Source organism: Octopus bimaculoides, chromosome 3, assembly GCF_046866305.1.
Source record: "Octopus bimaculoides isolate indiv1 chromosome 3, ASM4686630v1, whole genome shotgun sequence".
Lineage (NCBI taxonomy): Eukaryota > Metazoa > Mollusca > Cephalopoda > Octopoda > Octopodidae > Octopus > Octopus bimaculoides.
In genome coordinates, this window is record NC_142930.1 from 27154762 (window position 1) to 27222261 (window position 67500).

The 67500-nt window shown below is 38.3% G+C and overlaps 2 protein-coding genes across 4 annotated transcripts; one reads left to right on the top strand and one right to left on the bottom strand.

The window, feature by feature from the left end:
* Positions 1-20791: 20791 nt before the first annotated feature.
* On the top strand, positions 20792-39625 carry LOC106868948 (COMM domain-containing protein 10). 3 transcript variants are annotated; one of them, XM_014914422.3, is made up of 8 exons: positions 20792-20832; positions 25089-25179; positions 30006-30116; positions 33480-33551; positions 34402-34485; positions 35402-35512; positions 36435-36494; positions 37634-39625. In XM_014914422.3, exons 1-8 carry the CDS (start codon positions 20804-20806, stop codon positions 37670-37672), a joined length of 597 nt encoding a protein of 198 aa, XP_014769908.1. In that variant the 5' UTR covers positions 20792-20803; the 3' UTR covers positions 37673-39625. The 3 variants fall into 3 exon arrangements, with proteins under 3 accessions (XP_014769908.1, XP_089204869.1, XP_052822550.1); XM_052966590.2 differs by lacking the exon at positions 20792-20832 and adding an exon at positions 21791-22066; XM_089348743.1 differs by lacking the exon at positions 30006-30116.
* A 7607-nt stretch (positions 39626-47232) lies between these two features.
* Positions 47233-48705, bottom strand: LOC106868952 (DNA polymerase subunit gamma-2). The gene has a single exon (XM_014914425.3). It carries the CDS (start codon positions 48457-48459, stop codon positions 47275-47277), a length of 1185 nt encoding a protein of 394 aa, XP_014769911.1. The 5' UTR covers positions 48460-48705; the 3' UTR covers positions 47233-47274.
* Between the last annotated feature and the right edge of the window lie 18795 nt (positions 48706-67500).

A 67500-nucleotide genomic window follows, 5' to 3' on the forward strand; every position in this document is an offset into this window, starting at 1 on the left:
GATCCCTAGTCGTTTGACGAGAATTTTCGTGCAAAAGTTGGTTTAATTGCTCTTCATCAAACTCAACTGGACGGCCAGAACGAGGTGCGTGTTTGAGGTCAAAATTTCCATTTTTGAACTTGGCATACCAATCACGAGCGGTGATTCTTTCAGCTATGGCACACTCTCCACACACAGGACAAATATCTCGAGCAGCTATTGCGGCCTTAGAAACTTGGTTAAAAGCAAAAAGGAGGTGTCGAAAATGTTCGTTTTTCTTAACTTGACATTCCATTTTAATCATCTGAAAATAAACAAAAAATAATTAAAATTAAATAGAAAAAAAATTAGATTCCAAAATGATTCAAAAATAGAATTCTCGAAAAAAAATAGACTCCAAAATTTAGAAACGCAATAAATTCCAAAATTTAAAAAAACAGCGGGAACTTAGTTGGCAACCCCAATATATATATATATATATATATATATATATATATATATATATATATATATATATATACATATGTACATATATACATATATATATATATATATATATATATATATATATATATATATATATATATATATATATATATATATATATATATATATATATATATATATATATATATATATATATATATATATGTATATATGTACATATGTATATATATATATATATATATATATATATATATATATATATATATATATATAGATAGATAGATAAAAAGTGTAGGTGGCATACGAGTGGGTATCTATTTATAAAAAAGATGTTTGAAAACGCCACTATATACGATAAATTTTAATTTTCTCAGAGATATTTTACATGTTTCTGTTCCTGAAAAAACGAACCTTATCAAAAATTCATATTTAAAAAAAAAAATGTAATTAAAAGAAAAGTTCATAATTGTTTCTTACTGGTGTCAACAGAGTCCACGTGGATGCATTTTCTGTGTGGAGACATAATGGCTGTCTTGAGCATTGACTTGAATCGTTGGCTGTAGGAGTAGTAGTAACCACTACTAGCACGGTCACTACTACTACTACTACTACTACTACTACTACTACTACTACTACTACTACTACTACTACTACTACCACTACGGCCAACGATTCAAGTCAATGCACAAGACAGCCATTATGTCCCCACACAGAAAGCGCTTCCACGTGGACTCTGTTGACACTAGTAAGAAATAATTATGAAATTTTCCTTTAATTATATTTTTAAAAAAATATGTATTTTTGATAAGGTTCGTTTTTTCAAGAACCGAAACATGTAAAATATCTCTGAGAAAATTAAAATTTATCGTATATAGTGGCGTTTTCAAACTTCTTTTATATGTATATGTATATGTATACGTATATATATATATATATATATATATATATATATATACATATATATATTGCGAAAGGGTAGAGTTGTTATTTTTACAGGGCAGGTAGAACAACTATTTAGGAGAAAATATCAAAAAAAATCATGATGCAGATTTAACGCATGATGGCAGCTCCTATAGTGGATTCTGATAAAATTGAAGCAAAGGAGCAGCGGAAATCCATGGTGAGATGAAGGAAACTCCACAGTGAAAATCTGAGCATCAAGGTTTCGGATTGATCATTTCGAGGTCACATACAAACCCCGGTCAGGACGGACAGCTACCACCACCACCACAGATAAAGCCAATGCTGTACACGTCATGATTCTTAAGAACCGCCGGATTATTGCTAAAGTGATAGAGCTGGCTACCTCATCCACAACATTCTGGACATGTGAAAGCTTTCTGCAAAATGGGTGCCGAAATGCCTGAACGCAGACCAGAAGTGCACCAGAGTGACGACATAAACGCGATTTTGGACCGCTTTGCAGCTGGAGAAGCTGATTTTGTGGCTCGTTTAGTCACCATGTATGAAACTTGGCTTTATCATTACGGCCCGCAAACCAAGCAGCAATCAATGAAGAGGCACCACAGCGCTTCACAGCTGGAAATATTCTAGCTTCAGTGTTCCAGCACAAAGACGGAGTGCTCCTCGTAAAATACCTACCTAAGGGCCGCTCCATCAACGCAGAATATCACGTCTCTGTTGGACGAACTGCATGAAGCTTCGAAGCAGAAATGCCAAGTGTGGAAATCTGAGCCGTGGTGTGCTATTTTTGCAGTACGATGCACTAGCACACACAACACACAAAGTACACACAACAAACAAAGTACACACAACAAACAAAGTACACACAACAAACAAAGTACACACAACACACACGGCATATGAAACTCAACGGAAAATACGCGACTTTGGCTTCGAATTGGTAAACCTCTCACCTTACTTTCCTGACTTGGCCCCCTCCGTCTATCTCCAGAAAAAAAGAGAGAGCACACGTGACTACATAAATTCTACTTGCGTGGTGCCTGCTGGCATGGGGGCGATGGGGTAGACTACCGTTTCACACACCCAAAACCGTACCATAGCTGCATGAGAGAAGACAAAAACCTCCCCGCAAAAATGACTACAGGATAAACAAAGATACCAAAGGGTAAAAAATCACGCACCACCAGCACCAAAACGAAAATATACAATTTTAACGCGCACTATTTCCAATAATAAGTCCTATTCAAGTGAAGTCGTAAGGGTTGCAGCTGAGCAACAATCATTTTTGTGCATTCCCCAAAAGATTGTGTACATTAATTTCAGAGTTGAAGCCATCCCACCAAAAAACAATGGATCCAATGGAGCCAATGGATCCAATGGAGCCAATGGATCCAGAGTACTACCACTGACATCAGCACAGATGTCACATCGATAATGTTACTAAACATTATTCGACTGTTACAACTGAGAGATTTTGTTGCATGCAATTAAGTTTTATGCATAGCATTCACCGAAACTCATCTAAAACTCGATATTGCAGATGCAGAAATATACATACCAAAATATGTTGTATTGTGAACCAACAGAAAAGACAGGTGGAATTGCAATGTACATATAGATATATGCGTTACATGTATATGTGCGTATGTATGCGTGTATGTGTGTGTTTATATATATATAACTTATGATGAATACACAGTGGAGTACTTCATGTTCGGACGGTTCTCTAAGCGAACAAATTGAAAAACAATAAATTTTTCTCAAGAAAATTAAACCCGCATAATGAGCTGCAGTTTGATTAACGATCAACGAGAAGAGTATGTTAGCGTATAAGCGACTGAGAGTCCATTTTCTCTCCTGACTAAAATCAGAACAACGAACCACAAGTGGTTCTCGCAAGCGTATAATTGCTGTGAGAGCATATACAAACTGTTCGCTAAATGAACAAATTATATAGCGAATTGTTTTTCTGAAGAAAATTATATTCAGCGAAATTTGTTCCTAGAATTTACGCAATCGTTGGAGGCTTTCAGGTTCTTTAAGAGACGTAGTTTTTCAAGCGAACATATTGGACATTTTTCGGACCCGTTAATATAAAGTCTGGTTTCGGAAAGGATTTTCTATTTGATATCGTAGTTGGTCCTTTCGCCTTTAAGTTTCCAAATTAAACCCGAAAGGGTAGTTATCACGGTGCTTAAAAGTCGAAATATGGTTGTTATATCTTGATGTAAATATATGAATGTAACTGTGTGTGCTTATAAAACAATTCACTCATCACTCCCCACTCTCCCCTCCTCTCAAAACAAGGATACACTCCTATACATGTAGACAAACACCCGCCTCTCTTCCCTTCTTAAGTCGCCCATAGAATTGTATTCCTATCTCTCCCTTAACCTTCTTCTTTTTCTCTCCTTAACCCCTTTTTCTTTTTTACACTCCTACTTCACTTTCCTCCTATACTTTTGTTCTGATGAAGAACTTGCGACTGAAACGTTAAGATACTTTTCGTTCTGTTTTAAGCGTTAAACAAATAAATTATTTCTTAAAAATTCTCCCATTTGTGTTGTCACTTTTCTTTTTATTTCACTCATTGTTTTCACAATACACACATACATACTCACACATACATATTTGCTTCTATAGATAAGGTGTGCGAATTTCACATGAAATAGTACAGAATAGATATTTCCTTATCTAAAGTATCGCAGCTGTCTCATAAATATAAGGTTGTTGAAAGCAGATGTGTATATCAGACATTTACTTCAACTTATTTGCTTAATTTTCATCGATCAGTTTGTAAGCCTGAAAAATAATGCTTTTGTGAAGTCACTGAGGCAAAACCTTGCTGTATAAACGCTTATTGATCCAGTAAAAATGACGATTAGGATGTAAACCAGCAATATTCGAAATGTATCCATTCGACTTTTGTACTCCTCAGACTTTCAAACTCCTTAAATTTATTCTCTAATTCAATTTCTCTACCACATTATATTCAGTGATTCGTTCACTTTTTTCAGTGAACTATGTTGCCCTGTAACATAGCAAGAAAAATTCCGTTAAAATTAGCGCATTTCTTTCTCTTTTTAAACCTATTTATTTGAGAGTGCATTCCCATAAAAGGCTCAGATAAAATGTCCTATACAACTTCACACTAGGTGAGAACATAATTGTTTATTTACGGAAATTAATAAACGAAATTTCGTTTGCAAACATAGGATATATTCTCTGTAGACCTACACCTATGGTTGACTGCAAGCGTGATATTCCTAAAGTGTTTTTCGTTCATCTATGTTTCTAAACAAAACAATACCCAACAGTTATTCACTGCACAGTGTAATTAAAATAAAGCAGTATTCTTTTTATATTAGGAATTTGTGAAACATTGAATCAGTTTTGTATAAATAAACTTCAAATTCAGCTGTATATTTTACAAGAATACGTAAACTTCAAAATGGTGATATTTATAAAAATATGAATGATAAATCAACGGAATATCTTTAAAAAAAAATACCTAAAAAAAAGAAATGTTCACTTTCATTATCAATAATAATTATTCTTATGATTACATTTTTCATCTAGCTTTATTGCATGAGTTTTAGTGTTTCAAAATCTTCAAAGAAATATATTTAAAGGAGTGCTGTTAGATAAGTAATCGTATAATCTAATCTCTATTCACAATTTTAAGGGAGTTTTTATTGATACATTATTACAGTAACTAAAAATGTTGAAATTATTATCTGATGCAGCTTTAATTTCCTTTTCAACAGAATAATTTTCCCCAAAATAGTTCACAGAGACACCTATATGTATTATTTCAGAAATAATACCCAGCAGGAGAACCTGCTAGTAACCTATATGGATACCAGAATGACTTATGTTTCGAAATTGAAATTGAAGGATTATACAAGTACTTGGGAGTAGTCGAAAATTATATTATACATTAATGAAGGTGAAAATTAGCAAACAGTATAAGAATCAATGTAATATCAAAAACTAAGCTTCAATAAAATAACAAGTAAGGAACCCGGAACAGAAAAGTACTTGATGGCTTCGAAAACCAACATGCTAAAGCTGAAATAGTACCACTTACATTGGAGAAAAGGAAGCCTACGAGGAAGCCAATGTGTGCTCTCGTTACCTACAAGAAATACGAGTAATTCGAGAACGAAATGGAGTGTACTGTGATATCGGAATACAGAAAGAACAAGTTTCATTGGACGTAACAAGTCACAAGGCTCATAGATAACTATTGGACCCATACTGTTGTTGAATGGTATCAAGGAAATAGGAAGAGACCACTCAAAAGACCTCCAAGGCAACAGGGAAACGACACAGTCGAAACATTTACACCCAAATGGAAGAGAAGGACAACATTGTGGGGGAAAATGGAAGCATATTATGAGCAGTAATGTATAAGGACATCTATAGTCTGGTCAATAAACAGATATTTGTTAATTCTTTTTTGTAACTAGATCTCGAAGTAGAACCCAATATTTACATACTATTATTTATAATGTGTAAGGTGGTGAGCCGGCAAATCGTTAACAAACTCGAACGAAATGCTTAGCGGCATATCATCCGTCTTTACGTTCTGAGTTCGAATTCCACCGGGGTCAACTTTACCTTTCATCCTTTCGGGGTCGATAAATAAGTACCAGTTGTGCACGCAACTCTTCACAACCTCTTCACAAATAATAAACTTGTTTTCCATCTAAATAACGCTGCAATAATCTGACAAAAAACTGAAGAGAATGTTGTATGAAGCAAAAACTTCCATATTTAGTGCCATAATCTTTCCCTGAATGACTTAAGCAATTTGTGGTCACATCTTATCGTGTAAGAGCAACTTTCCTTTACGATTTATTATGGGCGCTTTTCTGCAAATTTCTATGCAATGTTCCCGATTGACAATAATACTACATTAAGTATTTTCTTTTGGCTGTATATTTTAGTACTTAATGATAGACGACACCTTTTATATCCCACCAAACATTGAGTATAACTTTTTTTCCGGTGTAGTCTTGGTTTAGGGATTAATTGCCCTTTTCATTGGGCGCTGACCATCGCCATATTTGTTGGATGTGATTATAGAGAAACCACTCTTCATGACATATGATGGCTCTACCTTGGAAAGGCTTCGTCGCACGTCTTCTCTTCAATAACAGGCAGAGGCACACTTGGATTACCTGACCAAACTTTCGCAGATTCCCTACTTCATGAGGGTATTTTATGTTCGAAGTGTGACTTAAATTGAAGAATTCTGTTAATTCTCTTTCAGTGTGCTTTGAATTTTCTTCAACTACGGTTTTTCCGAAGCTCAGCATTGACAGAACTTGGTCATTCAGGTCGTAGGGAGTCTGCGAGAGAAAAATTTCCCTAGCAAATCTTGTCAAATAAGCGATGGCATATCCTGACACTTAAAGCTTCTTCTCTATAGAGAGAATGAATATTTCTTGCCACTTACACAGCTAAAGAGTCTCTTTTGAATTCATAGAGTAGAGAGTGTCTGAGATGGGTTTGATCTAAACTAATTTTAAAAGAGTAAAATTAACGCAAATCTAACCGCTCTGGTGTAAAGTAATCTATAGCGAAGAAAGAAAGCAAATAACAGAATGTAAAAATCAATGCGTATTTTACCGTAAGTATTGAAAAGGTCAAACTGCGACAAGTCTTTCTTCCCAACCTAATCTTTTACTATTTACTTTTTGCTTGTTTCGGTTATAAGACTGCAGTCACACTTGAGTACCGCCTTGAAAAATTTTAACCGAACAAATCAACCCCAGTACTTACTATTGTTAGCAGTTGTCAAGCGGTGGTAGGTGACAAACACAGGCATAACGACACGCAGGTGCGGGAGCGCACACACACACATACATGTACATATATACATGCACGCACACACACACATACATGTACATATATACATGCACGCACACACACGCACATGTGGAAAATAAATTGGTCGGCCCAAGACTACGGTACGTAGTTGTAAAGCCAATTTAGTCCAAACTAAATGACCATAAAAGCAGTATGAAGTGAATTTAAAGAGGTGCGTACATACATACGCGCGCGCACACACTCATATATGACTGGCTTCTTCAGAGTTTCCGTCAGCTAAATTCATTCACATAGCGTTGGTCGGCCCAAGACTACGGTACGTAGTTGTAAAGCCAATTTAGTCCAAACTAAATGACCATAAAAGCAGTATGGAGTGAATTTAAAGAGGTGCGTATGAGAAATATTTCAGGTGTCTTGGGGAAATTTCGAATCTGGGTATTTTTCGATTTTATTATTATTATCATTATTCAGGTCACTGCCTTTGATCGAACTCGGAATTTTGGGGTTAGTAGCCCGCGCTCTTAACCATTACGCTATATGTCAGTGGGCTATTATGGAGTGAATTTTGGGGCTTATAAGTCTAATATTCTCCTATCCTTCCTTAATACCGGTTCCCATATACTGTTCATATCTGCACTCGGTCTGCTTAGGAGGTTATTATGTCCTAGCATATGTGCTGCTTCTTTTAGTTTTCGTATTTTCCATTGGTGTTCTCTGTCTATTATTTTAACTTCATCCCACAGGGGGAGGTGGTCTCTATATTTCCATGCATGATCAGCTATACCCGATTTATGAATATCTCCCAGTGTCACAGTTTTGCGGTGTTCCTCTACCCTTATTTTGAGGTGGGAGGGCATGTTTCGCGTTTGTATAACCTACCACAGCTGCATGGGATGGAGTACACGCAGTTCTTGGTGATATTCTCTTCTATTGATGGTTTTAAAATAATAGACAGAGCACACCACTGGAAGATACGAAAACTAAAAGATGCAGCACATATGCTAGGACACAACAACCTCCTAAGCAGACCGAGTGCAGATATGAACAGCATATGGGAACTGATATTAAGGAAGGATAGAAAAATATTAGATTTATAAGCCCTAAAATTCACTCCATAAATGCCCACGGGCATATGGCGTAATGGTTAAGGGCGCGAGCTACTAACCCCAAAATTCTGAGTACGATCCCAGACAGTGACCTGAATAATAATAATAATAATAATAACATTGAAAAGTACCTTAAGAATAAGAACCCAGGTTCGAAATTTCCCCAAGACACCTGATGAAGGCTGGAGCGTATATCAGCCGAAATGTTGTGTTAACAACAAGCAAGATGAAGACAAATATCTGTCAATTGTAAATAATGTACATAATTCCTCATCTCTTAAATATAGAACTGTATTATTTATTTATTAGTTCACCAAACTGAAATCGTTCAATAAAATATATATTCAGCAGGGAAATCCTCTTACACATCTTTTATTAGTGATATTCTGCTTCATCAAGATTAACGCAACACTTAACGTACAATAGCATCATTTTATCACCGGGCTAGGCACGAAATCCGACCAACGGTTGAACGCTGCTCATAGCCAACAACACCGAACAATTTTGTATTTCTAGTTCCTGATTCAGAATTACATTTATTTCGTTTTAGCTGTTAATATAATTTTGCTATACTTTGGCTTCGTCACATCAGTTTCTTTTCCTTTTTTGCTCCCCGATAACAAAGTAACATCGTTGCTTTACTTTGTTTTTTCTGTGGGCATAGAGGTAATTAGTGATCAGTATAAACAATAGTGTGAGAATTAAAATTTTCCTAAAATCAAGTGAACCATATATTTTGTACATAAATGACACTTTCCATCAGCACACGCAATTCAATATATTGTTACAATCATATATATCATTAGAATAGCTTCATAGATGATTATATGTATACCATAAGTGAATTTAACTAAAAGTTATGCTTTTCGAAATCGTTTCAGATTGGCATAAAAGATTGTATTACAAGACTGAAAATGAAATGAGGAAAATTTGCTATGATACACGTTTAAATATCTTTGCAATTTTAATTAGCTACAGTTCGGAATAGAAATTGAGCGAAGCTTTTCCCGTAAATCTAGCCTCTTGTTCCATGCCTCTATTTGAAGCAGAAAGGAAGAAGGGAAAATGCAAGTTAGAAGAAAAAAATCTAAGTTAAAGAAACAGAATTTGAACACGGATAAACAGGAATATGTAAAATTTTTATGATGATGATAAAAAACGACAGAACGATGTTAATTATTTCTTAAGCTGACACGAAGCCACAAATGTTGCAAAACGTGAGTGTGCTATATAATTGATCGTACTACAGGATTTGTACTGTATTATTATAAACAAAGGAAAATAGGAACAATATGTGGGAAATCTGAAGTGATTTCCACTCCTGTTAACATTTCCTATCGATCTAAATTGATTATATCCCATAGAAACCAAGCCTAATATTTCTGCGGTATTTCACAAGAGTAGGATATTTTTTATAATCAACTCTTCGCGAATTCGCACAAGGTTGTCCAACTACGATGACACAACTAAACCATCACTAATCTTTACTTTGCATTTTGCAAAGTTATGGCCAAAGAACTATATCTTCAACTTGCGTGTAGTCTTCCTCATGATATCGTCCACTTTCAAGTTCATATTACTTGGAGTGCCTCCGAGTAGCTGTCAATTGTTGTATGCATTGACAAATAACAAGTTTGGAAGGTTCAAATAGTACTTGTAAAGCAGACTATCCATTTTCAGATATTTCCTCATCGTGCATGCTATTTTTATGTGTTTTTTTTTCGCACTATTTTATCTTTCTGTGAAGCGTTGTGGAAAATCGTCGTGGTAGGGTTTTGAAATCAGTTTCCAGTCACCCTTTCAGTAAGATTCAGATGAAAGGCTGCACATATATGTTGGAATGGGGCACAGTATCAAAGCTCTGTTGCCAAATCGCTCGTCTGCAAGCTATGGTCTTCAAAATACTTTCGTTCTTCGTGCTGTAAAATATGAACCTGGTCATAAAAATTTAGCTTTTGTGACGAGCTTTGAAGAAATTGTCAACGATCATTACAGCCCCAATAGCACATGGGGTACTGATGTCTTTCGAAAATATCTCTTCCAGTCAATCCTTTCATTATCTAATTTCTAGCGTTATTTTCTAAATTAAACACTTTTGCCCTATTTTTTTTAACGCTAACTACCATTTATTATTCATAATATTCGCACCAAGTTTGCCAGAAAAACGAAAGCTATTGAATTCGATTCCCTTCAGTCAAATTGAATTCTTTAGTGTGGTAGATAACAGAAACGGTGCGTTTGGAGTAAGTGTTTTGCAGTATAAAGTTACATCTCGCTCCATTCTCGTTCAAATTCCCTACATATCGACTTCTGATATTCCTCCTCTGTGGATAGTATAACACCAGTCAAATAATGTAGTTGATCAGCTGAATAGTCCACACTAGATTGACAACAATTATTGACTTGCGCAATGTTAGAGATACTTATTAATATTCTTTTGTTAATCATCACCGGTATCATTACAAGCATTATCACAATTAGTTTCAGTAACACAGTGATCTTCCCATATCCTTTTCAATTTATATTTTGTCTTTTTTATCTTTTGCTGTCCTGGGCTATAAAACTATCGGCAAAGTTTCTAGATTGTCCTATTCAATTTCTATTCTAAGTTGTAGGCAATTTACTATTTTCACTCGTGAAAAATGCATGGCTATTAAATAATATGAACATAGACATTCATTTTTATAGGTAGTCTATCGAGTATGTCAGTTGGTTCTGTCCGAGATACGCGGAGTTGCATGTTGAAGCTGGACGGACAGAGCTCTTAATCTTGTCCATTATAATCGCCCTCACCGCCTGCCTTTGAAAGAGAAGACCGCTATTTTGTCAGATGTTTACATCAGTGTGGTCGGCAAGATTGAGGGGATTGAGGACATGGCATTTTCCTTCGGTAAATCTTCCCTCAACTTCAACAAATATCTCTAAAAACAAAAAAGAAAGAAAAATGGGAGCATAGTGGAAATTAATGTTCTCCAGTAAATTTGCTGAAAATTTGTTTGTTTCTGAATTGTTTGTATGACGTGATTGAATGGTCAACTCTGAGAATACGTTTTGAGACAGGAGACTGTAACTCAACTGGGAGTGGGCTCATACGTTTAGCGCTTACTTTTTCTGACCTCTCTAACAAAAGTATTAGATCGTATATATGATATCAGGCTTCTTAAACTTTTAAATGAAAGGGACTAATGTGAGTTGCATGAACAGATTATATTTAGCCTATCTCAATATAATACTCAAATAGGATTGATGTGCTGAATATAGCTCATGCTCAGGCAGCATATTTGCTTACTCCCACTCAGATGTAACGAACTGGAGTCCACTACATAGTGACCCATTAGCACTGTATCAGTGTACCGTAGTAAAGTTAGTTCGATTAGCTACCTCTGTCTGAAGATTTCCATCAAATATCAAATTTTAAATAAGAGGGTCCAAAATATCTGAAACAAGAACACAATTCTTGAGAGGAACATGCTTGAGCCCAGCATAAAACATTTATATAAATGTTTTATATTGGGCTTAAACTTTCAGTTATCTGACTTGGTGTAAATAACTTATCTGTCATGGTAACAACAATATGCAGTGTGTTAAAGATAAAAATATTTAAAACTTAAAAATTTCAACAGAATTTGTATTCTTTTCATCGACATCAACTCAGACAAATATTCACACTGGAGACACACGTACAAATATAAGCTTATCATTTACAAATAATTAGGAAAGACTAGCACAAGACCGACCACAACATATCTTCAAATCTCAAACCTTCACACCACAAACTTAAATCAGTTAAATATTAGAATTAATACAAACCCAACGAATTGAAATAATACTAAGAGGTGGAACTTGGTTTGCAAATACAATAAATTAAAGTTATGCAGATATAGAATTTCTGGCTAAAAGTGTTAATACAGATAACCCAAGACATACAGTACGTAATTAAAAGTAGAGAAACAAAGATGACTGAGGATTTACCCGACACAATATGCAAATATTTTCATCCAAAAATGTCACAAATAACTGAGAAGAAAAGGATACTTTAAAGCAGATTACTCTCAAATACATATCAAAGATATTGAATCAGCCCAACAATCTTTCACAAGACTAACAGCCGTCCAAATCAGACTTCTCTTCCATGCCAGACTCCATCGGCAATAAAATTAGGTGATGCAGGATCAGCAACCAGTCTTTTAAGGATGTTGAATCAGCAAACAGAAAAAAACATCAGCCAAACCAAAAGATATAGACCGAATATATAACCATCTTGCAAGGCATGCATTTAACAGTGTCTTTACTTTACACTCCGATTCAACTGTAGCCACCTCAATTGAAACAGACGATTACTCTCAATTCGATAATAACCTGAAATGTACAAGTTCCTTCACGCGCCGCACATCAAGAAAAAACGGCATACTTCAGAATCCTTGTATTCATGGAAAAGACAATGTGTGTGGTACCCACAGAAACACGCCTGGTACCAAATATATTAAGTGAAGAGGTGTACATGTCGCAGTACGTACGACAAAAATTGATTGCAAAATACGCAACCTTGAACACTTTTCATACATGAAGGTTCAGCAACGAATATCCTCATTTCTTACTTCATCACAGTGTGTAATACACAAGTAATTTGTCTGAGAGACTTCGATCTACTCATAGGCATTACCTACTGACCATCTGATGCAGTTGATTATGCAGAATACTCCAGTAATAGTTTATCACGCATAAGTCAAACTATTAATTATATTGACCTACAGGTCAATATAATTTTAATGAGATACATCAATTCAGGTCATATGGTGTTAAACTGGAACAATATGGAAGCTTTTCTTAATGCCACTAAAACTCTTCTTAAGCAAAATATTATTTCCTGTTCGATTTGAGAGACGTTTTCGATCTGGTCTTCACTTCAAATATAAATGTTATTTATGATGTTCAGGTCCCCCCAAAAGCTGTTTCTGACCAAAACACGAAACAACTATCTTTATTGGTTCAAAACAGGCACAACACTAAAATAACAAAATTAAACAGTTTGACTCATCAGATTTGGATTTGACTTTTAGGAAAAGTAACCGGAGAGAGATAGAAGTTGAGATCTTCGCTACAAATTTTGTCATTCTTGAATGAAAACTCTCTGCACAAAGATAGCCAAGATCGGTCAAAGACAAGTTCAATTTATGCGTGCCTATTTACGCAAAACGTCCATACACCGTGACAGACGTAAATAAATACGTAAAAGAATCAAACTCAAGGCCAAACCTTTTCTGTGGGAAGGATTGGGGGAAGGGCAGTGAAATGGGAATAATTTAACTGGTCCTGAAACAATTGTATGACAAAAAAATATTGACAGAGACAGCATAGACACTGCTGTTTTCAATCTTTTTAATACCTGGGCAAGATCCAAAATCTGGATTTGGTGGGGGAGCACACCAAAAGAAGTAAAAAAAATCAACTCAATTAAAGAAAAATTTTATTATATTTATAGAGGGAAGACTGTTACAAAAAATAGTTGTGCGATGGAATTTAATGGGAAACTTGATTTTGCTTTCTTCTTTCAATTAGTTTGTCAAAACGAGGGCTCGTGGTGAAAGATGCAGTACGCAAAAGCTGGTTGATATGATGGTCAGCCAATTGGTTGCGATATTTTGCGTTGATGCTTATCAGTTTGCTGAAAAGTGTTACTCACACATATGTTGAACTGAATGCAGAGGTATTTTTCTGTGCATTAGCAACCAAGTTAGGATATTTCCTCTCCGTTATTCAACTTCAGAAGTCAAGTAGCTGACTAAACTTGAATGCGGATGTCAACTCCACATCTGACTGCAAGTTCAGGAACTCCATTTGAGATTCTTCTGGAGCGGTTGCCACATCTATCTCCATACGCGCTGAAAATATTTTCAGTAAGAGTAAGGAATCCTTGGTGTCATCAAAAGGGCGTTCAAATTTGTCAGTTAAGTCACTAATACTCCTATTGTATTTATTGTATGATCCATGGCCCTAGTGTTCAGAAAGTGAGAGGAGTGGGTCGTATGTCACGTTCAGTTTGTGTCTTTCAAAGGTGAAGTTTTGCAAAGAAGGCAGACACTGTGATGTACAATTTATAGCAGAGCTTGTTCCTACCTTGTAGGATGCGGATCAAAATAGAAAGGTGTGCATTGATATCAACCAAGAAAGCCTAATCAACAATCTATTCTTCGGTGCTAGGTTCAGCAAAAGCTTTGATTTCTAGACGTTTGTATAACCTAATGATACATGTGGTACAGCTTAATATCGTACAGCAGTGTACATGAGCACGTTTCCATGGTGAACATCAATATCTGCCAGAAGGTGCAGAGTTTTTGCACAAATCAAATTTACGCTGATATTGCAGCCTCTGTGACCTTGTCAATTTTCAGTGACTTAGCAATGATATTTTCATGGTGTACAGTGCAGTGGCGCCATGTTATAGGAGTGTGTCCTCTGCTCGACATCAGGCAAGAAGTCCTTGAAGTTCTTCGTTTCTGTCTAAGCATGGAAGGATCTCTGTCTGTGATAATCAAAAACATCTTTGATGGATACAGATATACTTGTTGAAGGCTTGCACGAAATTCATGAAATATATATGACAGTTTCTTTGTTTTTTTGTTTTTTTTTGTCATGAATAGAAAGCAGCGTAAGAAATTCTTCGTAAATCTGGAGATCTGGTACAACTCACTCGATGAACACACTTAATTGCTCTGAGAAGTTGGTCATGAAGGTCACTAAATAAGCATTCAACTCGTCGAGTTAATATACGAGGTCTGATCAATAAGTATCTGGACTGTTACTATAGTAACCAAGCTAAAGCACGTAGGGTGAAGCCGCTTGGCAAAAATTTACCTTAACCTCTGCTGTGCATGCACACTTAGTTTTAACGTTCTAGCTCACTTTTGCTGTTTACAGCAGTGCTTGGAAAGAAGGTATGTAGCGTGTGCTCGCCGCATTATCCATGACAGAGAAAGTTGTCATGGCGATACCTGCTTAGAGGCCTACGCAAAGTTGCAGAAAGCGTATGGAGAGGAGTGTATGAGCCACACACAAGTGTACGAGTGGTTCAGACGTTTCCAAGATGGCTGAAAAATGTCGATATTGACAAACGTTCTGGGAGACCCGCAACCAGCGGAACTGAGAAAAACATTGCAGATGTGCATGCAGCTGTGGGGGAAAATCGTCGAATCATCATCTGTGAGTTATCAGAGGATGTACAGATTAGTTACGGTTCAGTTCAGTCCATTATCACTGAAGATTTGGGTATGAGACGTGTGTCTGCCACGTTTGTGCCAAGACTGCTTTCAGCTGACCAAGAAGACACTTGAATTTCAGCAGCACAAGATCTCCTTGATTGTGTCTAGAACGATGAAAACTTTTTGAAAGCTTTGCGTCGGCCTCTGTGCAGGTATCGCCAAGCTTTTGGCAAACTTTGATGCAGATTCTCTGCTCAGCTTTCTCTGTTATTGTCAATGTGATGATGACACGCTACACACGTTCCTTCCAAGCACTGCTGTAAACAGCAGAAATGAGCTAGAACGTTAAAACTTAGTACACATGCACAGCAGAGTCCAAGGTCAATTTGTGCTCAGCAGCTTCAATCTGCATGCTTTAGCTTCGTTACTATAGCAACAGCCCGGATGCTTATTGATTAGACTACGTATATTGTTATTTATATGTAGATCCTATAAGGCCATGTCCTAAATCTCGGTCTGGAGAGAAAACTAATGATTGATACTTGCAGCTTCCACATATACCACCTTCTTAGTTGGGAAGAAGGGTGGCATTCTATTGTAACAATTTGATATTTAGAGACCTTCAATCGTTCAAATGCCTTCTGAAAGAAGACATGCCGATATAGTTGGAGCAACGCAAGAAGCAAGAGCCGGCCTAGGGACGCGCAATTTCAGGCCATTTTGCAAGAGCAGTATAACAGAGATGAAAGAGGCCGTGGTACACGAAGTGAAAAAGGAGGAAGAAGAAAGGCAAAAGGTACATTTGGTGCAATGTAGTCAACAGGGGCAGTGCCTGAGATGGGAGGAAAACGTGGGCAGTCGCAGAATCTCATGGAAGGAACTTTGGGCTTGGGAACAAGCAAGAACAGTCTTCCTGATCAAGTCTACCTTCGACGTTCTACCCTCACCGGCGAACTTAGTCCGATGGAACATAAAAACAACCGATGAATGTGGATGCGGGGAGAAAGCGACGGTGAGACCCGTTCTGTCAAGCTGCAGACTAGCACTAGAAAGGTATACATGGCGCCATAATCAAGTCCTCGGCGTCATAAGCGCAGCACTCAATGAGAAGATCGAGGGATACAATAGGGGAGAGTACCCCAAAGTGGAAAAACGCAGGAAAATATACTTTCAGAAGGAGGGAAAAGGAATAAGATCAGGCCTCCAAATAAAATATACGAGATAGACGAAAGATGGAAGGGATACTGGGAGCTGGCCACGGATTTGGGAAGTCTAGCAATTTTTCCACTTATAAAAACAACAAAAAGACCAGACTTAGTCATATGGAACACAGAACGGAGAATAGGAATCTTGCTAGATCTAACAGTACCATGGGAAGAGAATATCGACAATGCAGAGAAACGAAAGGAGAAGAAATACGAGAAACTAATCGAAGAGTGCAGAGAACAGGGATGGACTGTCGAGTACTACGATCTGGCAGTGGGGGCTAGAGGCTTCATTGAAAGGAAAATGACAGCGCTATTCAAGAGAAGATTTGCGTTTTCAAGCTCGGAACTGAGAAAACTGATAAGGAGGATACAAGAGGCGGTCGAAAAAGCCAGCTTCTATATATGGCTGAAGCGGGAAGACCAAATATGGCTTGAAAGTCATAACATGCCTTGGTGAGACAGGCTGACACTGAAGTGGCTTCGCGCCTTCCATTGTCAGTTAAAGTTTAGACAGTGTCATGTGACAACTTGCTGGGGCTGCCTACTGGACCCTAGCAGCGGGAAATTTAGACAGTGTCACGTGACAACTAGCTGGGGTAGCCTGCTGGAGCCTAGCAGCAGGTATAAAAAGGGGAATTTGACATGACAATCAGTCGGACGCTGACACTCGTTGATGCTGCATCGAAGAGGCCAGGGAATAGAAGAAAGAAGACATGCACCCAACACCAGAGCTGAAGACACCTCCGAAACGGTAGAGGAGTAGGGGCCGAAACCGGACGTGGTTCTTCCTGATGATGTCTTGAGCTAACTGGATCCTAATCCACCAAGGGAAGGTATGTCGGAAGAAAGCAATTCAACAACGCGGGTTGATGAACCGTAAGACGTGTGGCCAGAACCTCCTGGAAAATAACCATAGCGAGGGACATTCCACAGTTGAATTAGAAGTCACAAACAGTGAAAGAAGACATGCACCCAACACCAGAGCTGAAGATACCTCCGAAAGGAGGGGTCCCGTCACGTCAAAACGGTAGAGGAATAGGGGCCGAAACCAGACGTGGTTCCTCCTGATGATGTCTTGAGCTAACTGGATCCTATAAAGGAGCTGTTGTGGTAGCAGACCACGAAACATGGTTGAAATTCCGCTATAGTACCATTCAAAGAAACTTCAATTAACTCCCAAATAGAATACAGAAGCAGCTAAATGATACAATAATACACGCAGAGAAAATCAGCTTTCTCATATTCTATAACTGATCAATTACCAGTCATAAAGATTCAACAAAAGCTGGATAAAGAAACAAAGGACTTGAAGGTACTGGTTGACCGAATACTGTGGCAGAAACACAAAAGCAAAGTGACCTGCAATGGGATCAAATTCTGAATCAGATTTTTGGGAAACGATCTTTAACTGCACATCTATGACTACATCAATCAGACACATATTTTTGCTGGTCTGGACGACATAACTTCCAACGAACTTAATGGTAATCAAATTATAGTTATAAAAAGGCTACATTTGGAAAGCACGAAAAAAAAAAAATATATACGGGAAGTAACTGTAAAAATTAATAGTTATCGCCAAGCCAACATGGCAGTCCCAAAATTAGGACGAAAGCTGCCGTGAATTAGCTCCAAGAAGCCATCGCCTCTAGCTAGCTATGTGACACACGAAACCTGTGTCCTTTATAACCTTCGAACAGGGGAGGTCAGCAGTTTCCCCTTGCTGGTTTGGCATCTGCAGACTAGTTTCAGGGTGTTGCCCCTTGTCAATGCAGAGCAGCCAAGCTCCAGCCAGGCGGCGCTGCTGACTATCTGTTCGAAGGTTATTTATCTAATTTCAGTGGAATCTATCCACTGGTTTTCAGAAATAGAGTTATTAATATTTCTAAGTCTCTCTAAAGGAGACTACGGCAGCGGTACTGGAAATTAATAGTTATCGCCAAGCCAACATGGCAGTCCCAAAATTAGGACGAAAGCTGCCGTGAATTAGCGCTGCATTGACAAGGGGAAACACTCTGAAACTAGTCTGCAGATGCCAAACCAGCAAGGAGAAACTGCTGACCTCCCCTGTTCGAAGGTTATAAAGGACACAGGTTTCGTGTGTCACATAGCTAGCTAGAGGCGATGGCTTCTTGGAGCTAATTCACGGCAGCTTTCGTCCTAATTTTGGGACTGCCATGTTGGCTTGGCGATAACTATTAATTTCCAGTACCGCTGCCGTAGTCTCCTTTAGAGAGATTTAGAAATATTAATAACTGTAAAAATATTTTGAAGAATGATTTCCCTTGAAAATACAACTGTTTAAAAATATTTTCCTTTTTATTTTTTGGACGTGGCTTTTTTTCTGAATAATTCGATATTATTCGACCTATTTCTGGATAGTTATTTTGCTTTATATTTCTCTTTACTGAATGTATGAGTATGCATGCATTTGTGTGTGTGTAAACGAAATAAGATAGCACGCTAGATAGATAAATAGTACTGTTCATGTATGTATATATGCTTTTCTTTGGGGTTTATTTGATTATTTTTTTATCTTCGCAGAATTTAAAACAGGCACTACAGAGTGGTGAGTCGCTTTTGTTGTAGTTAAAACAGTTCGTGAAAGCCCTGGCGGCATGAGAAGCAGCCTCACAACTTAGCTTAATACCCGCTCCAAGCTGAGTAGGACACTGTCGGATGTTGAAAACAAGTTGTAGAAAACTTGGTAGGCTGGGCAAGTGTAGGTAGTCATCGGTGGGGGGGGGGGGAGTTTGCTTCTCATTCAGTTGATTGAGGGAGGCTGTGGTACATAGGATGTGGGATGATAGAAAGGAGAGGAGGCGAATAGCTCCTTTAATGTCAAAATCACTGAATTGGGCATTAACGGCTTTCTTTAAGTTAGGTGGTCGACCATTGCTCGGGGTTTTGCTGATCACAGACCTGAGATGAACAGTGGTTGGGGTGGATTCGAACAGCTCAAACTGCCTTTTAAGGGAAGATGTCAGGACCCATAATTCACGTTCGTCACGTGGAGAGAGACCAAAAGTAATAGAAACAGTTTCTGCCAATCTGAGGTGTTGTTGGATAACCAGATGTTCTTCAACAGTTTCGAGAGAACACGGGCGAAACAAATCCGAACTCCCTCACGGATCCGATTGATGAGCTCTCACAAGCCCTGGAGGGCGACGGCAAACTATTAAACAGGGATCTGGACTTCAGAGAGCAAAGTTCTGTCCTACTAAATATGTTGCGGCTGAAGTGGCATTGGTTGCATGTCCAGTTTGAGAAACTTTCGGCTTGAACCTTAATAACGCCAACGTAGCTCTTGTAGTAGCTTAGACTGTGTTGTTGGCACTCCGTCGCTTACGTGAAATTAACGTGCAAGTGGCTGAGCACTCCACAGACACGCGTACCCTTAACGTAATTCTCAAGGATATTCAGCGTGACACAGTTTGAATTACAGGCACAACAAAAAGAGGAAGTAAGAGTGAGAGAAAGTTGTGGCGAAAGAGTACAGTAGGGTTCGCCACCATCCCCTACCGGAGCCCCGTAGAGCTTTAGGTGTTTTCACTCAATAAACACTCACAACGCCCGGTCTGGGAATCGAAACCGCGAGTCCGCTGCCCTAACCACTGGGCCATTGCGCTTCCACAGTAGCTTAGACTACACAAGTGGTATTCGATGGTCTTCAAATTGCGACTTGTACGGGTGCAGAGAACACAGCTTGGGGGAGTACTGGCAGCATCAGTGGGGTCGGCATTAGAATTAGAATTCGGACGGGGAGGGAATATTGGTGGGGGAAGATTGGTGCTGGGGGTAGAGAGGGTAGCTGGGTGAACAGCTGAGCATTGTGGTCGATATAATCGACTTAGCCCCTTCTCCGAATTTGCTAGCCTTGAACCAAAATTTGAAACCATTATTTTTATACATTCATCATAAACACGCTGTGCTTTTCCAAATTTACTGCAAAACTATTTACTTTGTACGAAGATTTACGGAGATTGCGGAATAGCGACTAATGAAAATTACTTTCAGTTTCTGATTACAAACTGGAAGAATACGTGGTCAGTTTATTAATCACGTGACCTCGATTCAACAGTCACATGACACTTAATCCAAGATGGCGTTGTTGTTTTCAAGTACACCCAGGTACGTTCGTACATTGTTTATTAATATATGTAGTTATCGGCAAATGTGGCTTTTGTTTTTCTACGTGTAGATATAAATTTCGTAGCATAGTTCAGTTATTAAAATCTATAAATTATAAAAGTCTGGACACACATTCGACTGCTAACCCGTTAATGTAAATTCTACCGGCTTTCGTAAGACTTATTCCATTTCGGCAATTTCTAATGAGGTTGTGTTTACTGGACTTTTAGGAAAATATTCACGCTTAATGAACCTTGGTTTAGCATTACACAAAATGCATTTTTCAGTGGTTTTAGCCTGTTACGAACAGTAGTGGCGAATAGTCTATCTGCACTTTTCTTAATTTATTTATTTTTTAAATGGCATGCTTAAAAACATTTTGACGTTCTCACATCTTTATTATCAATAATTTTTTCTCTGTGTACGTGTATATATATATATATATATATATACATATATATATATATATGTCTGATTGCTTGAATACCGTCATAGATGTTGAGTTGATCTTTATATTTGCTGTTATTGTAAAAAAAGGGGCGTGTATTTTTCGGCTCCGCTTATAAGAAATTATTCGCATCTAACTTTTGATTATTTTTAAATACACATTTAGAGGTTACTAATTATTGTTAATAATGATGTCAATATCGTTTAGCGTTTACAATTTGTATGAATCTGTGCTTTTGCATATAGAGCAGACTAAAAATATTCACTAATAATTCCAGTACTATGTATTTATATAATTATCTTTATTTTACATAGAGTTAAGAGCCAGAAAAGTTTTCAGTTTTAATTTCTTGGTGTTGGAAAAATGCTTGGCTGTTATAGAAACTTTTATCCTCCATCCATTTTCTATAATTCTAAGTGTTTGTACAATGTGATAAATATATATCTTTCTATAATATACACGAACAATTTCAAATTTCGCATGAAGGAAGGGAAGTAACTCTTTTCTGTCATTGTTGTCTTGGCACTGCCCACCTACATACTGGTTTCATTACAGCGCATGACAGACTCGTATTTTTAAACAGTTGGATGGGATGTTCTGGTATTTAGACCTTCCTACATTTGAGAAAATGCACTATTAATGATCGAAATTGGCTCGTAACTTTAATATCTGGAGAATAACGAAAACTACAGTAATTGGAACTTGCAACCTATAAGCAACGAGTCCAACATGTATCCATTTTGCATTTCTTCTTTTTATGTTTTCCTTAGTCTATCCTCTACCAAGGTGCTAATTGATACTCCTTTCGGGGAACTTATTTACTTTCAACTTGTGTGACATTGAAACTCAATCGCTTCTTTTATGCCAATACTCAATCTGAAGCTTTCATATTATCTATCACCAATTGTTACTGAAAAGCTAAATGAAAGTTTATTGCAAATGAATATATATATATATATATATATATATATATATATATATATATATATAATATGCGACAATTATTCGGTAGCCATGATAAAACTCCGAGTTTCTTTTGGCTACTGAATAATTGTCACATATTATTTACAGATAAATTCCTCTATTTACATAATATCGAGGTCTCTTTCTTTTGTTGTCATTTTCTATCAATATATATATATATATATATATATATATATATATATATATATATTTATATATTAGACGGTTTGGAGGTGATGTACAGGTATTATGTATTAGAAAAAATAATAAGGTACTCAGATCTGGATGGTTGTACATTTACAGATTTTTATCAATATGTCACATGTTTTTATAAATCATATATTAGCCCTTGCATCTACTCTAATAGATTCTACAGATGTGACATATTAATAAAAATCTGTAAATGTACAACTATCCAGATCTCAGTACCTTATTATTTTTTCTAATATATATATATATATATATATAAAGATAGGAAGATTGAGAGATTAGTTACAGGATTCATTCGAATCTTGGCACATCAACACATAGGACACCAGGACTAGTTGGGTACCATAATCTTGTGTTAACTGTAAGATAAAACAGCCATTAGGTGTCATTTGTTGGTAGAACATTGCAGGTATGTATGTGTGTGTGTGTGTGTGTATATATATATATATATATATATATATTTGAAGGTTTGGAGGTGATGTACAGAAATTATATAGAAAAAAATTAAGGTACTCAGAAACCTGGATGTTTGTACATTTACAGATTTTTATTAATGTCACATATTAAATGAAGGGCTTTTCACCTAGTCGTGTAGGTTTTAGGGTTATATATATATATAAGAGGTAGACCCAGGAAGACCTGGGGTGGTGAAGAACGTCCTTCGAACATTAGGCCTCACTGAGGCAATGACTTGTGACCGAGATCTTTGGAAATATGCAGTGTGTGAGAAGACTCAGCAAGCCAAGTGAGACCATAATCTGAGGCCTCTGCCAGGGGTGTAGCCAGCCCACTTATGTGTACCTTTCCTTCATTGCACTCCAAACTCTGTTTGCGAAGACCTGTTGAGGCAAATGAAATTGATCTAAATTCGACGACTGGCACCCATGCCAACCTCTCTTTCATTGGACACTAAACTTGTCTTGTGAAGACCTGTTGGGGCAAGTGAAATCAAAATCGTGATTGAACCAAATTCGATGACAGGTACCTGTGCCAGTGGAGCACTAAGAGCACCATCCGAGCGTGATCATAGCCAGAGCAGCTGTCTGGCTTCCATGCCAGTGGCACGTAAATAGCACAATTTGAGTGTAATCGTTACCAGTATCGGCTTACTGGCACGTGAAAAAACATTCGAGTGAGGTCGTTGCCAGTGCCACTGGACTGGCTCCTGTGCAGGTGGCATGTGAAAAACACCACTTTGAATGTGGCCATTGCCAGTACCGCCTGACTGGCCCTCATGCTGGTGGCACATAAAAGCACCCACTACACTCTCGGAGTGTTTGGCGTTAGGAAAGGCATCCAGCTGTAGAAACTCTGCCAGATCAGATTGGAGCCTGGTGCAGCCATCCGGTTCACCAGTTCTCAGTCAAATCGTCCAACCCATGGAAGGCAGATGTTAAACGATGATGATATACACTATAGGTATCAAATCCAATATAAACTGTACATCTGATTCAGCATTGATTCCAGATGTGACATACATATAAAGAACACCACAAATAGGGTTTAAAATTTGAACCCTATTTGTGTTCTTTGATATATATATATGTGTGTGTGAGTGTGATTGTTATCATAGTCTCTTTGTGTCCACTTCTTTTGTTGGCATGATTTGGATGGTTCAACAGGATCTAATAGATTGGAAGAAAATCCCTTGGTCCAGTATTGCAGTTTAGTTTGAATTCTACATTTGGATACTCTTCCTAACACCAACCACTTTACAGAGTGTACTGAATACATTTTTTTGAGGCACCAGCACTGTTAGAGGTTGTTTTACCCTTGATGAGGTTAGAAAATCCTATCCTCTCAAACTCTGCATTGTCTCTGCTTGATTTGCCAACAACATTACAGAGTGTAGCAGGTGCTTCTTTTATGCAACCTATTCTGGTGAAATCATCTTATAACCTACAGTATAAAAGAGCACATTCCACCAAAAGACAGAATTGAGAAGAAATGATGATTTTATATGAGGTGTTAGATGTTACTGTAAGCTGGGGGAAAGGATTTTCTGGTGGATATGGCATCTTTCTGCACAACTTCATTTACTATACTGGTGACTAGGTTGTATCATACCCTGCTAGATATTGTGTGTGTTGGGGCATATGCTGGGTGTACTTACTATCTGATGGGAGGAATGGATTTATTGTGAGGGATGGTAATAGAGAAAATAACAAGATGTAGAGAAGGATGAGATATCAAAGCACATTCTCAAAATACAATGGCATAGCAGGTGAATAGAAGGGAGCATAGTGACAGAAGGCTCAAAGGAAATGAGTGAAGGTTGAAAGACTTGCAGTTCCACCACTTCATATTCAAACATCATAATTTGGAAGAATAGGAAGAGTTGCAGATAGCAAGAGATAATCTCTTCCTTGATTAGATATTGTTGTATGACAGGTATATATGTTTTTCTTACTAGAGTAATTACAAATACAGCAATGAAACACTTGTCAATTCTTCAGTCCTGCCATTGCTTGTCATTGCAAATCATGCCAACCATTGTACTTAGAAGTGGCTCGACTTTGCTTTGAGAGTGAAGTATCTTAGTCACAAACAGTACAATGTTATGTCAGACAGGCATTGTACCTGTTTAGAAAAATTATTTCGAGAACAGGTACTGATTTTTGTTTTCTTTCTTCAGCATCCAGAAAGCAGTGAGTTTCATCAATAACTTGGATCCAAAATTATTTACTCCAATATTGTCCCGTATTTTGCAGAAAATAGACTTGAAGGTGAGTTTAAACAATTTGCTTGTAAACACACACACACACACATATATATATACACATATGTGTGCATGCACACATATATATATGCTTGTTTTTGAAATTTATTTAAATTCTTAATGGAATTCAGGTAAGTTATTTACAGTAACAAGTCGTTTCTGCTTGAGTCAAAAGAATTCCAGGAATTTGTGAATGTATGAGTTAGTATCATCATCATCATCATCCTCGTTTAAAGTCTGCTTTCCATGCTAGTATGCGTTGGACGATTTGACTGAGGACTGGTGAACCGGATGGCTACACCAAGCTCCACTCTGATCTGGCGGAGTTTCTACAGTTGGATGCCCTTCCTAATGCCAACCACTCTGAGAGTGTAGTGGGTGCTTTTACATGCCACTGGCAACGGCCATGCTCAAAATGGTGTTTTTTACGTGCCACCTGCACAGGAGCCAGTCCAGTGGCACTAGCAATGACCTCGCTTTAATGATTTTCTAACGTGCCACCAGCACAAGTGCCAGTAAGGCGACACTGGTAACGATCACACTCAAATTGTGCTATTTACGTGCCACTGGCACGGAAGCCAGACAGCTGTTCTGGCAATGATCATGCTCGGACAGTGCTCCACTGGCACAGGTGCTGGTCATTGAATATGGTTCAATTATGATTTCGATTTTACTTGCCCCAACTGGTCTTCACAAGCAGAGTTTAGTGTCCGATGAAGGAGAGGTTGGCATGGGTGCCTGTTGTCGAATTTGGTTTGATTTCAATTTATTTTGGTTCGATTTCGATTTCAGTTCACTTGCCTCAACAGGTCTTCGCAAGCAGAGTTTAGTGTCCAATGAAATAAAGATATGAATAAGTGAGTTGGTTACATTTCTGGCAGAGGCCACAGATTATGCACTCACTTAGCTTGCCGGGTCTTCTCACGTACTGCATATTTCCAAAGGTCCCGGTCACTAGTCATTGCCTCGGTGAGGCCTAAAGTTCGAAGATTGTGCTTCACCACCTCATCCCAGGTCTTCCTGGGTCTACCTCTTCCACAGGTTCCCTCAACCCCTAGGGTGTAGCACTTCTTCACACAGCTATCCTCATCCATTCTTGCTACATGACCATACCAGCGCAATTGTCTCTCTTGTACACCACAACTGATGCTTCTTAGGTCCAACTTTTCTCTCAAGGTACTTACACTCTGTCAAATATGCACACTGACATTACACATCCATCGGAGCATACTGGCCTCGTTTCTTGTGAGCTTACGCATGTCCTCAGCAGTCATGGTCCATGTTTCACTGCCATGTAGCATGGCGGTTCGTACACATGCATCATACAGTTTGCCTTTTACTCTGAGTGAAAGGCCCTTTGTCACCAGCAGAGGTAAGAGCTCTCTGAACTTTACCCAGGCTATTCTTATTCTAGCAGCTACACTTTCAGCGCACCCTCCCCCGATAACTTGGTCACCTAGATAGCGGAAGCTATCAACCACGTCCAGTTTTTCTCCCTGGAATGAGACAGAAGTTGTTTTCTGCACATTTTCAGTGTTTATTGCTTCTGAGCATCTGCCACGTACAAAAACTATCTTCCCAGTAAGCCTCCCTTTGATATTGCTGCATCTCTTATGTGTCCATAGCTTACACTGGGTACAACTTATGGAGTTTCTACCTACGCCTTTTCTACAGATCGAGCAGGGCCATCTGCCTGAAGGGGTTTGTGTTTTGTCTATCTTCCTACTTATTAATGTGCATATATATATATATATATATATATAGAGAGAGAGAGAGAGAGAGGTGGATATACCTATATATTCATGGTGTGGGTATGTATATCTCTTTTGTGAATTTGTGTATGATTACTCTTCATGTATGTGTGTGTTTGTGTACCACATATACACAAGATTGTGTGTATATATTGATACTAGGAAATTCAAATAGTAGTGCCATAGAGGAGTTATGGGAGAAAGTCACAGGAATAAAATATGGGAAATACTTGACTGGGCATAATGGGCTGCAAGCCTACACAGAATGCTTTTAGGACATCATTTTTGCTGTGGTGGACTGGTCTTCTCGAACACAGCTATTTGTCAGTTATCTCAGTCCTTTAAAATCTCCCCTATGAGACTCAATTTTTTGAGATCCATCTTCATTACTTTGTCCTATGTCTTCCTGGGCAGACCTCTTCCACAAGTCTCATCCACTTTAAGCAACCCACATGTCTTTATGCAGCTGTCTTCATCCATAAGCATCACATGACCAAACCAGCACAGTCTTCTCTCTTGCACATTGCATCTGATTGCCTATTTGCCTGTCTTTTCTTTCAATACCTTATCATTTTGTAGTATATGCACACTGATACTGTGCATTCAGTGATGCATACTAGCTTTATTCCTCTCTAGGTTATGCATGTTCTGTTCACTCATGGCCTATGTCTCACTTCAGTGTAACATTGGTGTTTGTATATAAGCTTCATACAATTTGCCTTCCAGTCTGAGAAAGTGACATTTTGTAGTCAACAGAGGTAATAGCCCTCCAAACTTTCTCCATCCTATTCTTATTCTAATAACTATACTTTCAGAACATCCATGTCTAAAGAGGGTAGATTATTTTTATCATCTGTAGTTAGGAATGTAACAAAATTGTTCCAAGAAACAATGCACTGTAGCATAGAGTGTTATGTGTTCCAGTCAACTGATGTTCTATGCATGGCTAAGTGAGCAGCTTAATAAGGGTCCTACTGTTCATATCTTTATGCAAGTTGTGTACCTTGCATGCAGCTAAGATTCTAAGGACTGAAAGGCATAGGTACTATGGCAGGTTGTTATTAAACATAGCCCCCGTCCTCAACAGACCTGTATTGCATAAAGTAGTGACATAATAACCAATGGGAGTATGTGTAATTCAGAGATCTAATGTCCCACATATATTCTCAACCTAGTTAGTGGAGGATCACACTACAGACATACTGCCCGTACAGAGTAGGATGGTACTTGACCTACCTGTATTCAGTCCTTCTAACTACTATTCTTTTAGTACTAGCAGTCAACATTCCCTCCCTCTCTCCATCTCAATCACTGTTTATCCCATCCTTCTTTTGTCTTCATCTAGTCATCCTAATTTTCTTTTGTTGCCACTCTATTTTATACTCACCCTCCAGATCATTTTGTATTGAGGGACTGGCCACAGTATAAAGTGATGTGAGCTTTTTCATACTACTTCATGAAGTAAGGTGGTGCTGTCATTAAATGCACTCAAATAGTTAGCAATTGAGCATAAACAACATAGAGTCAAGAGGACTCTTTTGTCTCATTAAGGATGTGATGACCTGTGTAGCACTGGTCCCATTAAAAAATGCACCAGTACTCGTTGTAAAATTATGTGTGATTAGATAGTGTCCAGCCATAAGATCTAAGTCCGATATTAAATGTAGAATGAGAAGTGGTCCTCCAATCCATTTAAGAAGGCACTGACTTTGACATGAACCATGTCAATGCACTCAACCCATTCCAGCATGGAAAGTAGACATAAAATGATGATTGCATCATTTTATGTCTACTTTCTATCTTTCAAGATAATCGCGATGGGTAACATTTAAAAAAAAATTTTCCTCAATGTGATTAACTTCTAGTTTCTACATTGTTCTCACTATTCCATCCACTTTTATGTTTTCTCATTGTTTTAGAGAAAAGGTCAAAGCTAACCATGTTGATCGTTGAACATGTGAGTTCAAATCCCCACAGTGTCTACTTGCCCTTTCATCCTTAAAGGTAAAGTACTAGTCAATTTTAAGGCTGTTTATTATACTCCTTTCCTAAATGTACAGCCTTATGTCATCATTGTTTTGACATCCACTTTCTCATGCTTGCATGGCTCAGATGGAATTTGTTGAGACAGATTTTCTATAGCTGATGTTCTTTCTGTAGCCAACGCTTACCTGTTTCCAAGCAGGGCAATATTTACCCATCCTCAGACATGTTTTTGTTGGAGAATGGAAGTGAATGACATCACTTGTATGACAATGATACATGTTTACAACCATCATGTGATATCAACACAAGTGTACATACACAGACACTCACATGCATGTACATACACACACACACACATACACACCATCACCATCCTCATCATTACCATTGAACATCTGTTTGCCTTACTGGTATGGGTTGGATGGTTTGACAGAAGCTGGCAACCCAGAGGACTGCACCAAGCTCTACTGTCTGTGTTGGTATAGTTTTTACTGTTGGATGCTCTTCCTAAAGCCAACTACCATAGAGTGAGTGTTCCAAGTGCTTTTTATGTCTACCAATTTCATTTACAAGGCTTTGCTTGATCCATGACTACAGTAGAAAACATCTAAGATGCCATGCAGTGAGACTGAACCTGAAACCATATTGTTGGGCAGCATACTTCTTAACCACACAACCACTCCTGCACCTTATATGCATGTGTATATAAACAGGTTTCTTTCAGTTTCTATCTAATAAATCATTCACAAGGCTTTACTTACTCTAGGGCTATAGTAGAAGATGCTTGCCCAAGGTACCATGCAGTGGAACTGAAACTGAAGCGTCATTGTTGGTAAGCAAGCTATTTAACCACACAGCCATACCTGTCAGTGTTAGAAAAAAGATTGGATGAATCATTAGAACCTTGGTTAAAATATTTAGCAGTATGTAGTTGCAGCCCTTAAATGTTTAGTGTTCAACAATGTTTTTTATCCTATGGAGCCAGTAAAATATAGTACCAGTCAAGTTCTACGATCAATGTAATTGACTGACCCAGCTTCTCCAAAATTATTGTTCTTGTGTCTAAATTAGAAACAATTATTATTTTAATTTCTAGGATGAGAGATCCTTTACAGAAGAAGAAGAGAGCAAGCTGGAACAGACATTAGATCTACCTGCTGCTGACTTGGAGCTAATGATACAGTCTCTTGAGTTCTTTTTGCAACAGGTCAGTCAATAAATTTATAATTCTTGTTCAGTTAAGTTCAACTGGAATAATATAGTTTGGCTATGATTATATTTGTGGACATTTTATTTCCGTCTATTTTATCCAGTGTGTTTTGTGTTATTTTTAAATGACTTTAGCGATATTTGGCTTCTATTTTTAGCAGGGTGAGTGACTACATAGAAGCTACTTCTATACATCATTATGGCTGAGATAGAAACATTTATATTTACAGATACCACCATCCTTACCATTTAACATTTGTCTTCCATGGGTTGGGCAGTTCAACTGAATCTGGTGAGCCAAAGGACAGTGTGAAGCTCCAATGTTTGTTTCGATAGGGTTTGAATAGCTCGATGCCTTTCCTAATACCAACCATTTTACAGCCTGTACTGGGCATATTTTCTTTTTGTGGCACTGGTCCTAGAAAGGGCACCAAGAAACTTTCAAGACAAAGTCTTTTGACTGAGTGGGTGTGTAGTTTTGAGGGAAGTAGCTTTATGCCTAGTGCTGAGTGGCTAAAGTATGATAGAATGACCACATATAAGTGTCTCGTTGTAGAAGAAATACTTCGCTACCCAAGATAGAAAAAAAGAAAAAATGGTAATGATGGTGTCAAGATGTAACCTCAACGTACAAGAAGGTGAATATAAGTGAAAATAGGGACAGAGTATCAGGAAGGGAGGGTGGATAAGTTCTCGAAAATGTGGAAGGACAGTGATAAGACGGTTTGTGATGGAAATAGATGTGAATGCAGTGAGTGAAGAGAAGGTATGGAGGCATGGTTAAAGGTGGATACCAGAAAGTAGGAGTCAACCAGAGTGGAGGAGCTCATCAGTAGCCTTATGGAAGGAAAGTGATGGGGAGGAGCAGTATAATAAAACCACAAACAGAGAACGTCGTTGGCATTCCGTCGCTTACAACGTCGAGGGTTCCAGTTGATCCGATCAACGGAACAGCCTGCTCATGAAATTAACATGCAAGTGGCTGAGCACTCCACAGACACATGTACCCTTAACTTTGTTCTCGGGGATATTCAGCATGACTGACACAGAGTGTGACAAGGCTGGCCCCTTTGAATTACAGGTACAACAGAAACAGGAAGTAAAAGTGAGAGAATGTTGTAGTGGAAGAGTACAGCAGGGTTCGCCACCATCCCCTGCCAGAGCCTCGTGGAGCTTTAGGTGTTTTCGCTCAATAAACACTCACAACACCCGGTCTGAGAATCGAAACCGCAATCCTATGACCGCGAGTCCGCTGCCCTAACCACTGGGCCATTGCGCCTCCACAACAACAACAAACAGAGAAAGATGTGGAATATTAAAATGATGTGAAGTGTAAGGACAAAGAGAGAGAGATGCACAGAGATGGAGGTTAGTGGTATCATCATCATCGTTTAACGTCTGCTTTCCATGCTAGCATGGATGTAGAAGTGGATATAGTGAATGACAAAAGGTGGGAAGTGGGCATCAATGGTAGATATGACTGGGTGTTCAGTGGCAGATAAAGTGCTATGTGTGATATTGAGAATGTGAGATGAGTGCCTGAAGGAAGTGGTTACAAGGCGAGAGCTAACTGATAATACAAAAGGGGGATGAAATATGTGCAGTTCTGATCTCATATAATTACAGCTGCTAAATTAATAGTGCCCTAGTTAAAAAAGTGATAGCAGGATGGGTGAGACTTTACACCAGCCACAGTAGTCCTTAGTAGATTGTCTTGTAGGAACTTGAAATTGTCTTCTATACTGTACTTCTTTATTTTTACCAAATTTCAACTAGAATATCTCTAAATTTCTGACTTTTTGCAAGGTCTGTTTTCCTATCTTTCTTTTCCAGGTAGGTTTGTTTCTCTGAGACATTATAGTTTTAAGTTTGATGTCACTTACCATTGACTTAGATTGTATACTCTTCTCATGGGAAAGACATTGCACTTACAAGCATCTGTCTAGCCTGTATTTTCTTGAGAATTTAGTCAATTTGGCTTGTTTGCCCAACAGATTGATAAGTAATCTGGCAGCTTGTTGGTTTCCTGAAGTTAGTGTTGCAGATCATCAAGCTGTTGCATCACAGAACTCCAGCAGCTTTGTTTCATCCTCATTTGTAACACCAAAGCAATAACTTCCCATCATCTTTGGAATCCATCGGGATGCTGGCCAACATGTTACATGAAGTTAGTAGTCACAATAATAAAGTCACTCTTATTCGTCATTGCGATGATTTGTAGAAGGACCTTATGTTCATCTGCCATCCCTGATTATGGAACATTGGTGGAGATAAGTGTCAGTGTTGATTTCTCTAAGACAAGCCTAAGCCTAACTATCACATCATACTTTGACTACCTTGATTACTTTATCTGCCCACATCTCTCCCAAAAAGCATGCACACACCACCCACCCCATTACTACTGTGCCGACCTTAAAGAATTTGTTCATGGACAAAGCAGTGAGAAAGGATCTACAAGTGTTGGGACTCACAGGGGACTGAGACTTCTGCGGTTTTGCTGTGCTTGAAAAGATACATCAAGCTAAGTAAAAGTGTGGTTGCCTTTGCATACAGGCTTTTCCCTTGCAACCTCCTCCAGCTGAGCATTCCTAATCTTGTGGGCTTGTAAATGCTGGTGCCACATAAAAAGCACCCATATTGGTGCTGCGTAAAAGCACCCAGTACACTATGCAAATTGGTTGGTGTTAATAAGAGTATCCAGCCTAGAAACCGTACCAAAACAGACATGGGGCCTGAACAGCCCTTCATCTGGCCAGCTTCTGTCAAACTGTCCAGCCCATGCCAGCTTGGAAAACAAATGTTAAATGGTGATGATGTTCCTTGTTCACAAAGAATCTAGCTGATGCCTCATGGACACAGCACATGTCTACATGCTTCTGTTCTAGCATTTCTATAATCTCACTGGTTCTACTTTTAATTGAGCTGACATTGACTGTGGTGGCTCTAAAGCTGTAAACTTAAAGGAAAACTGAGGGGATAGTTAGGGGACAGTTGCTAGCACCTGTAAAGAAGATTGCAAATACTTACCACCTGGTGAAGGGCTTCTTTACAGTGAAATTAATCAAGCAATGGATTATAATTTCCTCAATATTATGAACCATCTACGATAAGCAACCACAAGAATAAGGGGAGAACTTGGATTGTATTTTTATCTTTGTTTTGAGAGAGGGGTTCTCGTTAGCTGAAAAAGAGAAGAGAGTACATAACAAGTAGTGTGAAAGAAAAATGGTAATATTGTGTCTGCATATCCCTTGCTCATGTCATATTTAATATCTCTATATGTAAGCATTATGTGTATATACATATAGATACACATAAATATATGTTACATATTATCAATGGTGTTTGATATTTATTGCAGGCTGCTTACCATTCAGCTAAACCAGCTGTGTTGAAACAGCAACTTGAGCAACTGGAGATCAACGAAGATAAGGTAAGTTGCCTTTTCTTTCCAGAATTATTTTTTCTTTGACTGGTTTCAGTTATTAGACTATGGCAATACTAGAATTAACACCACCAAGGGTGTTAATCAAATATATTTGTCTTATGGCTGTTTGGTACTTATTTCTCTTCATATGGGAAATTAAATCCAAAGTCAACAGTGATCTAATGACTGAAACAAGTAAAATATATATTTATGTGTGTGTTTGTGTGTGTGTGCATGCGTACATGTCACAATATCTATTAGAGGTAGGGAAAGAAGGGGAGGAATCAAAATATACATCACAATGTATTTTTAGAAGAAGGGAAGGAGAAAAAGCAGTTGTTGAGAGAAATGCAGTGTGTGTGAGAGAGAGAGAAAGAGAGGGAGAGAAAGTGTGTGTGTGTGCGCGCACAAAAGATAAATAGACAGGTGATGTTGTCACCATAGTAACTAATAAGTTTTGATTAAAAACAGGAGTTTTAAGTGCAAGTCTGTCAACACAGCACAGCTTCAAAGAGCAAAAGACTTTCATTATATAACTACATAAATTATTTGTTTGGTTGTTTGTGTGTCTGTGTATTTCTATATGTTTTCAGCATAGAGACAATGCAACCCATATTTTAAAAAGACTTTCACTATAATGACAGGTTGTTGTTTTTGAGAGAGAAATATAGTGAGAGAGAGAGAATGTGTGTGTAAAAGATTGGCAGAAACTAACAAGACATACACTATATAACCGTTTTTCTATTAAAAGAAAGTGCATGCATGAGTAACAATTTTTTTTTTCTGATAGTGTAGCAATGGGTAAAGACCTTATATACATAATAAAATTTTGTATATATGTGCATTTTGGTTTCAGATACAGGCGATTGTTGAGGCATGGTCAACGCATGCCAAGGAAATACTTCAGAAGTTAAGACAAAGAACACTGGTACCAGATCAGGTATGCATTTGAGGTCATACTATTTGACACTTGTATCATTAATGTTATTATCTTTGTTGTTGTTATTCTACCTCTATCGCCATTTAACATGGATGTTAAACGGTGATAATGATGATTTAGGGTATTTGTGTTTATCTCATTCCTAAGACCCTATTGTTCTTATGATTTTTCTTTTCAACTTTCACTGGGTCAGTACCTTAAGAATTTCCTTCCTTTATTTTTTTGAGGTGCAAGATCTAATCCATTGTTCAGCTTAAGACATCACCACTAGCCTTAGTCTTTAATGAAGTGTGATCTGTTGCAAGTATTCAGACCAAGATTCTAGCCTGAGTATAATATGTGATTTTAATGGAATGCTCTTTAAACATCCTCTTTTGCTGAGTACTCCTGTTTGTTAAAAGGTACATGATGAGGAAGTGACTTTCTGACATAGGCTTGCCACCAGATCTTGTAGAAATACTGCTTCATGAATAACATTATAAGATGTTGCCATATTTCCTTGTAGATAATCCTGTTTTTTTCCCTCTAATTTGAGACTGATGTCTCAGATAGTACAATATGTTGAGAGGCTGCCAACTTCTAGAGATTTCAAAGTTATGGTTAGCAGCAACCCATAAACTGTAATATATATTTCCCCTTTCCTATATCACAGTCTCTTAGATTTTGCTTACATCATGAGTCTGTCCCACTTTCTTTGACTAAACTATGTAAAAAGGATATTAAATCAGTTCATTCAAGTAACTGATTCCTATTAGTCTTTCAGCTTTTTCATTGTCATCATGTAAACAATTGGTAAATTCATTTTCAGTCTAGACTAAACAGACTCGTAAAAATTACATATCAAGTTTGAAGAAATTTCTTTTATATTATTAAAATATTTCTTTATTTTATTTCATTCTGTGGTTCAATTTGCTAGTTGAATGCCATCAACTGGCGGCTCAACTTGGAGATGGCCAATGGTAGTCGATCAAAAATGAAACAACCTAATGCAATGTTTGAACTGAAGATAAACCGAGAAGGCAAACAGGTATCATTATTTGTATCGTTATTATAATTTTCATCATCATTATGTCTCTTTTACTGCTTTTAGCATTAATTTTCAAGCATAAACAACACAATATCTTTCCACAAACCCTGATCTTTTGTCCATGTTTGTGTGGACTAATTTTCTTCAGGCTAGTCTATCATTATCTCTTCACAAAACTTTCTTAGATATTGTTATATCTTAAACACTCTTCTGTTTGTCTCAACACCTATTTGGTTTATAAGATCAATACTGAGCAATCCATCTTAATTCATTCCATCCTAATCCAATTTGTCCTTGTATGAAATATTGTTATATTTGGGCAGTCACACCAGCTTGTCACTTGGATCTCCTTGACCAGGTTCAAAAGTGAGTCTAATTTGCTTTGTCTTTCTTGCTTCAACTCTGTAATCCTTGTCTCAGCAATGTGACACCACCAGCCTTAGTCTTTTTTTTTTTTTGTTATTACCACAGGAAATGTTCTGATAAACTTCCTCAGTTCCAGATCACTTTGTGCCATTTTGCCTGACTCAGAACTCAACATCTTCATCCAAACTGAGCTGCTTCTAACACACAATTTGAATATATATATATATATATATATATATATATATATATATATATATATATATATATATATATATATATATATATATATATATATAAAATCCTATTATTGATTATACATTTTGACATGAATTTGCTATCCTGGAAAATCTCTGGATAATTATCATGGTAAAAGACAGCTACTTATCTGAAAAATCCCCATTGAGCTCTAAGGATATACAGAATATATGATTATATCTTACTATCTGATGAATATTCAGAGATTTTTTTCTGGTTTTGAAACTTTGTTACAATATATAATCACAAAAAGCTTCATATCATTCTGATTATAACTTGTCATTTCCACTCTCTTTTTCAGAATGCTGAAAAACTACAATTAGAATTTTCACACCAGGAACTGTATACTTTCTATAACCAGGTATGTTAATAGATCTTTTTTTCCCCATTGAAATAAATGTATGGTGTATACTTTGGAATTAGTTTTGTACCCTATGGACAGCTTTTACAAATCTGTACCCTGTTGTAAGAGCATTAATGGTATTATTAGAGCGGTGAGCTAACAGAACCATTAGAGCATTAACTCAACTGTTATTTAGTATGTAGATAACATCTCCATGTGCAAGGTGCATTGCAGAAGTTTTGAGACTTCTTCATGCAAGACATTTATTTCAAAGAAGTACAAGATTCTCTTCTTTGAAGTACGATTCTCTGACTTCAATGCACTTGTAGCATTCCAGTCACTTTAACAAGGTTCCATGAAGGTGTCCAGGACCCTTGTCACAGCTTCTTTCATCATCTCCTTCAGCTTGGGGAAGAATGAAAAGTCACAGGGAGTAGATTGTGGACTGTAGGGAGATGAGGAACAGTTTTGAAGTCCAGCTTTGTGAAGTAGTTGGTTACCAAGATGGAATTGTGAATTGGTGCATTGTTCTGGTACAAGTGCTCTAGCCTTTAGTGATGAAATCTCTCCCTAAACTCCTCAAAAGCTCTACAAAGTAGTATTTATTGACTGTCTTGCCAAAGGGAACTCAGTGGATGTAGATGATGCACTTGCTGTCAAAAAATGAATAAATAAAAGGATTATCTTGAGATTTCCTGTGGACTTGCTTTACCTGTTTGCTTATGCCAGCAAAACACAGTTGCTTGGTTCATTCAAGTGAATCCATAATCGCTCTGAAACATTTCATAAGTTTCTGTAGTGTTTTTACCCAGTTTAACAATTAAGCTTTATTGCATAGCAAGCTTCCAAATTGCCATCATGTCCTGACTACATTCTGCAAACTAGTCAGCTGTGACAAGCAGTATGTAGTAGGTTGTGTTCAAAGTGCTGTTACACCCATCTCCTTCAATTTAGAATAATGAAAGTTGGCAGGTCAGCATGTGAAATTAGGTGTCCTGTGACGAAGAGAACAATGAAATTCTTGCAAGAGATATGACTTCCTCACTCTCCAACAAGAAGTTTGATATCTCATCCATAGTTATTTTCCCTATAAACCAAGTTTATCAAATGTTAATATTGATTTATTAATTTCTGTTTTCCATTTTGTTATTTTTCAGCTTGAAACCATACAGAAGCAGTTAGATAACCTTGATTGATTGACATTCCAGCACAAAATATTTATAACCCATTGAAGGCAGTTAAACCAAATTGCCAGACAGAATGAGGGGTTCTTTGTTAATTTGTTTTTCTCTTTTGATGTGAGAAAATTGCCTTCAGTCTGAGGTAAAGCATGAAAGAGAAAATACTGTCTTTAAAAGAAAATGTCAGCTCATTTCACATACATATTTATCCTTACTGTATACAAGAATTAAGTATTAATAGCAAACCACGATGCACTAAAAACACCACCCAGTCTAGTTGTAAATTCTGTTGTCTGAGTTACATGTTTTAAAGACTACAGCTGCAGACAGCTTCTGTAGGCAGTTACTACCAACTAATCTTTTCTGCTGTAAAGTTAAATATCATAGATTCACACAGATGTTTTAGACTACATCCAAGCAGAACAAATCACCCAGCTGATACACAAACCTGTACTCATTAGCAGACTACTCAACATTTGCATACCATCAAGCTGTCTTCCATCTGTCTGCTGTTCCTTACTTTTGCTAATCAATACCACTAAGTCTACTCAGTGTGTCTGTTTCCATCCCTTGCATCTATGAGAGTTGTCTTCTCTCTCAGACTTGATGCTATATGGTTTACCTTAATTTCCAAAACTTCATATCTCTTGAAGGGCCTTGTTTATCCAGTCTTTTTCCCCCACCCATTCTGTCTACCAATTGTTCTGAAATAATCCAGAGTGTTTCAGACAGTGCACCTGGTTATCCCTATCTAGTGTTTCAGAATGTTATGTTTGCTACCCACCTCAGACACCTTTTCTCTATATTAATATTTTATTTCCAGTGACAGAAGTTCTTGGTAAACTACATGATTGGTAGGTGGATATATATTCATGCATTTGGGTGAGAGTTTTCAGTAGGTTACTTTAGCTGGTAATAGCTCTTATACTGCTCACTTGAGAAAGTGCACATGGGTGAATGTGTTTGTAAAAAAACAAAATCAGCTAACTTTAGTATTATAGCTAGTGGTACTGGATTCAACATATCTAGGTATACTGGTAACATATAGAGCTATTAAACTACCATCTGTATAATATTAACTGTGTGTAATTTCCATGCAAAGAAGAATGTGCTGGATTCTTAACACACTGTTCTTAAGAAACTGTATAAAACTTTAAAGACCTCGTATTATCATTAGCAAACATTGAAGCAACAGGGAAACCTTAGATCAGTTGTTCTTGACCAGGATCCATATAGCTCCTGGAGGTCCATATAAGGTTTTGTTGTTAAAATTTATGTGCAATACATTGGTTATTCTTCTACAACACACAATATATTTTAACAATTTTTTTCATATAGTTCCTAATAGTATTTAATGATCAAAATATAATACAATTTTTTAAATACTGAATGTCTAGGAGGATCCATCCGAGTAAAATAGCAATCAAAAATAGTTGACAAACACTGCTCTAGATCATCACTCAACATGATAGAAATAGGAACCAAGTTTTCTTTAAGTCATACCTTACGTTTTATAAGAAAAAAAACCCAAATAAGAATATGATTATTTTGGAAAATGTAATATTAGACTCTTGAATACTGAAAAAAAATGTTTTAAATGCAAGATTGGTTGGTCAAGGTAGAAATGCTTTTGATTGTAGGTTTGCAAAATCAGAGTCTCTGGTTTGTTTAAAAAAAAAAGACACCAGAGCTAATGTGCATGCACGAGCACATGCACACACACATACATCTGTAGCAGCGTCTGTAGTTGGTGGTAAGTTCTATACTGCAACACTAATTTCTTAGAAAACCAAGTTTCCAGACCAAATTTTGACTCCTATTTGGGGCCACTTTACTGATGCATCTTAACAAATGCTTTTAAAACAAATCAGGAATGTTTGCTATTTCCTGTCTACTACAAATGTATAAACCAATAAGATTCCTAAATATGTATATACATATTATTTTTATAATAAATTTCGGCAAAAAGTTGTATCTTGTTCTTTTTCTCAATATTTTTGCCTCTATTTTACATATCACTTACAATGTTCTGTTGGATTCACGCTTCCAAATTTACCAATTCATCTTTTTTATGGCTCAGTCAGTAATGGCATCATTTGATGTCTGTTTTCGATACAACCTTGGGTTGGATGGTTTCACAGGATTCAATAAGTCACAAGGCTGCATTGAGTTCCATTGTAAGCTTTGTCATAGTTGCTGTGGCTGGATGCCCTATTTAATGTCAACTTTACAGTAACTTTCAAGACAGGTAAAGAACAAAAAAAATTCAGAAGCCCCTTCAATTAAGTGGGTGACTATTTAAGAAGGGATGGAGGTGGATAGAGAGACAAATGCGGGTGTCTTGTTATAGGGAATGAGTGTGAGTGTCTTGCTCTAGGGAAGATACATGGCTGCCTCATATAAGGGTGAGTGAGAATAGCTGAGAAGAAAAGAAAGTGATAGGATACCAGAGCAAACTCAAGGAGTGAGTGTAGTTATAGTTAGTACAGAGCTGTGGCAGATATATAAGAGGAGTTGAGGGAAGGGAGAGATGAATGAAGACACAGGAAGAAGGTGATTGGTGGGGAAATGGGAAGATGACTGGTAACAGATGGGAGTAAAAAATTGAGGATGTAATATGTGCCTAGGAGGGAAGGCTGTTAAGGAGATGAAATGTTGGGAATGCATGAGAGAGCTGAATTGGTGTAAGTACAGGATCCGGCACGTACAAACATAGACAAAATGTTTTCAAGATCATTTTTACTGTGATGGACAAAGCAAATCAATCAATCTCTCTCTATATATATGTATATATATATTATCATCATCATCATTTAACGTCCGCTTTCCATGCTAGCATGGGTTGGACGATTTGACTGAGTACTGGTGAACCGGATGGCTACACCAGGCTCCAATATGATTTGGCAGAGTTTCTACGGCTGGATGCCCTTCTTAACGCTAACCACTCCAAGAGTGTGTGTATATACATATATATGAAATCTGAAGGACTGCTGCAATAGGTGTATGAATCTGTGATGAGAATATGTTGAATAAAATCATAATTAACTGATCCTTCTCTATTTTTTCTTTCACCCAAAGCTAAGAACTTTTCAGCAACCCATTGTATGTACGTACATATATATATAAGGTTCATCGCACTGCGTAGCAGTTGGGCAAGTGTGTTCTAGTATATCAGTTAGTCAAATTCACACAAAGCAACGGGAGGATGAGGAGAGGACTTTGGAAAATTCACAAGATCCGAGCTTTTTCCTCATAACTTTTATGAAAATGGTTTTTTTTCAATGAAATTTTATATAAATACCTTTGAAACGGTATACATTACGACCATAAAGTAATTTGTGGGGAAAATCTTTCCCTACCCCATATTAATTTTAAGAAATGATTTTAGCAATTTCTGAAGTTTAATCGGACTTTTTATTTGCTGCCAATTTAAACTGCGCTTGCGTGGTGGATTTGAAAAATTATAATATATAAGGATGAGACACGTGTTATTTGGGCTCTAATTTATAAGTAAATGTTTTGGTGTGTCTGCTGATGAGAACTTTACCTTGCAAATTATTTTATTTGCTAATTAAAGTTCGAAACCTGAGGTCCGGCTGTAAAACATGCTAAATGTTTTTATTTTTCATTCCCTTCGAAATTGCTCTTAACTGTGGTTTGGACTTTTTGACTATTCTTTCTAGTATGTTAGGCAACCTGTTAAGGCTTGCCTCTTTGTGTATAAATGTACACTAATTATATATATATATATATATATATATATATACAGTTATGAGGGAAAACATTGGATCTTGCGAATTTTACGAAGTCCACTTCCCACTCTTTGGAAAAGATTTTTCCTACAAATTACTTTATAATCGTAATTTATGCAGTTTGAAATGTATTTCTATAAAATTTCATTGAAAAAATTCCATTTTCCTAAAAGTTATGAGGGAAAAACTCAGTTTTTGTGAATTTTCTGAAGGCCTTTATAATCGTAATGTATGCCGTATGACTAGTATTTTTATAAAATTTCATTGAAAAAACCCAATTTTCCTAAAAGTTATAAGTACCAGTCAAATATTCAGGTCGATGTTATCGACTTAGATTTGCTGGTCATGTCAAAACTTAGATTATTAATCTAAAACGTGGTTGGTGCACACAATAGGTATTGTATATAGTTTCATATTAAATCCTAATACTCTTTACCTAAGAATTAAAATAAATATAATTACAGAATGAATAATAACGCAGAAAGTATCCGATTTTAAGAAATAGCTGTATATATTTGAAATCCATGGGAAAAACCCTACCGAGTAGAATTGTTAACGTGGAAAAGCTTTTCATACAAGAGTTATTAAAAAAAAACTTGATCAAAGGGACCTAACTCTTAGTCAAGGGAGAGAAATCTTATTAAACGGTTGCTAAGTTTTGATATTTAAGGTATCTGAAGTATTTTTATGAGAAAAGAAATTCACCAAATTAGACAAATTTTTACATTGTCGTATTTTATATTTTCTCATAAAGAATGGGAAAAAAATCATTACATTTGAAATAGTTATACATTTCGGTGCAAAATCTACTTTGCCACTTTAGAATTCTTCATAGAAAAAGTTAGTGAAATATGTGTTTTTTCCATAATTGCAGCAGACATAAACTGTTAAAATTATTAATTGGATGGAATTTCATTATAAAACTATGTAAATCCTCGAAGAAAGAACAAAAACAGAATGTTTGCAGTTACGGATCGCTGGCAGCTACTTCCATATAACCTCTTACAAGAATGGCGAGATATAATCCTGGCAGTCTTCATCATCATCATCATCGTTTAACGTCCGCTTTCCATGCTAGCATGGGTTGGACGATTTGACTGAGGACTGGTGAAACCGGATGGCAACACCAGGCTTCAATCTAATTTGGCAGAGTTTCTACAGCTGGATGCCCTTCCTAACGCCAACCACTCAGAGAGTGTAGTGGGTGCTTTTACGTGTCACCCACACGAAAACGGCCACGCTCGAAATGGTGTCTTATGCCATCTTAATTTAACTTAACTAACCATTGAATGTAATATTTTTAACTTATTTCTGAAATTAAGAGAAAGTTGATCACCTTTATACAATCAAAATCTTAGGAACGTAAATTTGACTTTGTTTTATTCGACTGTGGACATAACCTTTGAAGTGAACATTGCTTGTCTTGCCACATATTTTTTAATTAGCATTTCGACGCTCTCTGCATTAATTAAGGTAGCACTAAAGTAACTATAGATTTCCTTAAAAGAGAATCAAGGCATGATATACATCAAAAGAAATATTTTGAATATTTTGATATATATATATATATATATATATATAGACTAAGAAAATTGTTATGCGCCGTTAGAATTCTAAGGGAGATAATTCTATTTTCAAGTGGAACTTAAGCCGTTTCTACCATAACTGTCTCGATATTATATGAAATATATTTAAATTAGTAAATATCTTAGAGGAACAGATACCCTCTCGAGTGTCTGGAGTAGGAATTGTGTTTCGTTTTTTTTCTAGTTTTCTTTATTCTCATCATTTAATACTTTAGATTGCTTTACCGTGTTCGCTGAATAACCTATTTCAATACTGCTGGAAGTAACAATAAGATGCATTTTGGGAAAAGTTTAGATTCATTACAATTCACTTCTCGCAGAGTATTTCATTTTGCAAACTGAATTACACCAATTTAGTTGTAAGTGTTACGTATGCAAAAAATACTAAACCTATCCTGATTTAGAATTGAATTAGAAGACAAGACATCCAAATACTTGAAGACCTTGATCCAACAACTCCTCTGAAATACAGAACTGTAAAAACATGGGGAAAATATATGAGATCAGCATTTAATGTCCTCCTTTCATGTTGGTAGGGTTGGATGGTTTGAAAGGAGCTTGCAAGTCAGAAGACTGCACCATGTTCTACTGTCTGCTTTGATTGGATCTCATGTTATAGCATTCCGTCACCTTAAAAAAGGAAGGACACATTAAACATTCTTCTGAATGAGAGAGATTTGACCCAGACACTTACAACAGAGTGAATTTCAACTGAAGGTTTTCTTGTATTAGGTGGTGGTGTTCAATGGGGCAACAGATTAAGTGTACTACCCAAGAAAGCCAAAGTTGGATTTGAACTACTATTGAAAAAGATCCACCAGAACAAATACTTCAAAGTATCCTATATAATGCTTGAAAGATTTAGCCAGTTCACCAACTAAACTGGTGCTTTATATGTTCTTTTCTACTCTAGGCACAAGACCCTAAATTTTTGGTGAGGGGGCCAGTTGATTAGATCAACCCCAGTATGCAATTGGTACTTAATTTATCGACCCCGAAAGGATGAAAGGCAAAGTTGACCTTGGTGGAATTTGATCTCAGAACAAAAAGACAGACGAAATACCTATTTCTTTACTAACAACAAGGGGCTACACACAGAGGGGACAAACACGGACAGACAAACGGATTAAGTCGATTATATCGACCCCAGTGCGTAACTGGTACTTATTTAATCGACCCCGAAAGGATGAAAGGCAAAGTCGACCTAGGCGGAATTTGAACTCAGAACGCAGTGGCAGACGAAATACCGTTAAGCATTTCGCCCGGCGTGCTACCATTTCTGCCAGCTCGCCGCCTTCGATGCTTTATATATTGAACATGGAAAGATAAAAGGCAGTTTGAGGAAAGTGAAGTTTGTTCTCTGTAGAGCAATTAGTTTGGCAGTTACCTGACCAACAATATATGTAGTTTGAGATCAAGCAGTTGCTTTGTTACTCTTTTTCTGTATCAAATTCATGTAGGACATAGGTGTGGCTTTGTAGTAGGAAATTTCCTTCTAGACCACATGGCTCTTGCTTCAGTCTCTCTGTGTAGCACCTTAGGCAAGTGTCTTTTATTATAACCCCAGACTGACCGGAAACTGAAAGAAACTTGTCATATATACTCACTAAGAGTAAAAGGTAGACTGTATGACGCATGTGAGTGAACGGCCATGCTACATGGCAGTGAAACATGGGCTGTGACTGCTGAGGACATGTAAGCTTGCAAGGAATGAAGCTACTATGTTCTGCTAGATGTGTAATGTCAGTGTGCATACACAACAGAGTGTAAGCACTCTGAGAGAAAAGTTGGACATAAGAAGCATCAGATGTGGTGTGCAAGAGAGATGACTGCACTGGTATGGTCATGTGTTGTGTATGGATGAGGACAGCTGTATAAAAAAGTGTCACACCCTAGCAATAGAGGGAACCTGTGGAAGAGGTAGACCCAGGAAGACCTGGGATTAGGTGGTGAAACACGACCTTCAAACATTGGGCCTCATGGAGGTGATGACAAGTGACCGAGACCTTTGAAGATATGCTGTGCTTGAGAAGACTTGGTAAGCCAAGTGAGATCATAACTGGCTCATTTAAGAGTACCCTTCAATCATTGAGCAATAAACTGCACTTGCGAAGATCTGTTGAGTCAAGTGAAGTCAATGTTGTGGCTGATGACAGTTCCGCCTGATTGGCACATAAAAAGCACCATTTGTGTGTGGCTGATGCCAGTACAGCCCGACTGGTCCTGTGCCGGTGGCACGTAAAAAGCACCATTTGAGTGTGGTTGTTGCCAGTGCCACCTGACTGGTTTCTATGTTGGTGGCACGTAAAAAGCACCATCCAAGCGTGGTCGATGCCAGTAGCGCCTGACTGGCCCTCATGCTGCTAGTGCTTAAAAAGCACCCACGACACTTTCAGAGTGGTTGGCATTAGGAAAGGCATCCAGCTGTAGAAACTTTGTCAGATCAGATTGGAGCCCGGTGCAGCCTTCTTGCGTGCCAGCCCTCAGTCAAACCGTCCAACCCATGCCAGTACTGAAAGTGGACGTTAAATGATGATGATATATTTGTATATCTATATGCATTAATGTGTAATGGTGTCTGTCTGTGTGTGTGTTTGGGGTTACTCTATCTCCTCCCACACCGTCCAACTGATTTTAATGATTTTTGGCACATAAGTAGATCACATGCTCTAAAGTTCAAATAAGGCTGGAATTTTTCGAAAACTCAATAATGCTTAGTTGGCATTGATTTTTGTGAGCTCAATTGGGCGTTTGAATGGAAATTCCCTTAATGATGTTATTTTTCCTGCAGCTTTTGCATTTTTTTGTCCAATTTTTATAAAAATCTTTGAGTGAGCAAGAAAAAAAAAATAAGTAGTGCGGTTGATATGTTTGACTAAACCCTTCAAATCGGTGCCCCAGCATGTCCACAGTCCAATGGCTGAAACGAGTAGAAAGTGAAAGATAATGTCTGATATCATTTGCGAATTTCTGCTATTATTATGCAAGTTAACTAAACCTTCAGGTCCATTTATCCAACTTTGTATGGATCATATATGTTTGAAACTTAATATTCACAGCAGTTGATTTCATTATCAGTTGGATTCCAAATTAAGCAATCTCATACATAATGTAACCTTCAATTTTGACAGCTAAACTTTTGTAATACAATACATTCATTCTCACTCTTTTTATTTTTCTACACTTGAGAATAATGCTATCCAGCAATTTTTCATTCTGATGTTTTCATTAAATTTCTTGCATTATGAATAAACATACAAGTTGAGCATTTCTTGCATTATGAATAGATACTGATCTGCACAGTCATGAAGCATAGTGGTAGTCCAATTAAAGTGTTTAGCAATATAATTGCTACTTCAAATTTTTGCATTAACCATTATATTTACTACTATTGTGGTATATTACAGCTGTCTTCAGTTTAAATGGGTTGAAGCTGTTAGAAGAAAATCACTTCATTACTAATGCTGATGCAGTGAAACAGGCTAATTAACATTGGTTTCATATTTTGGTACAAGGTCAGCAATTGTGGAGGTAGGAGGCCAGTTGATTACATCAACCTCAGTGCTCAACTGGTACTTATTTCAACAACCCTGAAAACATGAATAGCAAAGTCAACCTAGCCAGAATTTGAACTCAGAACATAAAGACAGATGGAATGCTGTTAGACATTTTGCTCGGCATGCTAATGATTCTGCCTGCTTGATGCCTTTCATGGTAGTATCACTCAGTCATCTCTGCACGAAATTGATTGAACAAAACTACAGCTATGCTCACATATCAAGAAAACCGATAGGGCTGTATGGTACGTAAGACTTTCTCAACTGTTAGAATGGAGGTCTCAGCTCACATATGGTAAAATCACAAGTAAATGAGAGACCCTCAACTAAAAACATGAGATACACAGGACATTTTAAATACAGGGGTGGGAAAAAGTAGGTATACAGTTGCTTAATATGAGTGGAATGTTTTTTTCATTTCTCCATTCCTTTTTTAAACCTAAGCAATTCGTAAATTGATTAAAGGATCTGTGGGAGATGTCTAGTTCATTGGAAGCTCTCTTTTTTTTTTTATTATAGAGAAATGATAAGAACATTCCACTCACATCAAGCAATTGTATAACTACCTACTTTTGTCCACCCCTGTATATTGTCTGAGAGGGAAAAGAAAAAAACACAGGATAGTATTAGCTGGGATGCAGTTGGTCAACAAAAGGCAACAAACCAAACAACACAAGATGTGAAAAAATATAGGTATTTAAAAACTAATTAACTTATTTTTGCTATTGAATATTCTTTAAAATTGTATCTTTCAGTGTGGCAACATGAAGTGGTTCTTTTAAAGATGTATCACGACTTCGCAATCCAATAATTCCACTTTCCAGTGTAGAGTCATTAATAACTATTGTTAATAGTACACCTAATTCATCAAACATCACATACTGCTTCTCAAGAGAATTAGTAGTGTCTAAACGATGAAATACTTGCAGTTCCAGGTTTTCAATGTCTTTTATAATACGTAACGCCATCTTTCGTAAATAGGAAGCCTTACTCCCACTTACGCTGATACCGATTTTATAAGGCACAAGTCTTCTGTGAAGTTTCAGTATGCTTCTGGTTTTGGACTCAGAACGAGTCTTACTCTTACTATTAGTGTGAATACTCTCCTGAAAAGAATCGAGAAGGAAGGCCAAGAATGCTCTCTCTAGAATAGCTGTAGATTCAATAACACATGGTAAGGAAACAGAACGTCGAATTTTACTTTGAGCAGATATATCCGACAAAAGCACATCTTTTATACCTTGGAGAGGATAATCACGCCAGTTTATAATTGTTTCAATGGTGTCCCAACCCCAAGGAAAATGGAATTGAACTTTAAACAGCTGGAAAGTTTCATTATTGACATTTAACTGCTGTGGATCTGACAAAATAAAATTGGAAGGGAAACGTGCATACTGACGCCACCATTTCAGTCTACGTCTATGACAGTCACTAAAGGAGGAGACGATGGTTGTGGATGGACAGAAATGTGTAACAGTCAGCTCTGTATTTTCGGACGATTCTAAAAAAGACCGGTTCTCACCCGATGTTCGCTGCAGATCAAAACAAACAGATGTGTGGGCTACAGAAAACGACAATTTTTTGTTTAACTGTTTAGCAATGACAAGATAGTTTTCGGGACAGTGATGCAGTATAGATGAATTGTAATGTTCCACCCCTATACTAGTATCTGATGGAGTTCCCGCAGTAATGGATTTTGAATTTTCCACCCAGAAAGTCTCCTCATTGTTGTAGAGGACGTACCTTCGCCATTCTTGTAAAATGTTATGTCGAAGTAATGCGCCGGGCGGTCCATAGCTGTAAACATTGTGTGTATGCTGTCTTTTCAAGAAATTACTCGGTTTTACAATGAATGAGCGTTCAATTAATAATTTGATAAGTTTATCTAAAAGGCAATGTGCAGCCATGAATATAAACACGTGTTTTATGTTTCTCTAACTTCTTTTGTGAAGAGTTCTACGGTGCTGAAATAAATTTTGTGCCTAATTAAATTAAAATACTTATTTAGATGTAGCGAGTTTTTCCATTCACTGTCAGAAAATATTAATCCGACAAAATACCTGAAAGTGAAATTTATCTACTTTGGTAAATTTCTTTTACATTCAACTATCAGAAGTAATTCGAGATATTTACTGTTTCTAAACATAGTAAACGTTTAATATGACTTCTCTCCCTTGCATTCTAAATCTAGTCCTTTGTGACATGGGCTTCATTCTAAGGGAAATAACTCATCTATGAATAACTCATCCCACGTTTACAATAGAACTTGGACTTGCATTTGTGTTTGTTAAAATATACAACTATTTATATCACATTTACGAAGTTTCTGTAGGTACTTTGTTCTATATGAATTTATACAAAATACATAAGAGATTGTTATATACTTTATACATTTATATTTTAACTTTTAAGTGAAGTTGATTAGTGTCTAAAATCAAATAATATTGAGTGGAAGTGTGCGCACACCTCCACTCGCGTTTCAGAAAAATAATAATTCTTTCTAATGTTGGCACAGAAGGGGAAAACCGATTACATCGACCCAGACTCTAGTGCTTGAGTGGTACTTTATTTTATTGACCCTAAAAATTGAACTCGTTGGGATTTTTACCAAGCAAATATCACAAAGCAGTTTGTTCGACGTGCTAATGATTCTTGCAGCTTGCCGACGTAGCAATAATAATGATAATCCTTTCTACTAAAGGCACAAGGCCTGGAATTTTGGTTGAGGGGTGGGGAAGGGGACTAGTCGACTACATGGACCCAGTAGTTCACTGGTATTTAATTTATCGACTCCGAATCGACTTCGGCGACATTTGAACTTAAAACGTAAAGTTGGACGAAATACTGCTCCACCAGGTGTGACTTCACTCCAATTGTACGGTATATCACTGTACAGCGTCACGCGTTTTCCGGCACGTCAGGTGGAGGTGTGAGGGTGATTCTATGAGCTCCCTCCTTTTTAGCATCTGCTTAGCCTCTCTTAAATCGTTTCTGCTTATTGCAATTGTTTCTGTATTTTCGGTTGCCCTCGCGAAGGAAACAGTTGATACTGAGGTTTCTTTCTCCGTTGTGTCGGGAGGGGTCACACATAGGTTTCCGTTTATTTTGTTGTTGCTGTTGCTATAGTCGTTGTTACTGCTGGCTCCGCTGCCACCACCTCCTACCACGCTTATTGGGGACTGAGTGGATACAAACGTGGCGGTTTGGTACCACTGGTCGTTGTGGCGGAGGTGGTAGTGTTCTCGCTGATGTTATTGATTTTGTTATTGATTTATGTTATTTTGTTATTGATTTATTTTGTTGTTCTGCGACGGTAAAGGTGATGGTAAAAGCAAAGGAAAAATACCTTCATACTTTTCGTGCTGTATTGTTGTTGTTGTTGTTACTGCTACTGTTGCTGTCACAGACCATTGCTATGTAGCTGTTCTTTTTAGTGGCTAGCTAACAGTTCTGTTTAGAAAACGAACAGTCCTCGTCTGCTACCCTAAATTCCTGGTTAATTTATCTATGTAACGATAACAAATGTACAATGAATGACAATGTGTATCAGCATAAATAACAACAAACTTACGGGAGGGACGTGCAACACGTGTCGATAGACGAACAACAACGATAATAATTCTTTCTACTATAGACACAAGGTCTGAAATTTGGGGTGAGGAAGGGGATTAGTCGATTACATCGACCCCAGTGTTTCACTGGTACTTAATTTATAGATCCCGAAAGGGTGAAAGGCAAAGTCGACCTTAGCGGAATTTGAACTCAGAACGTAAAGACGAACGAAATGCCGCAAAGCATTTCGCCCGGCGTGCTAACGATTCTGCCAGCTCACCACTTTAATGATGATGGTGATGATGATGATGATGATGATGATGATGATGATGATGATGATGATGAGGATGATGATGATGATGATGATGATGATGATGATGATGATGATGATGATGATGATGATGATGATGATGATGATGATGATGATGATGATGATGATGATGATGATGATGATGATGATGATGATGATGATGATGATGATGATGATGATGATGATGATGATGATGATGATGATGATGATGATGATGATGATGATGATGATGATGATGATGATGATGATGATGATGATGATGATGATGATGATGATGATGATGATGATGATGATGATTCTCTCTTTATTGGCTATAAGAGCCCAAATCTCGCCCCCCAAACATTTAGGACAATGCAAAGTCTTTGCATTGGAAGATTTACACAAAACCACGTAAACAAAATAGAATAACAACAAAAGAATTCTAGCCACGAAAATTAATTTCCGAATCGGAGGAAACGCAGTCCAGAGGTATCAAGGAACCCCACAGATCCTAAGCGCTCTCTACTCGCTATGAGTGCTGTGTCAATGCTCCTTCCTGCCCCGTAGTTCTCAGCCTACAAGCGTCAGCTTAAAGTAGTCATTCACTCGGGTCATCCTCGCCATATTTATCTACTTTTCCACAAATTTATTGGGAAGCAGAATGTCCCTCTTAACAATCACTACCACTTTCAAATGAAATTTAAAATTTAAAAAAGTCGATGAGAACTAATCGAAGGGGAAAGTGTCTGCCTACAAGTCTTTTCAGGCTCGTCAACCACACAACTTCTTTCGCCATAGCCAGTATAGAGAAAATACTGCTTGACCTTCTCGACCAAAGGAAAGCTGCGATGCGATCTTCGCGATAGAGCCGGTCGACGGCCGGATCCATCATACACGTAATAGCAGCTGTTCAACATAAACAAAACCTCACAACTCAGCGATATTCGGGTATTGTACACGCACGTGTAGGACGATTTCCTTGTTCTGTTTGCGTCTCGGGCAGGCGCAGCTGACGGCACTACTACCCTGCAAGGTTTATTCTGTACCGGCAATACCCCCACTCCAACCCATCCCGGTAGCACTACAGATTTCAGGAAGTTATCTATAAGTACCATTCTGAAAATCCTCTGGAATAAATTAGCCAGTTGATTTTTATTGATATCCAGACTTTCTTTTGGGACCGCATCGATCTTATCCACCAGTAAACTTCTAAATAGTGCCATGGCAAATGATTCATCGATGGCACTGCCCGACTGGCGGAGAGCCACGAACACCTGGTGATACTCAAGATGTCAGGTTCCCTAGCTCGTTTAAATCTTGATGCTGGACAGCAGCTCTGTGAAAGAAATGAACTGCGGGAAAGCGCAACTAACAAACGACGATCACATCTGCTCAGGGAAACGCTGGAAATGTTGTTACGTTAGCGCATACCTGCGCATCATCAGCCACAAATGGACCCTCTGACCACTAGAATGCATCCCTTACACAGAAAGCGGAAGAGTAGCGCTGCATGCCAATCAGCTACGAAGCGAGACAAGGCATGGCAGTCACGGGATAGTAGATGATTGATGTGACGTAGGCATACACCATCTCCATCCGACACTTCAGGGAGAGTTTCCTCTCGACCCATATCTGGGAGATTCTAGTCACTCTGTTCGTCACATCTTCGCAGTTCTTGTACATTTGGTAGTTTGAATCAAAGGAGATCCCAATCAATTTAACCGGCGTGTCTGTCCAACGTCCAACGACATTATTGAACAGATATGAAGGTGGCGAGCTGGCAGAATCGTTAGCACGCCGGGCGAAATGTTTAGCGGTATTTCGTCGGCCGTTACTTTCTGAGTTCAAATTCCGCCGAGGTCGACTTTGCCTTTCATCCTTTCGAGAGTCGATAAATTAAGTACCGGTTGAGTAACTGGGGTCAATGTAATCGACTGCCCCCTCCCCCAAATTTCAGGCTTTGTGCCTATAGTAGAAAGGATTATTGAACAGATATGGACCTTCTTCTTCAAGTGCCGAGTTTCAGATCCATCGACTTCTCCTAGCTGTGCTCAGCATATGATGTGGTTGTGGACTCAATTAAGTTTGTTACTTGTTCCGAAGAACGAAATCAATTAAACAAAAAACGAGATTGATTCACTGCTATATACTACAACGTAATGTGTTTGCTGTCCGACGCTATTATGGTGATACTGTCCGCATATCCAAATACGGATTTTCTGCATCCTTGGAAATTGGAGATTTCAAAGAATGAAATAATAATTTTATTCTTTTATTCTAAGTTGTAAATTTTGCCCGAGAAATAAAGCAAATAATCACCAAATGCATTGTTAAAAATCTGCAACTCGATAGCAAATATCTCCAAATTGATTAGAAATGCATAAATTTAATAATAACAATGATTCCGGTTCGAATGACATAAGTGTTTTTGCTTCACTTTTGACACGTAATACTTAAATAGTGGAGGAGATATGATGTTGCTGTGGGCTGGAAGTATGCAAGAAGTTAAAATTTTTTTGACCAAACCACAACCGGGACCCTAAGTAAGGCATGTGTAAAATTTGAATGAAATTGGTTGTGTAGTTCTGGAGTTTTAGGGATTCACACACACACACACACACACACACACACACACACAGACATTCTCAATTTTATATATATATAGATTGTTCGTTTTATGAAAATGAATAAGTGTTCAGCACTGTTATTTTGCTCTTTAGCCTCAGAAAAACCCTAATGAAGTGGACGCATATTTAAAAGCAATCAAGCCATAACTTACAATCTGGACTATATTATTCAATGAAACATTTATTTTCAGATGGTAAATTTTAAGATGGTAAAATGTGATTTGAGGGAGATTTTCTTTCTCGGTCTGTGGAGGCGCAATGGCCCAGTGGTTAGGGCAGCTGACTCGCGGTCATAGGATCGCGGTTTCGATTCCCAGACCGGGCGTTGTGAGTGTTTATTGAGCGAAAATACCTAAAGCTCCACGAGGCTCCGGCAGGGGATGGTGGCGAACCCTGCTGTACTCTTTCACCACAACTTTCTCTCACTCTTACTTCCTGTTTCTGTTGTGCGTGTAATTCAAAGGGTCAGCCTTGTCATACTGTGTCACGCTGAATATCGCCGAGAACAACGTTAAGAGTACACGTGTCTGTGGAGTGCTCAGCCACTTGCACGTTAATTTCACGAGCAGGCTGTTCCGTTGATCGGATCAACTGGAACCCTCGACGTCGTAAGCGACGGAGTGCCAACTAACTATCTTTCTCGGTCTAGTATGAATTAATACTTTGTTGGAAATATGTGTAGAAACATTACTTGTTGAATTGATGGATTCACGGAATCTATACCTTAAAAATTAATGACATGTTAAACAACAACGGAGCCTATATATTATCACTTGATCTGTTAGATTTAGTGGCTAAATCTTCATCATGTCGGCCGTTCTGTTTTTAAAACAGGGTCATATTGGCTAATGTAATCGCAGACTCATTGACTTATATCGAAAAATCTGATGAGATGGCCAATACTATAGAAGGGTGGTATGGTTGTGGTAAGCGCAAAAACAGCAACAGTATCAACACAACAACAACAACTACTACTACTACAACCACCGCCGCCGCCGCCGCTGCCGCCGCCGCCGCCGCTGCCGCCGCCGCCGCCGCTGCCGCCGCTACCGCCGCTGCCGCCGCTGCCGCTACCGCCGCTGCCGCCGCTGCCGCCGCTACCGCCGCTGCCGCCGCTGCCGCCACTGCCGCCGCCGCCGTTACCGCCGCTGACGCCGTTACCTCCGCTGCCGCCACTACCGCCGCTGCCGCCGCTTACGCTGTCGCCGTCTGCTCCTCCGCCGCCTCCGCCGCCTCCGCCTCCGCCGCCTCCGCCGCCTCCGCCTCCGCCGCCTCCGCCGCCGCCGCCGCCGCCTCCGCCGCCGCCGCCTCCGCCTCCGCCGCCGCCTCCGCCGCCACCGCCGCCTCCGCCGCCGCCTCCGCCGCCGCCGCCTCCGCCTCCGCCGCCGCCTCCGCCGCCGCCGCCGCCTCCGCCGCCTCCTCCTCCGCCGCCTCCTCCTCCGCCGCCTCCTCCTCCGCCGCCTCCGCCGCCGCCTCCGCCGCCTCCTCCTCCGCCGCCTCCGCCGCCGCCTCCGCCGCCGCCTCCGCCGCCGCCTCCGCCTCCTCCTCCTCCGCCGCCTCCGCCGCCGCCTCCGCCGCCGCCTCCGCCGCCGCCTCCGCCGCCGCCTCCGCCGCCGCCTCCGCCTCCGCCGCCTCCGCCGCCTCCGCCGCCGCCGCCTCCGCCGCCGCCTCCGCCGCCTCCGCCGCCGCCTCCGCCGCCTCCGCCGCCGCCTCCGCCGCCGCCTCCGCCGCCGCCTCCGCCGCCGCCTCCGCCGCCGCCTCCGCCGCCGCCTCCGCCGCCGCCTCCGCCGCCGCCGCCTCCGCCGCCGCCGCCTCCGCCGCCTCCGCCGCCTCCGCCGCCTTCGCCGCCTCCGCCGCCTCCGCCGCCTCCGCCGCCTTCGCCGCCTCCGCCGCCTCCGCCGCCTCCGCCTCCGCCGCCTCCGCCGCCTCCGCCGCCTCCGCCGCCTCCGCCGCCTCCGCCTCCGCCTCCGCCGCCTCCGCCGCCTCCGCCTCCGCCGCCTCCGCCGCCTCCGCCGCCTCCGCCCCCTCCGCCGCCTCCGCCGCCGCCTCCGCCGCCGCCTCCGCCGCCGCCTCCGCCGCCGCCTCCGCCGCCGCCTCCGCCTCCGCCTCCGCCTCCGCCTCCGCCTCCGCCGCCGCCTCCGCCTCCGCCTCCGCCGCCTCCGCCTCAGCCGCCTCCGCCGCCTCCGCCTCCGCCGCCTCTACTACTACTACTACTACTACTACTACTACTACTACTACTACTACTACTACTACTACTACTACTACTAGCATTGTGAAACACGTTTGATTCAACAACCTAATCACCATTAAGCAATCCTATTTACTCTGCTGTACTTCAGTGATTAAATACAATTTATAAGAGCGATCATAATTGATATAATTGGTGTAAGAAATGGTTTATCAGTGTTGCAATAAATCTCCCCATAAATATAAATTAGAGTGGCTCGAATGAATCATTATATTATAGCGCGATCATATTTGACCTGCAGTGGGTTTCGCTTGGCTTGCTTTCTCATAAATACCGTGTTTGAAATAGCAGGTAGATGCTCTGAGCTCACATTGTGCTATCTTGAATTAAGGAGACATGCGCTTCAGACCAAAGGTTCTCAACCCATTTTTGGCCAAACGCCTCCTTTTGACCCTTGGAGTCACAGATGCCCTTCCCCCCTAAATATTTTTATTTTTTGATATACCACTTATTGTGATATCAGCAGAAAATGATTAAAAAATAAAGGACACTATTTTACATATGCGCTTGTACGCAATTGGGTGTACAAATGTTCTAATTGAAATGCAAAGAAAAAACCCCAGAAAAACGAAATAATAAATGGTCTTATAAATGAAAGTCTGGTAATTGTGTTTATTTCCACCACGTGACACTTATGAGGTCAACGTGTTGTTATCGAAAGTCTGCTCATTGGTACAAGTAATTGCTGATGAAATCATTTCAAATCTTTTCGATTTCCCTCATCAAAACGGCTAGGAGTTGTGCAACAATCTGACATATAAGTTATTGTCACCCGGGAAGTGGATTTTTTATGCTCAAGAAAGAGAGTGTATTTAATAGAAATTATGTGTGTGTGTGTGTGTCCTTAATAGCCAGGTGTCAATTTAAGTTCGCAGAAAGGAATTCAAAACGGCAACGCACGCAATCATATGCATACAAGCATACCCATGCACACACACACAGACAAACACACGCACAACACGCGCGTGCGCGCACACACACACACACAAATACATACCGGTCAACCACTTCCAAAAGTCTGTTTCATTCAAAATTCTGACCACCATTCTTTATATATTTGCACACAAATACACACACACACACGCACACATTAAGCTTTTCACTTTATTCATTACTTTTTTCTTTTAGTCATTTGTCACTGTTTTTAGTTTTTGTTTTTGTTTTGGAGGTTTCACTAAGCATCTAATATTTATCTATGTATGCTAGGACTTGTTAATAAATTTATATTCTAGGTCCCACTGTATCGATTTTCCCGAGGTGTGGGCTTATAATGTGGTTAAGACTGCCCTACTCCAATAAAACTAATTTGCTTTGGTTCTGCATTTAGACCTAAACCAGGTGATCTGCTTATATTACAGTCATAACAAAGACAAGTAACTAATTGCGAATGCTCATGTTTGCCTTGCTGTATATCAGAACATATGTGATGGGTGGGAGGGTAATATTCATGGTAGTTGTTACTTAGCTGCGTGTCTGCCTTCGTCTTTGACTGGTGTCTAACTGTGATCATATCGTTATGATTTCTGGCGTAATCTATCTATCTATCAATCTATCTATCTATCAATCTATCTATCTATCTATCTATCTATCTATCTATCTATCTATCTATCTATCTATCCATCTATCTATCTAACTGCATGTCTGTCTGTTTATTTATCTATCTGTGTATGTGTGTGTAGGTATAATTAATACTTGTTTTAAAATATATATTTTGATTTTATTTTAAATTCTTCTTCATAGTAAATGTCCCACTTCTCTCCCTTTCTTTCTCTCTCTCGTTCTCTTTCTCTCTCTCTCTCTCTCTCTCTCTCTCTCTCTCTCTCGACACACACTCACATATGAAAGACTTGTGCTAACAGTATAACATAAAAACAGTTATCCAAAAAATAACGTTATTAACACCTTTCCATTTTCCATAAGTTAATTTTCAAATTCTTGTTATGATATTGATTTTGAAAGTTTGAATACTCTAGAATATTTATTAGCAATGCAAACTAAAATTATTTATGATCTTGATATTTCTGTTCTGTACAGTACTGGACTCTGTGCTGAGGTGTATAGGAGCAGTAGAACGATTCCCTTTGCACATCCGTTGCCGAAGGAGACACAGTAGCTTAGGTTTCTCTGAACTAGCAATAAGACACATTTTTATGGAGCCAAATTGTCGGCGCATACATACATACATACATACACATGGAGGTGCAATGGCCCAATGGTTAGGGCAGCGGACTCGCGGTCATAGGATCGCGGTTTCGATTCTCAGACCGGGCGTTGTGAGTGTTTATTGAGCGAAAACACCTAAAGCCCCACGAGGCTCCGGCAGGGGATGGTGGTGAACCCTGCTGCACTCTTTCACCACAACTTTCTCTCACTCTTACTTCCTGTTTCTGTTGTGCGTGTAATTCAAAGGGTCAGCCTTGTCATACTGTGTCACGCTGAATATCCCCGAGAAGTACGTTAAGGGTACACGTGTCTGTGGAGTGCTCAGCCACTTGCACGTTAATTTCACGAGCAGGCTGTTCCGTTGGTCTGATCAACTGGAACCCTCGACGCCGTAAGCGACGGAGTGCCAACAAAACATACATATATACATGCATACATACATATATGCATGCATGCATGCATGCATGCATGCATACATTACATACATACATACATATATACATATATTCATACATACATACATTCATTCATACATGCATACATACATACATACATACATACATACATACATACGTGCATACATAGTTACAAACGTACATACATATATATAATATCACATCATATATCATATCTCATGATAGATCGCAGGCCACTAAACCTTTTTTATTTTCTCTCCTTGTTTATTTCTGTGTTCCTTTCCGTCGAAAAGTGTAAGCTCGAAACGTAAAAGACTTTCTCCCTTCCCGAGCATTAAACTAATACATCTGTTTATTGTTTACACACCCGTCTTCGTCTTTTGTTTTTTTCGTTTTTGTAAATTCTCACTGCACACACACACACACACACACACACACACACACACACACACACACACACACACACACACACACACACACACACACGTACACACACATACACACACACACACACACACACACACACACACACACACACACACACGCACACACATATAGTAGTAACAGAAAAGATTATCCCCAAGTGGTGAGTTGTAATATAATAAGTTAAAAAAGGAAAATACACACACTTTACATAGTTTTAATACAATTTTTAATACATCGACCGGTTTCGCTTTTGCTATTCATGATATTAAGGTTTACTTATTTGAATATGTATTTTCTTAAGAAGAAATTTTTGTCCATGTTGTGTGTGATGATATTTACGAATGAATATCATCACACACAAATTTCTTCTTAAGAAAATACATATTAAAATAAGTAAACCTTAATATCATGTATAGCGAAAGCGAAACCGGTCGATATATTAAAAAATATATTAAAACTATGTAAAGTGTGTGTATTTTCCTTTTTTAATTTCTTATATATATATATATATATATATATATATATATATATATATATATATATGTATATATGTATAAAGAAAGAAAAAGATAAAGAGACCAATGGCAAAGTTATCGCTCTCACTTCTTACTACAAATCTCCTCTTATAGATGTAATAATCCATTCTTCTACTATTACCGTCTCCGATGAAGGGATACATTGGATTTTCCCTGAAACAGCTGTAAGACTTTATACATAAAATATAATTCTAACTTTGCCATTGGTCTCTTTATCTTTTTCTTTCTTTATACATACACACGCTAGTACACGACCCATGTTATATTCCCCACTCATGTTGCTACCACGACAGGAGCAAAACTAGTCGGTATACAGCACTTACTCGGTATTGCCTGTATATTTAGGGTTTGGTTGATTCCAATACCATTCATTACCTTTATATATGTATATATATATATCATGAGGGCTTAGTGGTTAGGGTGTTGCCCTCACAATCGCGGTTTCAATTCTTGTACCAGGTAGTGAAGCGTTATTGTCTTCAGCAAAAATATTTAATTTATGTCACTCTGCGATCACTTCGACACCTGACATGTGGTATACCGTGCACCTTTCCAGGCGATGTCGATCAGATGGAGGGAGTGAGCTAAAGTACAGCACATACATTTGATAATTGTAAAGAAATCACTTTTGCAGGTCATTTAGCAAAAACTGAACACACGTACGTCGTCTCTGACGCAAGGCGACATTATCATCTTCATCCTGTCATCTGTCTCTCTCTTTCACTACACACACGCGCACGCACTCACACACACACACACACACACACACATTTTTGTATATATTCATGTATAAATCCATATACATATCATATACATATACATACATACATACATACATACATACATACATATATATATATATATATATATATATATATACATACATATGAATATATAGATACATATATACATTTATATTTCTATTCAAATCTAAATGTATATATATATTTAAATTTAAGTGTATATGTGTATATACAAACACATACACACATACACACATATACACACGCATAGATATGTATCTATGTCTGTGTTTGTGTGCGTATTCACATAGAAATACTTGTCTTTATGCTTTATGTAGACATCTTTTTCTATGTTGTTCTCGCACTAGTAAATAATTAACCGTAAAATAGCCAATAAGACGTTGACATAATGTATGGCAGAATATACTGGTGAGAATAATTGCTTGCTAATGTATCAAAAGTTATGGCCAGCAAAACTACATAAAAAATACTGTAATACGAGAAATAGCCCAGGTTCTAGACAAATAAATGTAAAATGTAAAATAACTTGTAGTTGCTCAGTTTAATGGGTCTCTCTCTCTCTCTCTCTCTCTCTCTCTCTCTCTCTCTCACACACACACACACACACACATATATACATACACGATATATATATATATATATATATATATGGGAGAATATACAAATAATAACAACAGACGAGGACATATATATATATATATATATATATATATATATATATATATATATATATACTTATCTATGCATGCATACATACATACATAACTACATAATACATACATACATGCATACATACATACACACATACATACACACATACATACATACATATATGTGTGTATCTGAATGTGTGTATGTGCGTACGTGTCTGCTTCATATATAAACAGATAACGTCAAGCATGAACTGAAGCAACACTCATTACATTTAAGTAGGGCATCACACTTACTTTAACGAGAAATGTTGTCAATAACTTCGCAGTTTCGGCTCAGTTACTGTCGTCCAAAGCCTATATATGTATATGTATGTATGCGTGTATATATATATATATATATATATATATATATATATATATATATATATGTGTGTGTGTTCTTTTATGGTCAGTTATAATGAAAACAATTTTATATTAATCTGATAGGTTATTCTATACTTTTGTAGAGTACAAATTTATTATTCTTAAACAGGGATACTATTGAAATATTTATAAACACATAGCCCACAAACACTACCTCCATAAAACACAAGGGTTAAAATTTCTACATACTAATCAAATTTCTTATAGAGCAATGAACACCTAGAGAAGAACATACAGACCAACAACCTTTACACCTACCTACATACTCTTGTGAACATCAAAGCACAAGATAATCTAATTTCTATGCTACCAGTATCATGACGTGCCTGACTGATAGCTTCCACCTTCCAAATGGAAACTGGAAATACTGTAAATAACAACAAGAAGTAAAGATGTTGACCAGCTCATGCGTACCACCTACTTACATTCTTTTATGACCCCCACCAAAAAAAAAAAAAAGATCCATTTAAAAAAGTTGCCAAGTTTTAAATACTGGGCTAAACTTTGAACCTTTGACCTTTACATTGTCAAAACAAAGCATTAAATCCAATGAAACCCAAAATAACTAAAACTAGCAACACATCCTATACCTACATACCGAAAGCGACACACCTAATTATTCACATACGCTTACAAATTTCTACATACATGAACAAATTCTAAGCCATAAGATAACCACAAAACTAATCTATAAAAAATTCTCCAAAACGCCTCTCCATACCACCTCGCCTTAAAGCCCAACTACCACTTCAGTCACACTCATATGCCCAAAGAATATTTTAACTCAACAGAGGCTATATAAAGCCAATACTAGATTCAATACTAGTCCGAAGATGGCCTAAGTGGTCGAAACTTTGAAGTCACTGTCAATAATATTGTTTAAGAATAGTAAATACATATATGTATATATATGTACAGTGCTGTCAAAATACAGAACTAGATCTTGCAATAGCTTTGGGTTCAAAGGCGCACAGCTCTTGAATATCCTCCCGAAGGAGATGAGGGACCTATATGTCGTAGATGTAGACGTCTTCAAAACTAAACTTGTTCTTCTCCTGCCAAGAATGCCAGCTGAGCCAACTTCACGATAGGAAGTGAGAATGAGGGAAGTAGTATCTAAACCCCTCATTCACTAAACGCCAATTATTAAAGAAAGATTAATGAAGGTGTCGCAACACCAGCTGGCGGTGTTCCAACATGGCCACATCACTGGAACTGAAACTAATAAAAAAATGTGTGTATATATATGAATATATGTATTCATGTATAAATATGTAGATATACTAGACGAGATAGATAGATAGATAGAGAGAGAGAGAGAGCGAGAGAAAGAGAGAGAAAGAGAGAGAGAGAGAGAGACAGAGAGAGAGAGAGAGAGAGAGAGAGAGAGAGACAGAGAGAGAGACAGAGATGGTGAGGGAGAGACAGATAGACAAATATAAAGTTCTGATAGTGTACAGAATAGCATACTAATAATGGTGAAAATGACAAATTAGAAATAATTAAGGTAAGTCTCTTAGTTTCTTTATATTTGATTTTCCTAAAGAAATGAAATATTGTTTAATTCATTTCCAATATGTATTGTATTTTCCGGCAGACAAGTTACGTTTTTTTAGACCAAAATTTAGAGCAAAACAAAAAAGTAGGTCGACTTATACACCAAGACGTCTTTGGAGGACCAAAAATTCCGTGTGAAATGCAGCAGGATTTGGAAAGATAGTGACCATATTTGAATGTTTACTACATTGTATGTTTAAATTTTACTCTTCTCTTCAGCATGCAGCTTAGGCAATGTATTTTTTTTTATGCAAGACCAGAATTGGTTTATATAGAAAAACATTTTCTCTGCATCACAAATATTTTTCAAGGAAAGGGAAGGGTAGTATCAATGTCGCCGCACGGAATTCAGAATTTTGAGTGTAAAAATAATAGCACAAACATTTTGTTCAACTCTCGAAACCAACTCTCTGGTTTGTTAGTTTATTTTATGGCCCCCAAATACAAAATTCAATGCAGTTTCTCTGATGCATTAATGATTCTGCCATTTCATCACCATGTTTATGTATATAAATATATAAGCACGCTCGCTCGCACGCACGCACGCTCGCTCGCACGCACGCACGCTCGCACGCACGCACGCTCGCACGCACGCACGCTCGCACGCACGCACGCACGCACGCGGCACGCACGCACGCACGCACGCTCGCACGCACATATATGCATATGTCTATGTATACATGTATGTAAACTCTTTTTTTAAAACTCTTTTTAACTTTTTTAACTTGTTTCAGTCATTTGACTGTGGTCATGCTGGAGCACCGCCTTTAGTCGAGCAAATCGACCCCAGGACTTATTCCTTGTAAGCCCAGTACTTATTCTATCGGTCTCTTTTGCCGAACCGCTATTTAAGGGGGAATTAAACACACCAGCATCGGTTGTCAAGCGATGTTGGGTGGGGGGACAAACACAGACACACAAACATATATACACACACACATACATATATACATATATACGACGGGCTTCTTTCAGTTTCCGTCTACCAAATCCACTCACAAGGCTTTGGTCGGCCCGAGGCTATAGTAGAAGACACTTGCCCAAAGTGCCACGCAGTGGAACTGAACCCGGAACCATGTGGTTCGTAAGCAAGCTACTTACTACACAGCCACTCCTACGCCTGCGTGTATATGAAATACAATATGTGTATATGGAATACAAACATGCACGCAATCATTGTATACATGTCATTGTTCAGTTTTATTTCAAGATTTCTTGCCAATAGAGAAAGAGCCGGTTTCTAACCTAGATTCAAGTCTCCTTCATTGAAATTTCAACATCAACAATAAGATATTTTTGTTTGTATGTATGTATATGTGCAGATTTGTAATTTTTGCTTTGTATGTATGTATGTATGTATGTATGTATGTAAATATGTACATATTCCATTTGCGCATACAGAATATGTACTTATTGCATACGAACATGCAGACCCACATACATACGCATATATATATACACGCATATAGATTTGTATGTATACATATATACGCGGGCACACACATACGTATATATTAGTGGAGGTGTGTATGAACAAAAAGTCAAGAATAGATTTTGATAAAGATGATATAAATGTAAAAGAAATCAATATAAAATATAATAGACTGTCTATACAAAAGGAATATAAAGAGAGACTATATAGATACGATCTACAAATATCCTGCCTGCAAGAATTTATTGGCGAATCTTTGTGGCAATTTCAAATTCAAAGTCGTAAGACGTCCAGTAAATTACTATATCAAAAACATAGAACACGTTTCTCTTACAGATAATCTTCGATTGCTAGTAACAATATAATTTATCAATAGTATGAGAGTTATAGATATTTCGCACTAACACACGCATCAACACAAGCAAGCACACATGAACACGTTCATGCATAAGGACATACATACGTGCATACTAACATACCCTTACATTCCGTCTTCATTTCTTTTCCTCTTACTATGTCTCTTTCCTACTCAGTCACTCTCTCTTCTTTCTCTCTGTATCTCTACATCTGCTCTTCTTCCTACCTTAGGCACATAATCTTTTGCTTTCTAACACATTGTAAATCGGTATCTTTCATATTGACATTGTAGACATTAGCCTCTTTCTGAATCATGAACATACTTTCTGTTTTTCTGTTTCTCTGTTTCTATGTTTGTCCATCTAACTTTCTCTGCTTCTCACTCCCCCTGACTTCTTGCATTCTCTCTCTTTCGCTCTCTCTCTCTCTCTGTCTCTCTGTCTGTCTCTCTCTCTCTCTCTCTCTCTCTCTCTCTCTCTCTCTCTCTCTCTCTCTCTCTCTCTGTGTCGATACATAGATAGGTAAATGTATACCTTAACACGCAGAGAAAGCTTTTTAGAAGAAAACCAGTTTGCACACGTTGCTTCTTTGTGTATGCATATGTAGATGCATACAGACATAACTATATGTATATATACACATATATCTCATCAATGTATATATGTATATGCACACACACACACACACACACACACACACACACACACACACACACACACACACTCATACACATACTCATACACACACATATACACACATACACATACATACGCACGTACTCAAACACATACATACACACACACACACGCACATACTCATACACACACGAACATACACACACATGCACACACACACACACACCTACTCATACACTTACTCGTACACACGCATACACACATACACACTCACGCACATACTCGTACACACACGCACATACACACGCATACGCTCATACACACACATACTCCCACACCCACGCACATACTCATACACACACATTTACACACACATGCTCATACACACACACACATACAAACACACACACACACACACACACACACACACACGCACATGCTCATACACACAGATACACGCACATACTCATACACACACATTTACACACACATGCTCATACACACACGCACATACAAACACACACACACACACACACACACACACGCACATGCTCATACACACAGATACACGCACATACTCATACACACACATTTACACACAGATGCTCATACACACACGCACATACAAACACATACACACACACACACACACGCACATGCTCATACACACAGATACACGCTCATACCCATACACACACACACATGCACTTATACAAACACATATATCTTGTATCTTTTCTTTCGACTACGGCTACGCTGGAATACGACCTTGAAGAAATTTTAGTCGGATGAATCGAACCCAATACAGCTTTTAAAGCCTAGAATTTCTTCTTTTATATATAATGTTGTGTCTGGGCAGAGTCATTCTCTTTTGGTGCCTTATGATTTAACACACTTACCCGTAAAATTTCCACTTATTTCTTTTTTATTTTTCTAAAATTTACGTTGCGTCTTGCAACCTTTTCAATAGTCGTTGACTCTGTCCGTTACTCACACTGCGTTCCTTATTGCTTGTTTGTGCGCATGTGTGTGAATCAGAGTGCGTGCGTGTGCCTATACATGCATGTACCTATGTATGCATGTATGTGTGTGTGTGTGTGTGCATATGTATCTATCTATGTGTGTACATTTGTATGTGTGTATTCTGCATATTCATGTGTTTGCATGTCCATGTTTGTGTGTTTTTATGCATGCGCGCGCGCGCACGTGTATACCTCTGTCTCCTTGTGTGTGCATGTCTGTGTGTGTGTGTGTGTGTGTGTGTGTGTTTCGCAAATATGTACTGTGTTTGTATGTATGGATGTGCATCTCCATAAGTGTGGAAATATACATAGTAGATATCATACCCCCATACCCACAGTTTACACATGTAGAGTAGAATAGTTAGTGGGCTGTTATGTAGATAGATGTATGGATGTATGTATATGTGTGTGTGTGTGCATGTATATACATATATATATGTAGATAGATGAATGTATGTGTGTGTGTGTGGGTGGGTGTATGAATATATGTATGTATATATATATATATATATATATATATATATATATATATATATATATATATATGCACATGTATGTAAGCATATGGATATGAAAGTAAACAGATCAATTTACAGACGGATAGTTACATAGGTTATATGAACAAACGAGCACACATACGCAAATGAAGACTGAAACACATGACCATATATACACACACACTTTACTTCACATAAGGACACATATAGAGACACACGTCCACACATATGGAGATGCACATCCATACATACAAACACGGTACATAGTTGCAAAACACACACACACACACACACACACCAAGGTGCCACGCAGTGGGACTGAACCCAGAACCGTGCAGTTGGTAAGCAAGCTACTTACCACACAGGCACCAGTGACGTCACAACTCATTTCTACAGCTGAGTGAACTGGAGCAGCGTGAAATAAAGAGTCTTGCTCAAGAAAACAACACGTAACCCGGTCCGGGATTCGAACTCACAACCTCACGATCGTAAGCTCAACGCTCTAACCACTGAACCATTCGCCTTCACACACACACACACACGCACACACACACACACACACACACACACACACACACAGACAGACACACACACACACACACATACAGTTATGTTATATTCCGTTAGGAACGAAGTAGAGTACAGTATAAAGCTCGTTCACCTTCAGTACTTAGGGTGGTATTATTTTATACTTCCAAGTTTAAGTTAGGGCATTCATCATGTGTGAATGTAAAACTGAAGAAATTGGAGTCAAGACGAAAGAGTACGGTTAGACATTTATTTATTATTCGCTACAATTGTTTCGACGCAATGTCGTTCTCCAAGAATACAGGTATTTGATTATGCAAGTGTTTGTTTGCATAATGAGATCTAGCTGTGCTTCCTGATGGCCATGAAGTCGACGGTTTTAAACTAACGGAGACAACACTCGTATATCATCTGAAGAAACACAGCTAGATCTCATTATGCAAACAAACACTTGCATAATCGAATACCCGTATTCTTGGAGAAACAATTGTTGCGAATAATAAATAATTGTCCAACCATACTCCTTCTTAACTCCAATTACTTCAATTTTATATATATATATATATATATATATATATATATATATATATACAAGCAGATATAAGCAGATAACTAAATAGTAGTTTTCTATTCGATAAGTATTCTTCATATCTCTCTCTCTTTCTCTCTCTCTCTCTCTCTCTCTCTCTCTCTCTCTATATATATATATATATATATATATATATAGTTTTAGGGAAAATAACCAATTTTCAAGAACTCATCGATGAAAATCCACTATCACATATAGAAAAATTAATAATTAAAAGCACAATAAATGAGTATA

Coding starts and splice junctions, on each gene's coding strand:
- LOC106868948 (XM_014914422.3), top strand. CDS start 20,804: ATGGCGTTGTTGTTTTCAAGTACACCCAG. Junction 30,117..33,479: donor TTGAGTTCTTTTTGCAACAG/GTCAGTCAATAA, acceptor TATTTATTGCAG/GCTGCTTACCATTCAGCTAA. Junction 34,486..35,401: donor GAACACTGGTACCAGATCAG/GTATGCATTTGA, acceptor TCAATTTGCTAG/TTGAATGCCATCAACTGGCG.
- LOC106868952 (XM_014914425.3), bottom strand. CDS start 48,459: ATGGCTGCACATTGCCTTTTAGATAAACTTATCAAATTATTAATTGAA.